Source organism: Capricornis sumatraensis, chromosome X, assembly GCF_032405125.1.
Source record: "Capricornis sumatraensis isolate serow.1 chromosome X, serow.2, whole genome shotgun sequence".
NCBI classification, from domain to species: Eukaryota; Metazoa; Chordata; class Mammalia; order Artiodactyla; family Bovidae; genus Capricornis; species Capricornis sumatraensis.
The window spans coordinates 68500563-68572651 of record NC_091092.1 but is presented as its reverse complement, the minus strand read 5'-3'; the positions used below and the strand labels follow the sequence as shown (position 1 = coordinate 68572651).

Here is a 72089-nt window from a genome sequence, read left to right as displayed (position 1 = left end):
TTTTTGGTATAGTTATTTTGTGTATTCTTGCCACCTCTTCTTAATATCTTCTGCTTCTGTTAGGTCGAGACAATTTCTGTTCTTTATCGAGTCCATCTTTGCATGAAATGTTCCCTTTGTATCTCTAATTTTCTTGAAGAGATCTGTAGTCTTTCCCATTCTGTTCTTGTCCTCTATTTCTTTGCATTGATCGCTGAAGAAGGCTTTCTTATCTCTTCTTGATATTCTTTGGAACTCTGCATTCAGATGCTTGTATCTTTCCTTTTCTCCTTTGCTTTTCACTTCTCTTCTTTTCACAGCTATTTGTAAGGCCTCCCCAGAGAGCCATTTTGCTTGTTTGCATTTTTTTTCCATGGAAATGGTCTTGATCCCTGTCTCCTGTACAATGCCACGAACCTCATTCCATAGTTCATCAGGCACTCTGTCTATCAGATCTATGCCCTTAAATCTATTTCTCACTTCCACTGTATAATCAAAAGGGATTTGATTTAGGTCATACCTGAATGGTCTCGCGGTTTTCCCTACTTTCTTCAATTTAAGTCTGAATTTGGTAATAAGGAGTTCATAATCTGAGCCACAGTCAGCTCCTGGTCTTGTTTTTGTTGACTGTATAGAGCTTCTCTATCTTTGGCTGCAAAGAATATAATCAATCTGATATCAGTGTAACCATCTGGTGATGTGCATGTGTAGAGTCTTCTCTTGTGTTGTTGGAAAAGGCTGTTTGTTATGACCAGGCTATTTTCTTTACAAAACTCTATTAGTCTTTGCCCTGCTACATTCCACATTCCAAGGCCAAATTTGCCTGTTACTCAAGGTGTTTCTTTATTCCCTACTTTTGCATTCCAGTCCTCTATAATGAAAAGGACATCTTTTTTTGGTATTAGTTTTAATAGGTCTCGTTTGTCTTCAAAGAACCGTTCAAATTCAGTTTCTTCAGCGTTACTGGTTGGGGCATAGACTTGGATAACTGTGATATTGAATGGTTTGCCTTGGAAATGAACAGAGATCATTCTGTAGTTTTTGAGATTGCATCCAAGTAATGCATTTCGGACTCTTTTGTTGACCATGATGGCTACTCCATTTCTTCCGAGTGATTCCTGACCACAGTAGTAGATGTAATGATCATCTGAGTTAAATTCACCCATTCCAGTTCATTTTAGTTCACTGATTCCTAGAATGTGGACGTTCACTCTTGCTATCTCTTCTTTGACCACTTCCAACTTGCCTTGATCATGGACCTGACATTCCAGGTTCCAATGCAATATTGCTTTTTACAGCATCAGATCTTGCTTCTATCACCTGTCAAATTCACAGCTGGTATTGTTTTTGCTTTGGCTCCATCCCTTCATTTTTTCTGGACTTATTTCTCCACTGATCTCCAGTAGCATATTGGGCACCTACTGACCTGGGGAGTTCCTCTTTCAGTATTCTATCGTTTTGCCTTTTCATAGTGTTCATGGGGTTCTCAAGGAAAGAATGCTGAAGTGGTTTGCCATTCCCTTCTCCAGTGGACCACATTCTGTCAGACCTCTCCACCATGACCTGCCCATCTTGGGTTCCCCTGCGGGCATGGCTTAGTTTCATGGAGTTACACAAGGTTGTGGTCCTAGTGTTCAGCCTTGTTTAAATCAATAAAACTAAGCCATGCCTGTGTGGCAACCCAAGAAGGGAGGGTCATGGTGCAGAAGTCTGACAGAATGTGGTCATCTGGAGAAGGGAATAGCAAACCACTTCAGTGCTCTTGCCTTGAGAACCCCATGAACAGTATGAAAAGGCATAATGATAGGATACTGAAAGAGGAACTCCACACGTCAGAGGTGCCCAAAATGCTACTGGAGAACAGCGGAGAAATAACTCGAGAAAGAATGAAGGGATGGAGCCAAAGCAAAAACAATACCCAGCTGTGGATGTGACTGGTAATAGAAGCAAGGTCTGATGCTGTAAAGAGCAATATTGCATAGGATTCTGGAATGTCAGATCCATGATCAAGGCAAATTGGAAGTGGTCAAACAAGAGATGGCAAGAGTGAATGTTGACATTCTAGGAATCAGCGAACTAAAATGGACTGAAATGGGTGAATTAAACTCAGATGATATTATATTTACTACTGCAGGCAGGACACCCTCAGAAGAAATGGAGTAGCGATCATGGTCAACAAAAGAGTCCGAAATGCAGGACTTGGATTCAATCTCAAAAACGAGAGAATGATCTCTGTTCATTTCCAAGGCAAACCATTCAATATCACCGTAATCAAAGTCTATGCCCCAACCAGTAACACTGGAGAAGTTGAAGTTGAACAGTTCTGTGAGACCTACAAGACCTTTTACAACTAAAACCCAAAAAATGATGTCCTCTTCATTATAGGGGCCTGGAATGCAAAAGTAGGAAGTCAACACCTGGAGAAACAGGCAAATTTGGCCTTGGAATGTGGAATGAAACAGGGCAGACTAATAGAGTTTTGCCAAGAAAATGCACTGGTCATAGCAAACACCCTCTTCCAAAAACACAAGAGAAGACTCTACACATGCACATCACCAGATGGTCAACACTGAAATTAGATTGATTATTTTGTTTGTAGCCAAAGATGGAGAAGCTCTATGCACTCAAGGAAAACAAAACCAGGAGCTGACTTTGGCTCAGATCATGAAATCCTTTTCACCAAATTCAGACTTAAATTGAAGAAAGGAGGGAAAACCACTAGACCATTCAGATATGACCTAAATCAAATCCCTTTTGATTATACAGTGGAAGTGAGAAAGAGATTTAAGGGCCTAGAACTGATAGTTAGAGTGCCTGATGACCTATGGAGTGAGGTTTCAGACATTGTACAGGAGACAGGGATCAAGACCATTTCCATGGAAAATAAATGCAAAAAAGCAAAATGGCTGTCTGGGGAGGCCTTTCAAATTGCTGTGAAAAGAAGAGAGTCAAAAAGCAAAGGAGAAAAGGAAATATATAAGCATCTGAATGCAGAGTTCCAAAGAATAGAAAGAAAAGATAAGAAAGCCTTCTTCAGCGATCAATGCAAAGAAATAGAGGACAAGAACAGAATGGGAAAGACTACAGATCTCTTCAAGAAAATTAGAGATACCAAGGGAACATTTTATGCAAAGATGGGCTCGATAAATGACAGAAATGGTATGGACCCAACAGAAGCAGAAGATATTAAGAAAATGTGGCAAGAATACACAGAAGAACTGTACAAAAAATATCTTCACGACCTGGATAATCACGATGGTGTGATCACTCATCTAGAGCCAGACATCCTGGAATATGAAGTCAAGTGGGCCTTAGAAAGCATCACTATGAACAAAGCTAGTGGAGGTCATGGAATTCCAGTGGAGCTATTTCACATCCTGAAAAATGATGCTGTGAAAGTGCTGAAGTCAATATGCCAGCAAATTTGGAAAACTCGGCAGTGGCCACAGGACTGGAAAAGGTCAGTTTTCATTCCAATTCCAAAGAAAGGCAATGCCAATGAATAATCAAACTACCACACAATTGCACTCATCTCACATGCTAGTAAAGTAATGCTCAAAATTCTCCAAGCCAGGCTTCAGCAATACATGATCCATGATCTTCCTGATGTACAAGCTGGTTTTAGAAAAGGCAGAGGATACAGAGTTCAACTTGCCAACATCCACTGCATCATCAAAAAAGCAAGAGAGTTCCAGAAAGACATCTATTTCTGCTTTTCCATGCCAAAGCCTTTGACTGGGTAGATCACAATAAACTGGAAAATTCTGAAAGAGATGGGAATACCAGACCACCTTAACTGCCCCCTTGAGAAATCTGTATGCAGGTCAGGAAGCAACAGTTAGAGCTGGACATGGAACAACAGACTGGTTCCAAATATGAAAAGGAGCAAGTCAAGGCTATATATTGTTACCCTGCTTATATAACTTATATGTAGAATACATCATGAGAAATGCTGGACTGGATGAAACACAAGCTGGAATCAAGATTGCTGGGAGAAATACCAATCACCTCAGATATGCAGATGACACCACCCTTATGGCAGAAACTGAAGAGGAACTAAGAAACCTCTTGATAAAAGTGAAAGTGGAGAGTGAAAAAGTTGGCTTAAAGCTCAACATTCAGAAAACGAAGATCATGGCATCCGGTCCCATCACTTCAGGGAAATAGATGGGAAAACAGTGGAAACAGTGTCAGACTTTATTTTTTTGGGCTCCAAAATCACTGCAGATGGTGACTGCAGCCATGAAATTAAAAGACCCCTACTCCTTGGAAAAAAATTATGACCAACCTAGATAGCATATTCAAAAGCAGAGACATTACTTTGCCGACTAAGGTCCGTCTAGTCAAGGCTATGGTTTTCCAGTGGTCATGTATGGATGTCAGAGTTGGAGTGAAAAGAAGGCTGAGCGCCGAAGAATTGATGCTTTTGAACTGTGGTGTTGGAGAAGATTCTTGAGAGTCCCTTGGACTGCATGGAGATCCAACCCATCCATTCTGAAGGAGATCAGCCCTGGGATTTCTTTGGAAGGAATGATGCTAAAGCTGATACTCCAGTACTTTGGCTACCTCATGTGAAGAGTTGACTCATTGGAAAAGACTCTGATGCTGGGAGGGATTGGGGGCAGGAGGAAAAGGGGACAACCGAGAATGAGATGGTGGATGGCATCACCTACTCAATGGACGTGAGTTTGAGTAAACTCCAGGAGTTGATGATGGACAGGGAGGCCTGGCATGCTGTGATTCATGGGGTTGCAACGAGTTGGACATGATTGAGCCACTGAACTGAACTGTACTGAACTGAACTGAGTTGGAAGATAGAATGGTGGAAATGAATGAAGCAGAGTGGGAAAAATAAAAAATAATTAAAAGATATAAGAACAGCCTCAGAGCCCTCTGAGACAATGTTAAATGTCCCAACATTCAAATCATAACAGTCCCAGGAGAAGAAGACAAAAAGAAAGGCCGTGAAAAAATACTTGAGGAGATAATCATTGAAAACTTCCTTAAAGTTGGGAAAGAAATAGCCACCGAAGTCCAAGAAAGCCAGATATTTCCAAACAGGATAAACCCAAGATGAAACACCCCAGACACATATTTTCAAATTAACGAAGATCAACCACAAAGAGCAAACATAAAAAACAAAATGGAAATTGAACAAATAATACACAAGAGGATCCCCACTAGGGTAACAGCTGATTAGTCAGTTGAAACTCTTCAGGCCAGAGAGGACTGGAAGGGCATACTTAAAGTGATGAAAGAGAAAAACCTACAAAACAGATTACTGTACCCAGCAAGGATATCATTCAAATATGAAGAAGAGATCAAAAGCTTTACAGACAAGCAAAAACTGAGAGAATTCAGCACCACAAACCAGCTCTTCAACAGATGCTAAAGGATCTTCTCTAGACAGGAAACACAGAAAGTGTGTATAACCTCGAGCCCAAAACAACAAAGTAAATGTCAATGGGACCATACTTATGAATAATTACCTTAAATGGGTTGAATGCCCCAACCATAAGACAAAGACTGGCTGAATGGATACAAAAACAAAATCTCTATATATGCTGTCTACACAAGACCCACTTCAAAACAAGGTACACATACAGACTGAAAGTGAAGGGCTGAAAAAAGACATTTCATGCAATGGGTACCAAAGTAAAGCAGGAGTAGCAATACTCATATCAAATAAAATAGACTTTGAAATAAAGGCAATGAAAAGAGACAAAGAAGGACCCTACATATGACCAAAGGATCAATCCAAGAAGAAAATATAACAATTATAAATATATATGCATCCAACATAAGAGCACTGCTATATGTAAGGCAAATTCTAACAAGTATGAAAGGGGAATTTAACAGTAACATAATAATAGTGGGAGACTTTCATACCCCACTCACACCTATGGATAGATCAACTAAACAGAAAATTAGCAAGGAAACACAAACTTTAAATGATACAATGGACCAGATAGATCTAACTGTTATCTATAGGACATTTCATCCCCCAAAAATGAACTTCACTTTTTTCTCAAGTGCACATGGAACATTATCCAGGATAGAGCAGATCCTGGGCCATAACTCTAGTGCAACTTTTCTGATCACAATGTGGTTAAGATTAGATGTCAACTATTAAAAACTATTTAAAATGCAAACATATAGAGGTTAAGCAACACAATTCTGAATAACCAATAAATCAAAGAAGAAATCAAAAAAGAGACCAAAATATGCATAGAAACAAATGAAAATGAAAACCCAACAATCCAAAACCTATGGGATTCAGTAAGAGCAGTGCGAAGGGGAAGGTTCATAGCAATATAAGCTTACCTCAAGAAACAAGAGAAAAATCAAATAAATAACCTAACTTTACACATAAAGCAACTAGAAAAAGAAGAAATGAAGAAACCCGGGGTTAGTTGAAGGAAAGAAATCATAAAAGTTAGGGAAGAAATAAAGGAGACTGTAGCAAAAATCAACAAAACTAAAAGCTGGTTCTTTGAGAAGATAAATAAAATAGACAAACCATTAGCCAGACTCATCAAGAAAAAATGGGAGAAGAATCAAATCAACAAAATTAGAAATGAAAATAGAGAAATCACAACAGAAAACACAGAAACACATAGGATCATGAGAGACTACTATCAGCAACCGTATGACAATAAAATGGAATACTTGAAAGAAAAGGATGAATTCTTAGAAAAGCATAACTTTCCAAAACTGAACCAGAAAGAAATAGAAAATCTTAACAGACCCATCACAAGCACAAAAATCGAAACTGTAATCAGAAATCTTCCAAGAAACAAAATCCCAGGACCAGATGGCTTCACAGCAGAATTCTACCAAAAATTTAGAGAAGAGTCAACACCTATCCTGCTCAAACTCTTCCAGAAAATTGCATAGAAAGGTAAACTGCCAAACTCATTTATGACAAGACAATTTCCATAATACCAAAACCAGACAAACATGTAAAAAAAAAAGAATAATAATAACTACACACCAATATCACTAATGCAATAGATGCAAAAATACTCACCAAAATTTGAGGAAGCAGAATGCAACAAGATATTTAAAAGATCATTCATCATGACCAAGTGGGCTTTATCCCAGGGATGAAAGGATTCTAAAATATTTACAAATCAATCAATGTGATACACAATATTAACAAATAACTGAAAGATAAAAATCATATTATTATCTCAATAGATGCTGAGAAAGCCTTTGAAAAAATTCAACATCCATTTATAATTTAAAAGACAAAACCCTCCAGAAAGCAGGCATAGAAGGAACATACCTCAACATAATAAAAGCCATATATGATAAACCCACAGCAAGCATTATCCTCAATGATGAAAAATTGAAAGCATTTCCCCTAAAGGTAGGAACAAGACAATGGTACCCACTCTCATCACTACTATTCAACATAGTTTTGGACATTTTAGCCATAGCAATCAGAGAAGGAAAAGAAATAAAAGGAATCCAGATTGGAAAAAGAAGAAGTACAAACTCTCACTGTTTGGAAATGACATGATCCTCTACATAGAAAACTCTGAAGAATCCACCAGAAAATTACTAGAGCTAATCAATGAATATAGTAAAGTGGCAGGGTATAAAATTAACACAGAGAAATCCCTTGCATTTCTATACACTAACAATGAGGGAAAAAAAAGAGAGAGAGAGAAATTAAGGAAGCAATTCCATTCACCATTGCAATGAAAAGAATAAAATACTTAGGAAAAAATTTACCTAAAGAAACAAAAGACCTGTATATAGAAAACTGTAAAACACTGATGAAAGGAATAAAAGATGTCATAAATAAATGGAGAAATATACCATGTTCATGGATCGGAGGAATCAATATATTGAAAATAAGTATACTACCCAAAGTAATCTATATATTCAGTGCAAACCTTATCAAGCCACCAACGGTATTTTTCACAGAACTAGAACAAATAGTTTCACAATTTGTATGGCAATACAAAGAACCTCGAATAGCCAAAGCAATCTTGAGAAAGAAGAATGAAACTGGAAGGATCAACCTGACTGACTTCAGACTATACTATAAGGCTACAGTCATCAAGACAGTATGGTACTTTCATAAAGACAAAAATATAGATCAATGGAACAAAATAGAAAGTCCAGAGATAAATCCATGCACCTATGAACACCTTCTTTGACAAAGGAGGCATGAATACACTGAGAGAAGACAATCTCTTCAACAAGTGGTGCTGGGAAAACTGGTCAACCATCTGTAAAAGAATGAAACTAGAACACTTTCTAACACCATACACAAAAATAAACTCAAAATGGATTAAAGATCTAAACGTAAGACCAGAAACTATAAAACTCATAGAAGAAAACATACGCAAAACACTCTCTGACATTAATCACAGCAGGATCCTCTATGACCCACCTACAAGAGTAATGAAAATAAAAGCAAAAATATACAAATGGGACCTAATTAAACTTAAAAGTTTTTGTATAATGAAGGAAATTATAAGCAGGGTGAAAAGACAGCCTTCAGAATGGGAGAAAATAATAGCCAACAAAGCAAACAACAAAGAATTAATCTCAAAAATATACAAGCAGCTCCTATAGCTCAATATGAGAAAAATAAACAATGCAATCAAAAACTGGACCAAAGATATAAACAGACATTTCTCCAAAGAAGACATACAGATGTCTAACAAACATGAAAAGATGCTCAACATCACTCATAATCAGAGAAATACAAATCAAAACCACAGTGAGGTACCATCTCACACCTGTCAGAATCACTGCCATCAGAAAGTCTACAAGCAATAAATTCTGGAGAGGGTGTGGAAAATGGGAACTCTCTTACACTGTCAGTGGGAATGCAAAATAGTACAGCCACTATGGAGAACAGTGTGGAGATTTTTAAAAAACTGGAAATAGAACTGCCATACGACCCAACAATCTCACTGCTGGGTATACACACTGAGGAAATCAAAATTGAAAGAGACACTTGCATCCCAATGTTCACTGAAGCACTGTTTAAAATAGCTAGGGCATGGAAGGAACCTAGATGTCCATCTGCAGGTGAATGGATAAGAACGTTGAGGCATATATACACAATGGAATATTACTCAGTTATTAAAAAGAATGCATTTGAACCAGTTCTAATGATGTGAATGAAACTGGAGTCTATTATACAGATTGAAGTAAGCCAGAAAAAAAAAAAACCACCAATACTGTATATTAACACCTATATATGGAATTTAGAAAGATGGTAACGATGACCCTATATTCAAGACAGCAAAAGAGACACAGATGTAAAGAACAGAATGTTGGACTCTGTTGGAGAAGGTGAGGGTGGGATGATTTGAGAGATTAGCATTGAAACATGTATAATACTATATGTGAACTAGATCACCAGTCCAGGTTTGATGCATGAGACAAGGCACTCAGGATTGGTGCATTGGGATAATCCTGAGAGATGGGATGGGGAGGGAGGTTGGAGGGGGTTTCGGGATGGGCGACACATGTACTCCCATGGCTGATGCATGTCAATGTTTGGCAAAAATCACTATAGTATTATAAAATAATTGGCCTCCAATTAAAATAAGTAAATTAATTTAAAAATAAGGAAAAATCCAATGCAAATTAGGTTTAAAAAAACTAATGAGAATAGCAAATGAATTGCTCTTCCTCTCAGGGTCAAAACAATACTCACTTATGTTTATCTAGGACAGATAGACAATTATACCTGTACACATCCTTATCTGCTGCACAAGTTTTCATTTCATATGATGAAAATTTCACATTTGTAAATTTCCTACCAAGTACAATTTGATAAGTTGTTCAAACGTAACTCTGTACATAACCAACAGTTGTGTTCAAATTTGGAGATGGGGAAAAAAATTTTTTTTTCATACTCTTTGGTACTATTTTAATAGGCATTTTACATTTGCTTAATTTACATATCTAAGAATATACTATATTTAAGTGTTTTTTTAAGGAAAATATCTTCAAGCTTATATATAGTTTTGGAGGAAAAGGAGCCTGAACATGAAGAAAATGTACACACTACAGTTGCTCTTTAGAGAGGAATATTCTTGTATTTTCCTTTCAGCCCATATATCTCTCATGCACACATACACAGGTGTATGTGTATAGTTACACAGATTTGTGTGGACATATACATGCCCAAAACTCATGTTAATATAAACTGATATCAAGCAATTAGATGTGTCTTAAGCAATCAGCTTCGTTTCTAGTTTAAGTAATCATTATACTGTTCTCCATAATGGCTCTATCAGTTTACATTGTCACCAAATGTGTAGGAAGGTTCCCTTTTCTACATATCCTCTCCAGCATTTATTGTTTGTAGATTTTTTTGATGATGGTCATTTTGACTGGTGTGAGGTGATACCTCACTGTAATTTTTATTTGCATTTCTCTAATAATTAGTGAAGTTTAGCATCTTTTCATGTGTTTATTGGTCATCTGTCTTCTTTGGAGAAATGTCTGCCTAGATTTTTTGCTGATTTTTTGATTGAGCTGTGTTTTTTTCTTTCTGATTTTGAGCTGTTTGAGCTGCTTATATATTTTAAAGATTAATCACTTGTCAGTTGTTCCATTTGCAATTATTTTCTCCTATTTTGAGGATTGTCTTTTAATCTTGTTTATCATTTCCTTTGCCTTTCAAAAACTTTTCAGTTTAATTAGAGTCCATTTGTTTGTTTTATTTTTATTTCCATTACTCTATGAAATGGGTCAAAAAATAAATCTGCCATATGACCCAGCAGTCTCACTACAGGGACTATACGCTGAGAAAACCACAATTCTAAAAGACACAAGTATCACAATATTCATTGCATCACCATTTACAGTAGCCAGGACATGAAAACAATCTAGATATCCATCTACAGATGAATGGATAAAGCAGAAGTGGTACATATATGCAATGGAATATTATTAAACCATAAAAAATAATGAATTTGAGTCAGTTCCAGTGAGGTGGACGAACCTAGAGCCTGTTATACAGAGTGAAGTAAGTCAGAAAGAGAAAAACAAATATTGTGTATTGACACATGTATATGGAATCTCAGAAAATGTTATTGATGAACTTATTTGCAGAAAGGAATGGAGACAGAGATTTAGAGATTGCATCTGTGGATACAGTCGGGGAAGGAGAGAGTGAAATGAATGGAGAAAGTAGCATTGACATATATACATTACCATGTTTAAAATAGATAACTGGTGAGAAGTTGCTGTATAACACATAGAGCCCAGCCTGGAGCTCTGTGATGACCCAGAGAGGTGGGATAGGAAGAAGGTTGGGAGATTCAAGACGGGGGTGATATATGTATAATTATGGCTGATTTATGTTTTTGTAGGGCAGAAATCAACACAACATTGTAAAGCAATTTTACTCTAATTTAAAAAAAATAAAAACAGATTCAATCAATGAAAAACTGATTCTCTCAGTTCAAACGGTAAAACATTGTGTGTGAACACATCTAAAGTTATGGAATAGATTTCAGAAGCACTTATGCACTGTAAAATGTAATTACTGTGTCTTATCCCTTTAAGTTCCTGCTGTTTACAGTCTCTTTATGATGTCATCACTCAGCGTTACCAGTTTGAACTTACAGTGTTAAAGTCCTGGTAACCTATAGGCAGGGGAAATGTCTCTTCCAAGATTGTAAGTCCTCTTTTCAATAATTTTTAGCGTTTTTAAAGGTTAGTATGCACAATTTAGCTTCATATTTATATTTTAATATAAATAATGTTCCTCTAATAGTAGCTACTTATAGATTAAAACTTGTATTTTATTAGCATCATGCTCTATCCAACTGAGCTAACTGGCCATGACTGAAAGTTGTATTTTAAACAGAGGTACAAAATTTCCATTAATATCTTAAGTGTTTTACTTTGAAATTTAACTAGTTCAGACTCTTTCACAAAATAGCTGCATGGCCTTGAATATTTTAATCACTCTGAGTGTGTGTATATGTATACTTATAACCACATCTTATTTTAGGGAGAAGGGAAGTAATTACTGTGTGTGAAGGCACTTTAAAATGAAAGGCAGAAAAAAACATAGTAAGAATTTATTATGGTACTCTGGTATATTTAATTTTCTATGTAAAGAACATTAAGCCATCCTGTTTTTCTGATAAAAAAAGAAGACTTTATATTATTGCCAATTAAAACATTATAGTTAGTTGATTTTTAAAGGTATCATTAAGTGGATGATAAAATATTATTAATAGGAATTAAACAAAAGTATTTCTTCAGGATTAAGTGGCTACATCATTCAGTGTTAGTCTCTATTTTAAACGTCAATCTCCTTTAAAAGAGTATTACTGACAGTAATACAAAAAATTATGATTATGTAAGCCATATTGACTTAGAGCTAATAGCTAATATCCATATATATTAGGTTGAACCATATAAAACTATCAATATTCAGCCATTTTGACTTACAAAAATAGAAAATTCTTATGACACAACCTATTTTTAAAAGCATGTAAAAATCAGTAAGAAGGCTATAGTTAATATGCCATAGGTAATTTGTAGAAAAAAAAAGTCAAAGATCAGTAAAAATATGAAAAACTGCACAATTTCAACAATGAAAATAAAGTTTAGAAATCATGTATACTATCATGTAAGAATTGAATCGCCAGTCCATGTCTGACGCAGGATACAGCATGCTTGGGGTTGGTGCATGGGGATGACCCACTGAGATGTTATGTGGAGGGAGGTGGGAGGGGGGTTCATGTTTGGGAACACATGTAAGAATTAAAGATTTTAAAATTAAAAAAAAATAAAAATAAATAAATTTAAAAAAAAAAAAAAGAAAACCTTTGACTCCGAAATATAAATTCTAAAAAATTATAGAGATCTATTCCCTGTTAAAATGATATATTTCTATAATGTTTGGATTTTTTTTTCAAAAAGTATGTATTATTTCTAGAATCAGAAAATGCAACATAGTTTGAAAAAAAAGGGAAAATAATGATTTTATTTAGAAATTAACGATTTAGTTCCCTAGTGCTTTTAAAATGTATTTCTAGTTTAATACTGCCTATATCTGCTCTTGCCTCTTACATCACAAAGGGTTCAGATTATGTCACTACTAGACATTATTATCTCTTTTAAACACAGTATTATAAGTAAATCCTTCTCTAGTGGGAAGTATTTTCTCCCATATCCTCTTATAAAACAGAACTCAGAGGTACTGTAGATTTGTTTCCTCAGTGGCATTTCCAAATCTTTTCTCTTCTCTATTCCTTAAAAAGAGCTTGCTTGGAATCTCATGCCATAAGATTATGTCACCTGATAGCTTTCCCTACCACATTTATCTACTGATCCCATTGTTGCTCCACTTCATTTTGCCATGATTTTCTTATGTGGCCTACTATCATGCTATACAGTACTATCAACTGTACTCTTGTCAATTCCTTGTGATTTTTCTGTTGTCCAGCCGCTCAGTCATGACTGACTCTTTGTGACACCATGGACCGCAACACACTAGGCTTCCCTGTCCTTCAACATATCCCAGAGCTTGCTCAAACTCATGTCCATTGAGTAGGTGATGTCATACAACCATTTTGACCTCTGTTGTCCCCTTCTACTTCTGCCTTCAGTCTTTCCCAGCTTCAGGGTCTTTTCCAATCAGTCAGTTCTCCGCATCAGGTGGCCAAAGTATTGGAGTTTTGGCTTCAGTATCAGCCCTTCCAATGAATATTCAGGATTGATTTCCTTTAGAATTAAGTGATTTGATCTCCTTGCAGTCTAAGGGACTCTCAAGAGTCTTTTCCACACCACAGTTCAGAGTCATCAATTCTTCCATGCTCAGCCTTCTTTATGGTCCAACTCTCACATCCATACATGACTACTGGAAAAACCATAGCTTTGACTAGATGGATCTTTTTCAGCAAAGTAATGCCCCTGCTTTTTAATATGCTGTCTAGGTTTTCAATGATTTTTTTTTTTTTCCCAAGGAGCAAGTGTCTTTTAATTTCATGGCTGCAGTCACCATCTGCAGTTATTTTGGAGCCCAAGAAAATAAAATCTGGCACTGTTTCCATTGCTTCTCCACTTATTTGTCATGAAGTGATGAGACTGGATGCCATTATCTTCATTTTTTTGAATGTTGAGTTTTAAGCCAGTTTTTGCACTCTCCATTTTCACTTTCATTAAGAGACTCTTTAGTTCCTCTTCAATTTCTGCCATAAGGGTGATGATATCTGCATATCTGAGGTTACTGAAATTTCTCCCAGCAACATTCCAGCCTGTGCTTCATTTAACCTGACATTTCACTTGATGTACTTTGCATATAGATTAAATAAGCAGGGTGACAATACACAGTTTTGATTTGCTCCTTTCCCAACCCGGAACCAGTCCATTGTTTCATTTCCTGTTCTGTTGCCTCTTGGTCTGCATACAGGTTTCTCAGGAGGCAGGTAAGGTGTTCTGGTATTCCTATCTGCTTAGGAATTTTCCATAGTTTGTTGTGATTCACACAGCCACAGGCTTTAGCATAGTCAATGAATCAGAAGTGGATGTCTTTCTGGAATTCTCTTGCTTTTTCTATGATCCAACAGATGTTGGCAACTTGATCTCTCGTTCCTCTGCCTTTTCTAAATCCAGTTTAAACATCTGGAAGTTCTTGACTTTCATACTGTTGAAGCCTAGCTTGGTGAATTTTGAGCATTACTTTGCTAGTGTGTGAAAGAGTGATTGTGGGGTAGCTTGAACATTCTTTGTCATTACCTTTGTTTGGGACTGGAGTAAAAACTGACCTTTTCCAGTCTTGTGGCCACTACTGAGTCTTCCATATTTGCTGGCATATTGAGTGCAGCACTTTCACAGAATCATCTTTGAGGATTTCAAATAGATCAGCTGGCATTTCACCAACTCCACTAGCTTTGTTCGTAGTGATGCTTCTTAAGGCCCACTTGACTGTGGACTGCAGGATGTCTGGCTCTAGGTGAGTTATCAAAGCATCATGGTCATCTGGGTCATGAATATATTTTTTTTGTATGGTTCTTCTGTGTATTCTTGCCACCTCTTCTTGATATCTTCTGCTTCTGTTAAGTCCATACCGTTTCTGTCCTTTATTGTTCCTATCTTTGTATGAAATGCTTCCTTGTTATCTGTAGTTTTCTTGAAGATATCTCTAGTCTTTCCACTCTTTTGTTTTCCTCTATTTCTTTCCATTGTTCACTTAAGCCTTTTTACAACACCCCATGTATATGTGTCCTTTTCTCCTTTGCCTTTTGCTCCTCTTCTTTTCTCAGCTATCTGTAAGGGCATCCTAAGACAACCATTTTGCCTTTTTGCATTTCTTTCTTGGGGGTGGTTTTGATCACTGCCTCCTGTACAATGTTACAAACCTTCATCTGTAGTTTTTCAAGCTCTCTGTCTATCAGATCTAACCCCTTGAATCTATATGTCACTTCCACTGTTTAATCATATGGGACTTGTTTTAGGTCATACCTGAATGACCTATTGTTTTTGCCTACTTTCTTCAAATTAAGTCTGAATTTGACACTAAGGAGTTCATGATCTGAGCCACAGTCAACTCACAGTGGGAGCTCACAGCTCACAGTCTTTTTTCAGACTGTATACAACTTCTCCATCTTTGGCTGCAAAGAATATAATCAGTCTGATTTTGGTATTGATCATCTGGTGATGTTCATGTGTAGAGTCATCTGTTGTGTTATTGGAAGAGGGTGTTTGCTATGATCAGTGCGTTCTCTTGGCAAAACTCTGTTAGCCTTTGCCCTGCTTCATTTCCAAGGCCAAGCTTGCTCATTACTCCAAGTATCTCCTGACTTCCTACTTTTGCGTTCCAGTCAGCTATAATGAAAATGACATCTTTTTTTTTGGTGTTAGTTCTAGAATGTCTTGTAGGTCTTCATAGAACCACTCAACTTGAGCTTCTTTGGCATTAGTGGTCGGGGCACAGACTTGGATTACTATGATATTGAATGGTTTGCCTTAGAAACAGAGATCATTCTGTCATTTTTGAGATTGCACCCAAGACCGTTCTAAAGGAGATCAGCCCTGGGATTTCTTTGGAAGGAATGATGCTAAAGCTGAAACTCCAGTACTTTGGCCACCTCATTCGAAAAGTTGACTCATTAGAAAAGCCTCTGATGCTGGGAGGGATTGGGGGCAGGAGGAAAAGGGGATGACAGAGGATGGGATGGCTGGATGGCATCAGCAAATCGATGGATGTGAGTTTGAGTGAACTCTGGGAGTTGGTGATGGACAGGGAGCCCTGGTGTGCTGCAATTCATGGGGTCGCAAAGTCGGATATGACTGAGCGACTGAACTGAACTGAACTGATTACATTTTCTACTTTCTTGTTGACTATTAGATCTACTTCATTTCTTCTAAGGGATTCTTGCCCACAGTAGTAGATGTAAAGGTCATCTGAATTAAATTCATGCATCCCAGCCCACTTTAGTTCAGATTCCTAAAGAGTCGATGTTTCCTTTTGCCATCTCCTGTTTGACCACTTCCAATTTTCTTTGACTCATGGACTTAACATTCAAGGTTTCTATGCATTATCATTCTTATAGCATTGGACTTTACTTTCCCTACCAGACACATCCATAACTGGGCATTGTTTTCACTTTGGCTCAGCTTATTCATTCCTCTGGAGATATTTCTCCACTCTTCTCCAGTAGTATATTGGGCACATACTGATCTTAGGAGTTCATCTTTCAGTTTTGTATCCCCTTGCTTTTTCATACTGTTCATGGGGTTCTCAAGGCAAGAATGTTGAAGTGGCTTGCCATTCATTTCTTCAGTGGATCATTTTTTTGTCAGAACTCTTCATCATGACTCATCTGTCTTGGGTAGCCCTACATGCCATGGCTCATAATTTCATTGTGTCAGATAAGGCTGTGATGTATGATCAGTTTGGTTAGTTTTCTGTAATTGTCCTATTCATTCTGTTTGCCCTGTGATGGATAAGGATAAGAAGTTTGTGGAAGCTTCCTGATGCTAGGTACTGAAAGTGAAAGTGAAAGTGAAGTCACTCAGTCCTGTCTGACTCTTTGTGACCCCATGGACTGTAGCCTATCAGGATCCTCCATCCATGGGATTTTCCAGGCAAGAGTGCTGGAGTGGATTGCCATTTCTTTTCCAGGGGATCTTCCCAACCCAGGAATCAAACCCAGGTCCCCTGCATTGCAGGCAGACACTTTACCGTCTGAGCCACCAGGGAAGCCCTACTAGGTACTGGTTGTGGGCAAACTGGATTTTGCTCTGATAGGTGGGGCCTTGCTCAGTAGAATTTTAATCCAATTTTCTGTTGATGTGGTACTGTGTTCCCTCCCTGTACTTTGGCCTGAGGCAAAACTATGGTAAGAGTAATGGCAGTAATGGCGACCTCTTTCAAAAGACTTATGCCAGCACCATGTGGCTCCCAGGACTGTTGAAGTCAGTGCCCCTTACCCTGCAGCATGCCACTGTTGAGCTATGCCTTCACCAGAGACTCCTGGACACTCACAGGCAAGTCTGGCTCAGTCTGCTCCTTTCTCCTGGGTCCTGGTGTGCACAAGATTTTGTTTGTGCCATCCAAATGTTTGTTTCCCCAGTCCTGTGGACGTTCTGTAGTCAAATCACACTGGCCTTCAAATTCCCTCGGAGTTCACAGTCCCTTTGCAATCCCCAGGTTGGGAAATCTGTTCTGGCCCATAGAACTTTTGTAACACTGCAAGAACTTCTTTGGTATTACTTTTCTCCAGTTTGTGAGTCCTCTGCTCTGTGGCTCTATAATGGGGCTAATGGTAATCTCCTCCAAAAGGTCTTATGCCACATGTTGTGCCTCCCAGGTCTGCTGTAGTCAGAGACCCTGTCCCTGAGGCAGGCCACTACTGGCCTGTGCCTCTGCAGGAAACACTCAAACACTCAAAGGCAGGTATGGCTCAGTCTCCTGTGGGGTCCCTGGGTCCTGTGCACACAAGGCTTTGTTTGCACCCTTCAAGCATCTCTGGCCTGTATAAGGTTTGATTCTAAATGAAATTTTGCCCCTCCTACCATCTTGTTGGGGTTTCCTCTTTTCCCTTGGATGTGAGGTATCATATTTTGGTTGGATCCAACTTCTTGCTGTCGATGATTGAATGAAGCACAAGCTGGAATCAAGATTGCTGGGAGAAATATCAATAACCTCAGATACATAGATGACACCACCCTTGTGGCAGAAAGTAAAGAGGAACCAAAGAGCCTCTTTGAGAAAAGTGGAAGAGGAGAGTGAAAAAGCTGGCTTAAAACTCAACATTCAAAAAACTAAGATCCTACATCCAGTCCCATCACTCCAGGGCAAATAGATGGAGAAAAAATAGAAACAATGACAGGCTTTATTTTTCTTTGACTCTAAAATTACTGCAAATGGTGGATGGAGCCATGAAATTAAAATACCCTTGCTCCTTGGAAGAAAAGCTATGACCAACCTAGAGAGCATATGAAAAGCAAAGACATTACTTTGCAGACAAAGTCTGTCTAGTCAAAGCTATGGTTTTTCCAGTAGTCATGTATGGATGTGAGAGTTGGACTATAAAGAAAGCTGAATGCCAAATAATTGATACTTTTGAACTGTGGTCTTGGAGAAGACTCTCGAGAGTCTTGGAGTGCAAACAGATCAAGCCAGTTAGTCCTAAAAAAATCAGTCCTGATATTCATTGGAAGGACTGATGCTGAAGCTGAAGCTCCAATACTTTGGCCACTGGATGTGAAGAACTGATTCATTGGAAAAGACTTTGATGCTGGGAAAGGTTTAAGGTGGGATGAGAAGGGGACAACAGAGAATGAGATGGTTGGATGGCATCACTGACTTGATTGACATGAGTTTGAGCAAGTTCTGGAAGTTTGTGAGGAACAGGGAAGCCTGGTGTGCTACAGTCCGTGGGTCACAAAGAGTAGGACACAACTGTGAACTGAACTGACAAATTGTATTATTAAAATATTTTCTAACTGTTTTGTTGTATATCTAAATATAATTTATTTTCACATTTAATCTTATATCTATATTTTGCTAAATTATCTTATTAATTGTAATTGTGTGTCTATAGGTATTATGGATTTTCTATATAAACATGATGTTATGCAAATAATAACAGTTTTATTTCTTTTTTCCCCTATTCTTGACATTGTGTTTATATTTTTTCTTTCCTTATTGCACTAGCTAGAACCTCCAGTAAAATATTACATTGAAGTTGACTAGCAGATATCCTTTTGTTGTTCCTGAGCTTAAGGGGAATATTTCTAATGCTTCAGTATTGAGTATTTGTATTTTCTCTAGTTTTCTGTATATATCCTTTATCAGGTTAAGGAAATTTCTTTCCAATTTTTATTTGCTAAAATTTTACCATTAATTTGTTAGACTGCATATTGAAATATTCATATAATTTTCCTTTCTTTATTTTGATGTGTTAATGTGGTGAATTCCAAATGTTTAACCTGAATTAAATCCTGTTTGATTGTGGTAGAGTACCCTTTCTATGTATTGAATTAGATTGAATATTTAAGGATTGGGGTATTTATATTTATGAGAGATATAAGTCTGTGATTTTTTTTCTGTTAATGACCTCATCAGATTTTGGTATCAAGGTTATGTTCTTTTCATAGAATAAATTGATAAGTCATTCTTCTTTTTCTGTTCTTTGGAAGATTTTTTTAAATAATTGTTACTTTCTCTTCCTTAGGTGTTTGGGAGACTTAATCAATGAAGACATCCACACCTGGAATTCTCTATGTTGGTACGTTTTTAATGATCAAACAATGTCTTTAGTATACATACAGTAATCCATATTTTCTACTTAACCTTGTTTCAGATTTCATATTTTTTAAAAAAGGAATTTGCCTATTTCATCAAAATTTTCAATATATTAGCATAAAGTTTTTGCTTCTTTCATTTCTTTCTGATGATAATTTTATTATTTTTTCCTCTTATATATGTTGGCTTTATTTTGCTGTTCTGTTTTTAGATTCTTAAACTACATATTTAAGTCCTTGACTTTTCAGCTATTCCTCTTTTCTAATTTACAAATTTAAAGTTATAAAGTTTTAAATAGGTTTTTACATCCCACAAATATTTCAATACTGTATTTACCTTATGCTCTTCAATATATTTTTAAAATATTTTCTAGTTTCCATTGTAATTCATTCTTTGATCCATAGATTGTATTTTTAATTTCCAATTGTTTAGATATTTTTGTTTCTGTTGTTGATTTCTAGCTTTATTCAATTGTGAGCAGCAGACATATGCCATATGATTTAGTACTTTGATACTTGTTGAAACTCACTTATTGCCTAGCCTATGGTCACTTTTGTTAAATGTTCCATGTGAACTTGAAAAAAATGTATAGTATTGTGCAGTTATTTGGTGTAATGTCTTTATATTATGCCAACTTTTGTCAATCATGGTATTCAACTTTTCTATATCTCCACTGTATATTCTTTTCTTCTTGTTCTATTAGTTATTTAAATAAATATGCTGAAGTTCCCAACTATAATTGTCAGTTTGCACATTACTTTTCCTTTTATAAATTATAGTTTTATGGTTTTTAGAGCTATGTCAGTGGGTACATGCATATTTACAATTACTACATCTTTCTGTTGGATTAACCCCTTTACCATTATAAAATATTCCTGTTTATTTTTACGTATCTTAAAGTTAACTTTGACATTAGTTTAACTCCACAAGCTTATTATCCTTTAAGGTACACAGTGTATTCCTTTTCCATTAAAATCAAAAAAGAAAAAAATCACGTTCTCATATTTTACCTTTATTATAATCCACTGTGCAGATTCATGTTTTAAGTGGTGTACTTAGTCCATATACTTTTCTGTGGTAAGAAAATTAACCATGAGAACTACTCAACAAATTTTTAAGTGTAAAACACAGTATTGTTAATTATAGGCCCAGTGTTATGCAGAAAAGCTCTATAACTTGTTGATTTTAGCCTATTTGATTTTTTAAATTTTATTTATTTTTGGCAGCAATGGGTCTTTCTTGGGTTTCCCTGGTAGCTCAGGTGGCAAAGAACCCACCTACAATGTAGGAGACCCTGGTTCGATTCCTGGGTCAGGAAAATCCCCTGGAGAAGGGACAGGATACCCACTCCAGTATTCTTGGGTTCCCCTGGTGGCTCAGAGAGTAAAGAATTTGCTGCATTGTTGCTGCATGCAGGCGTTTAGCTGTGGTGAGCAGGAGCTACTCTTGTTGGGCATGAGCTTCTCACTGCAGTAGCTTCTTGTTACAGACCACAGGATTTAGGTGCACAGGCTTCAGCAGTTGTGGCAAACAAACTCAGTAGTTGTGGCTCACAGGCTTAGTTGTTCTACAGCATGTGGAAACTTCCCAGACCAGGGATCAAGCCTGTGTCTCCTGCTTTGGCAGACAAATTCTTACTGCACACCAGGGAAGTCCCCAGTCCATTTGTTTTTAATGTAATAGCTTTATGTTTGGATTTACATCTATCATTTTAGTTTTATTATTTGTCCCATGTTGTTGTTCATTTATCCTTTTTTGCTTTCCTTTATATTAATCAAACATTTAAATTATATTTCCTTTTCTATTATTTTATTTATACAATTTTAGTTATTCTTTAGTGGTTATATTTTAATTTATAGAACTATATCATAAATTCATATCTTTACAACTCCCAGGGAATCAAGCTTCTTATAACACCTTAACTCCAATTATTTCACCAATCTTTATTACCATTATAAACTTTGAATTTAAATTTATAAATTTTATTTTAAGCTTACCAGATTATCATTATTATGTGTAAATACTTAATATTCATGTTCTGCACCCAAATATGTGCTGTTTTATGCTCTTTATTTTATCTTAAGTATGTATTATCTTAGGCCATTTCCTTCTACCTGAAGAATTCTTACTTGCATTTGTTTTAGTACTTTCTGCTACCCATACATCTCTCACAAATTTGTTTTATTTTAATATAAAAACAATGTGTTTATGTCACACTCACTTTTGAAAAATATTTGTGCTGTGATAAAAATCTTAAATTGTCAGTGTTTTTCGTTGTTGTTGTTTTTGTTTTTGTTTTGTTTTGTTTTTTTGAGAACTAAATATGCCTTCCATTCTCTTCTGACTTCTGTCACTAATTTTCCTCTTTATTTCAAAATATAGGTTCAGGTCACTTATGTAACAAAACTGTATGCACACAATCATTTCTTGCACTAAGATGTACACTTTGGAATGAATAAAAATTCTCAGGATTTTAACTTTATTAAAGCCCTAATGATTTGAGACTGAGGCCACTTGTATATAAGGCAGTAAGTCACTTCAATAGTGTCCAACTCTTTGTGACCCTATGGGCCATAGCCTGAGAAGCTTCTCTATCCATGGGATTCTTCAGACAAAAATAGTGGCAGAAATCTTCCCAACCCAGAGATTAAACCTACATCACTTTCATGTCCTGAATTGGCAGGCAGGTTCTTTACCACCTGGGAAGCCCATATACAAGGTAGAAATGTTGTGATATTTGACTGTTTTCCCATTTCTCATTGTTTCTTTATTGTCTTCTCTAGTGTTTTCCAAAATGAGATGTACATGCAAGATAATCAATTGGAATATGTGAACAGGATATTACAACTTCAATTTATGTAGTTTATTTCATCTCTTAAAATTTTCTATCTTAATGTGTACTTTATAAGGTATATTATTACAGCAGAATTTGAATTATCCACACATCACACATATTGAGTCATGCTCAAAACAAAGTTTGAAGAGGATTACTTTAGACTGTAGCAAAGAAGTAAAAATCAATACAGGTGCAACGTATTTTTCCCAGAATGTGAAGTCAGTGACCCAACCAGAATTTCAAACTTTCAAACTTTTAAGTTTTCAGGATCCCAGGCCATTTAACCTTCTATCTATGCTATAGAATAAATGTGGTTTCAATACAGATGAATAGACCATTGATCTATTTTTTTGAAAAAGCAAACATCACAAGCTTGGGCAATTTCATAAATTATGAAGTTTTCTTTTTCAGGACCATGAATTCATACATAAAACTGAGCATGCTTCATAACTAGAACTGAGTGTCCAAACAACCTGTGAGAGTTTTTAGATAGACTTGATTGAGCCACACCTAGAGACTCTGGGTTGCAAAGAGTCAGACACAACTGCAGTGACTTAGCACACACAAGTACAACCTCAGAATTAGCAATGGTCACAATCTACTGTTCCTGCTAATTAATAAGGAAGTAATAGTTAAATAAAATAAATTTTAAAAAGATAAAAATTTTAAAATTAAAAACATTATACCATGTATATCTTCGATAGACAACACAATCATTACAAAATTAAATGAATACTTTCCAAATGGAAGATACCGTGGACCAATTTCCCCATGTATAGCAGCAACTCAAAATACAGATCAACACTTAATACATTCCCCTCTCACACATCATTAGTGGTTGAATTTAAGTACTAAGAATATTAAAACGTGGTTCAGTTCAGTTCAGTTCAGTTCAGTCGCTCAGCCATGTCCGACTCTTTGCAACCCCATGAATCTGAATCGCAGCACGCCAGGCCTCCCTGTCCATCACCAACTCCTGGAGTTCACTCAGACTCAAGTCCATCAGGTCAGTGATGCCATCCAGCCATCTCATCCTCTGTCGTCACCTTCTCCTCCTGCCCCAATCCCTCCCAGCATCAGAGTCTTTTCCAATGTGTCAACTCTTCGCATGAGGTGGCCAAAGTACTGGAGTTTCTGCTTCAGCATCATTTCCTCCAAAGAAATCCCAGGGCTGATCTCCTTCAGAATGGACTGGTTGGATATCCATGCAGTCCAAGGGACTCTCAAGAGCCTCTCCAACACCACAGTTTAAAAGGATCAATTCTTCGGTGCTCAGCCTTCTTCACAGTCCAACACTCACATCCATACATGACCACTGGGAAAACCATAGCCTTGACTAGATGGACCTTTGTTGGCAAAGTAATGTCTCTGCTTTTGAATATGCTATCTAGGTTGGTCATAACTTTTCTTCCAAGGAGTAAGCGTCTTTTAATTTCATGGCTGCAGTCACCATCTGCAGTGATTTTGGAGCCCAAAAAAATAAAGTCTAACGCAGTTTCCACTGTTTCCCCATCTATTTCCCATGAAGTGATGGGATCAGATGCCATGATCTTCGTTTTCTGAATGTTGAGCTTTAGGCCAACTTTTTCAATCTCCATTTTCACTTTCGTCAAGAAGCTTTTTAGTTAAACATGGTAGGTTGTCTTCAAATTTTATGTAGTGAATTTAGAAGATATATGGTTCATACTGATTTATATGTTTTCATTAGAAAATTGCAGGGGAACTAATTTTATTTATTGTTCTATATAATTAAATATTTTACATGTTATAGAATTTTTCAAATTAGTGTTTTTTTTACTAAGTTAAATTTGTCATTAGTAAGTTTATTTAGATATGCACATAAGATTATATTTCCTTCTCTTTACCAAGTTTTTTTTAAATAAATTTATTTATTTATTTTAACTGGAGTGTTTTTATTTCAGTTTTGATCTGTAGTCTGTTTTTATTCAAGTTTCTGATGAGAAATACAGTCATATACATCTATAACTTGATTTAAAGGAAGGGAATTGTGGATTATAGGTAGACAGTCTTAAATAATGGAATTCAGAGAACACATCAAATTTCTGATAGTGTTACTATTAAAAGCATTTTAGTAATAATAGTCACTATTGTTATTATTATCAGACATAGTACAAATCCAATTAAAACATTTTCTTTTTTAAACAGGCAAGAAATAACCATCAAAACATATGATAATTCCATACCAAGTAAGAATTAAAATTATATTTGAAAACAATTTTAAGGAAATGACTTGTCTCTTCCATTCAATGTGATAAAGCATAAAAAAAAACCCTGAGATTTTGTTAAAATCTAAGAGAAGCATGAATATTGTGTGTGTGTGTGTGTGTGTGTGTGTGTGTGTGTGTGTTTAAACTATTTCTATAGTCAGAAAGAAAAAAGTTGACAGTTCATGTGTTGAACAGCTAAAGCTTTAGGAAATTTCTTAATATATTGAGTTGAAATCTACCTGCACTGCTACAAATTTATCCATTGATTCTAGCTATTCCCTTAGGAAACAAAGACGTCTCTGACATTGTAATTAAGAGCATGAACTCTGGAGCCAAATTATCTGTACTTGAATCTTAACTCTTATGCTAAATTTATGATTTGGGGGCAAGTAATTTAACCTCTCTAGGTGCTTTATTTTTCTACATCTGTAAAATGGAGTCAATATAAATTATATTAACTAATTCAAAGTTTTGCAATGACTAAGAGTTGATATATATAAACTACTTAAAACACAGTCCAGCATATAGCAAGTGCTATATATGTTTTAGCAGTTGCAGCTATCATATTACTACTATTACTACGCTTCTTCTACTCTTTTATGTAACAACTCTTTAAATATTTGAGTATAATGATCACATCTCTTGTTAATCTCCAGAAGAACTATCTAAACTATCCCACTTTTCTTCTTTTGATAGCTTCCAGATAGCTTGATCCTCCTGATCACTCTATTCTGGGTGCCCTCAAATGTGTACATGCCCTTTCTTTTTTTTTTTTTTTTCAATTAATTTTTAATTTTTTTCATTTTAATTGGAGACTAATTACTTTACAATATTGTATTGGTTTTGCCATACATTGGAATTAATCTCCCATGGGTGTACATGTGTCCCCCATCATGAACCCCCTCCCACCTGCCTCCCCATCCCATCCCTCTGGGTCATCCCAGTGCACCAGCCCTGAGCACCCTGTATCATGCATCAAACCTGGACTGGTGATTCATTATACATAAGATAATATAAATGTTTCAATGCCATAAAGGTGTCAGAAATGAATGAAGCATTTCGGTCTGTGGCCCTAATTTTTATGGCTTGGAATGTCATTGAGGTTAGATGAGGAGAAACATAAACACTTAATCAATTGAGATTTTCAACTGATGCTCTGTTAATAGCTATTATGCTATTGTGCTATTAATAGATATTGTGGAGACTATAGAGGAAGTCATATGCTCTGCAATTTAAACAAAATGAAATGAAGGTAGTGGAGGTGATGGAGATGTATGGAAGGAAACAGTTAATTTTTATTTTCCATTCTTACTGTTTGATTATATAACTGTAACTCTTATTTTCAGTATTTTTTTTAAATTGGAGAATAACTGATATCCAATGTTGTCTTAGTTTCTACTGCACAGTAACATGAATCAGCTATAAATATACATATCAGTTCAGCTCAGTCATTCAGTCGTGTCCGACTCCTTGAAACCCCATGAATTGCAGCACTCCAGGCCTCCCTGTCCATCACCAACTCCTGGACTTCACCCAAACTCATGTCCATCGAGTCGGTGATGCCATCCAGCCATCTCATCCTCTCTCGTCCCCTTCTCCTCCTGCCCCCAATCCCTCCCAGCATCAGAGTCTTTTCCAATGAGTCAACTCTTCGTATGAGGTGGCCAAAGTACTGGAGTTTCAGCTTTAGCATCATTCCTTCCAAAGAACACCCAGGACTGATCTCTTTAGAATGGACTGGTTGGTTATCCTTGCAGTCCAAGAGACTTTCAAGAGTCTTATCTAACACCACAGTTCCAAAGCATCAATTCTCAGGCACTCAGCGTTCTTTACAGTCCAACTATCACATCCATAATGATCACTGGGAAAACCATAGCCTTGACTAGACGGACCCTAGTCAGCAAAGTAATGTCTCTGCTTTTGAATATGCTATCTAGGTTGGTCATAACTTTCCTTCCAAGGAGCAAGTGTCTTTTAAACTTATGACTGCCATCACCATCTGCAGTGATTTTGGAGCCCAAAAAAATAAAGTCTGCCACTCTTTCCACTGTTTCCCCATCTATTTCCCATGAAGTGATGGGACCAGATGCCATGATCTTCGTTTTCTGAATGTTGAGCTTTAAGCCAACTTTTTCACTCTCCTCTTTCACTTTCATCAAGAGGCTTTTTAGCTCCTCTTCACTTTCTGTCCTAAGGGTGGTGTCATCTGCATATCTGAAGTTATTGATATTTCTCCCGGCAACCTTGATTCCAGCTTATGCTTCTACCAGCCCAGCGTTTCTCGTAATGTACACTGCATATAAGTTAAATAAGCAGGGTGACAATATACAGCCTTATTGTACTCCTTTTCCCATTTGAAACCAGTCTGTTATTCCATGTCCAGTTGTAACTGTTGCTTCCTGGTCTGCATGTAGGTTTCTCAAGAGGCAGGTCAGGTGGTCTGGTATTCCAATCTCTTTTGGAATTTTCCACAGTTTATTGTGATCCACACAGTCAAAGGCTTTGGCATAGTCAATAAAGCAGAAATAGAGGTTTTTTTCTGGAACTTTCTTGCTTTTCCATGATCCAGCGAATGTTGGCAATTTGATCTCTGGTTCCTCTGCCTTTTCTAAAACCAGCTTGAACATCTGGAATTTCATGGTTCACATATTGCTGAAGCCTGGCTTGGATAATTTTGAGCATTACTTTGCTAGTGTGTGAGATGAGTGCAATGGTGTGGAGGTTGAGCATTCTTTGGCATTGCCTTCCTTTTGTAATTAAAACTGACCTCTTCCCGTCCTGTGGCCACTGCTGAGTTTTCCAAATTCGCTGGCATATTGAGTGCAGCACTTTCACAGCAGCATCTTCCAGGATTTGAAAGATCTCAACTGGAATTCCATCACAGCCACTAGCTTTGTTTTCAGTGATACTTTCTAAGGCCCACCTGACTTCACATTCCAGGATGTCTGGCTCTAGGTGAGTGATCACTCCTTCAGGATTATCTTGGTTGTGAAGATCTTTTTTGTACAGTTCTTCTGTGTATTATTGTCCCTCTTCTTTATATCTTCTGCTTCTGTTAGGTCCATATCATTTCTGACCTTTATCAAACCCACCTTTGCATGAAATGTCCCCTTGATAGCGCAGATTTTCTTGACGAGATCCCTAGTCTTGCCTATTATGTTGTTTTCCTCAATTTCTTTGCATTGATCTCTGAGTAAAGCTTTCTTATCTCTCCTTGCTATTCTTTGGAACTCTGCATTCTGATGCTTATATCTTTCCTTTTCTCATTTGCTTTTCACCTCTCATCTTTTCACAGCTATTTGTAAGGCCTCCCCACACAGCCATGTTGCTTTTTTGCATTTCTTTTCCATGGGGAAGGTCTTGATCCCTGTCTCTTGCACAATGTCACAAACATCCATCCATAGTACATCAGGCACTCTATCAGATCTAGGTCCTTAAATCTCTTTTTCACTTCCACTGTATAATCATAAGTATTTGATTTAGGTCATACCTGAATGGTCTAGTGGTTTTCCCTACTTTCTTCAATTTAACTTTGAATTAGGCAATAAGGTGTTCATGATCAAAGCCACAGTCAGCTCCTGGTCTTGTTTTTGCTGACTGTATAGAGCTTCTCCATCTTTGGCTGCAAAGAATATAATCAATCTGATTTCGGTATTGATCATCTGGTGATGTTCATGTGTAGAGTCTTCTCTTGTGTTGTTGGAAGAAGGTGTTTGCTATGATCAGTGTGTTTTCTTCGCAAAACTCTATTAGACTTTGCCCTGCTTCATTCCATATTCCAAGGCCAAATTTGTCTGTTACCCCTGGTGTTTCTTGACTTCCTACTTTTGCATTCCAGTCCCCTATAATGAAAAGGACATCTTTTTTGGGTGTTAGTTATAAAAGGTCTTGTAGGTCTTCATAGAACCGTTCAACTTCAGCTTCTTCAGCATTACTGGTTGGGGCATAGACTTGGATTACTGTGATATTGAATGGATTGCCTTGGAAACGAACAGAGATCAATCTGTCATTTTTGAGATTGCATCCAAGTACTGCATTTCAGACTCTTTTGTTGAACATGATGGCTACTTCTTTTCTTCTAAGAGATTCCTGCCCACAGTAGTAGATATAATGGTAATCTGAGTTAAATTCATCCATTCCAGTCCACTTTAGTTCTCTGATTATTAGAATATCAGTTTTCACTCTTGCCATTTCTTGTTTGACCACTTCCAACTTGCCTTGATTCCTGGACCTAACATTCCAGGTTCCTATGCAATATTGCTCTTTACAGCATCGAACTTGCTCCTATCACCAGTCCCATCCACAACTGGGTATTGTTTTTGCTTTGGCTTCATCCCTTCATTCTTTCTGGAGTTATTTCTCCACTGATCTCCAGTAGCATATTGGGCATCTACCGACCTGGGGAGTTCCTCTTTCAGTATCCTATCATTTTTTCTTTTCACACTGTTCATGGGGTTCTCAAGGCCAGAATACTGAAGTTGTTTGCCATTCCCTTCTCCAGTGGACCACATTCTGTCCGACCTTTCCACCATTACCCGACTGTCTTGGGTGGTCTCACATGGCATGGCTTAGTTTTATTGAGTTAGACAAGCCTGTGGTCCATGTGGTCAGATTGGCTAGTTTTCTGTGATTCTGGTTTCATTGTGTCTGCCCTCTGATGCCCTCTCACCACACCTACAAATCTTATTTGGGTTTCTCTTACCTTGGACGTGGGGTATCTCTTCACGGATGCTCCAGCAACACCACTGCTCCTTACCTTGTATGAGGGGTATCTCTTCATTGCCACCCCTCCTCACCTTGGACGTGAAGTAGCTCCTCTCTGCCCCGCATATATACCTCCCCCCCCTTATTGAGCCTCCCTCTCACTCCCCCATCCCACCCCTTCTGTAATCACAGAGCACCAAGCTGAGCTCTCTGTGTTATACAGCATCTTCCCTTTTAGCTATCTATTTTATACATGGTAGTGCATGTATTGGTTTAATCTAGAAAATAAAATTACAAATATCATTTTAAACACAATTTGGTTCTAAATGGATTAATCAATTTTTATTTTTCCTTAACTGGCATGCAAATAAACTACAAACTCTGGGGGGAGGGACTATATTTTGAGTTATAATTTAGTTTAAACTATATTCCTTGCTCAGGAATTTTTTTCAGAACTGATGAAAGTCTGGCTATTAGCTGCAAAATTGTTTCTTATCCTCTCTCATTTCAGTCGGTGAAACAAGCAAAAAATTATGGAATCAACAATATTTCACTATAACATTTCCCAAATCATCCCAGCCAGGTGGAAAAAAGAGATTAAGACCTTCAGAAATACAAATCACAGTTCCTGTGAGTATTGACAAGATCATTTTTAACTAAATATAATATATTATAATACATACATACAAATAAAATACATATTTTGAATTTTGATATCTTTAGGAGGCAGATATTTTAGGTGTATAATTCCCTGTATAGCAGATTGTCCCCAACTGTTTCTGACTGAGCTTTTATTTATACATGTTCCTCCATTTCAAAGGCATTTTAAAGCTTATAGGCTAGGTAACCTGGAGAATCCAATACCGAAACTGGTGGGATCTCTCAGGCAATGTTTACCAGCTGCAAAAACATATAAAATTTGAGCCTTAGAATAGGAGCCAATCTTGAGGTTTCAGGGCCTTTACATCTTCTTTAATGTAGCATTCAAATACTAGATACTTGGAGATTCCAATTTTCTATTGCTTTTATAAAATGGAGTTATTCTTACAACTAGCCAAAAGAAAAGTTAGCTTACAGAGGTCACCCATAGTGATAGCAAAATATGTTTTAAAAGCATCTCCCAAAGCAGAACATTTATTCAAGGGTCATTTATTTACACCTATAGAAACCCAAGTTTCATGCTTCTCTTCATGGGCTTCCTTTCATTCCATATAACAATGGAAGAAATATGAGAAGTAAATGTAAAATCAGTCTATGTGGTCACTGTGGCAACCAGCCTTGACAAATGCTTGGACAGAAATAAAAAACTAATAATTATAATATGCTACTGCTACACTAATTAATGAGAATAAGACACTTGTTTTATTTAATGTATTTGTTTTCAGCAGTGCTTCACAGCAGAGATCTTAGGCTCTCAATTTGGTAAAAAAAAAAAATTTGAAAGCATATGTAGAAATCAGGCTAACCCTGAAGCCTACAGAATTGTAAACTATTGTAAGAATTATCATGGCACACTTCAAGAGTATCAGTTTATTTTTTAATCTATTTTGGGGCAGAAGGATACATGAAATATTTCAAAATATCTCTCCCATGTAGGAGTTCTAAAGGAATTTATTATCTATTGTGAAGCCAGGTCCTGAAGTGTCATGAATCATTGTGGACCCCCTCTTATCTTAATATGAATCACTGAAGATATTCTGAGGTTCTTCTTAAATGCGTTTTATTTCCAAAGTGGAGTTTTCTCACATACACATACAAACACACACAGAATGTTGAAAAAGAAACAGCCACAATCTAAATAGATGGTCCTCGAAAAGCTAGACTACTTGTTTCAATATAAAAAAGATATAACTCATTTAAAAACATCATTATTCTAACAATTTTTTTTCAGAGACATGATAAAAGAAATTTAGATGAACTTCAGAAGCCAGCTCATATATGGATAAGGCATTCTTTAAGGAAAAAATTTCAAAGTCCATCTATTAATTTAACCGTCATGAGACAGGCCTCATTCAGACATCCTTATACTCATATAAGCCATTCTAAAAAGGTAGAATCTAAAAAGTACAAAGATGACAAAAAAGGAGCAGCTTTGAAGAAGATTTCCAAGAAAGATACAGGCCCACATGAAATAGATGAGAAACCTGAAAGAGGAAATAAAGCAGAAAAAACTCCATCAAAATCATCACATGGAAGTCAACTATCTAAGGAGTCAAAGTCCAAATCAGAAACAAACCCAGAATCCAAAGATTCTATACCAGTTTCAATAAAGCATCAAAAAAGAGAAAAGATATATTCAAGAGATTCCAAGGAGATGGATTTTGAATCCATAAGTACAAAGAAGTACTCTAAGAGCTCAAAGAATAATTCTGATGCCTTATCAGAGACTTGCTCAAAAAATAGTTCAAATGTGGATTTAATGGTACATTTAGGGGAGTCGGATGCTGAGACCATGGAATTTGATATGTGGTTAAAGAATTATTCACAGAATAATTCAAAGAAGCCAACAAAGAAGGATGCAAAAAAAGATGCAAAAGGGAAGGGCTCTGATGCTGAATCTGCAGATTCAAAAGATGCAAAGAAAGATGGAAATAAAGATAAGAAGGGTTCAACAAAAGACACCAAGAAAGATGCAAAGAAGGATACAGAATCTACTGATACAGAATCTGGAGACTCAAAGGATGCAAAGAAAGGCAAGAAAGAGTCAAAGAAAGATAAGAAAATGGATGCCAAGAAGGATGCTGCAAAGAAAATGGATGCCAAGAAGGATGCTGCAAAGAAAATGGATGCCAAGAAGGATGCTGCATCTGATGCAGAATCTGGAGACTCAAAGGATGCAAAGAAGGATTTGAAAAAGGGCAAGAAAGATTCAAAGATAGATGATAAGAAAAAGGATGCCAAGAAAGATGCAGAGTCTACTGATGCAGAATCTGGAGACTCAAAGGATGCAAAGAAAGATTCGAAAAAGGACAAGAAAGATGATAAAAAGGATGCCAAGAAGGATGTTGTGTCTACTGATGCTGATTCTGAATCTGAAGCGGATGCAAAAAAGAGTGAAAAAGATTCAAAGAAAGATAAGAAAGATTTAAAGAAACATGACAAAAAGAAGTCTACAATGAAGTCTGGAGAGTCTACTGAAACTGAGTCTGATTGGGAGTCAAAGAAGGTTAAGCGAGATTCAAAGAAAGACGTCAAGAAGAGTGCAAAGGACACAGAGTCTAGTGGTGCTGAATCTGATGTGTCTTCCAAAAGATACCTAAAGAAGACTGAAATGTTCAAAAGTTCAGATGCTGAATCTGAAGAGTCTCTATTTAAACCTGGGCCTAAAAAGAGAGTTGATGAATCAGATGCCACATCTACAGATTCAAAGAAGGATGCAGTGGAACCAAAAAGAGGAATCAAAATGTCATCTCGGAGGACTACATTCAAAGAAAAAGGAAAAAAAATAGGTACAGGTAGAGTTCCTCCGTCAAGAGAAAGACTACCACTATCTCCTTGTGAGCCTATACTGCCATCACCTAGAGTCAAACATCTCTGTCGGTGCCAGATGCCTCCTCCACCTCTAAAGCCAAGATATGCTCCTTTGGTATGTTTGCTCCTGTTTTATTTTTAGAGAAAACTGGATTAAAAATGAAAGATATATTTTAAATTTTGAATTCATATTTTCTCTGAAGATTAGTTCTCTTTTACTGGAATATTGACAAGTTTGAGACTCACAGATGAGAAAAGATAGAGTACTTCCACAGGACCCAAAAGAGTTGCAAAACAAATGTCAAAAAGTTAAGAATAGTATTTAGATTGGAGCAGAGAGAACTGGCTTGGGATTTAAGAAACTATTCATGATTATTTGTAAAACAATTTGAAAAATAATTTGAAAAATAATCATTCATAATTGTTTGTAAAAAGGATCATATTACAAATGTGGTAACTGTCCTACACTTATGAAAGAAAAAAAAGGAAAATGGCTAAAATTTTCAAGGGGCATATTTTAGTAGGATATAAAGACATTTCCTAGGAAGTTGCTGAATATGATAAAAAAAACTCAACCAAATTCAGACACAGCAAGATGGAAACATAACATACTAGGATTCAGATATGCAAAAAAGTATATTTAATTATTTAATTTTTAACAGTATCTTTATGAGTTGTCACTAGTACTGATAATCGAGGGTGCGGGGAGTATTTTCAAGGTTGATCCAATCTCTTTGGATCTGTAAATTTAAAGTTTTCTATTTTTCTCCTACAGAGGATCTCCCTTTCAATACCCCTTTCTTTAAAACATGGCTGTAAACATCTCACTTGTTGGATCTCTGATCTTTGGTTGAGGTGTGATTCATTTGCATGGTTTCTGGGCATCAGTTTGTATTTCCTCTGCTTTCCCACAGTGTTAATTGACTATTCTCAGCATGGTAGGTTTCATGTTCTCTGTCCTGCTAAATTCAGAACATCTGTAGATATGGCTGGGATTGGACCTTATATTTAATTAATTTTCCCCCACCCTTTCTTCCTCGTCCTCTCTGTCCCCCCATTCTTGTTCTTATCTCTCAAAAGGCTTCCATTTCCTTTTCTGAATGGTGGGAATCTCACTTTACATTGTATTCCAAGTTTTTTTCTACCCTTGGTTTATTTATAATAAAGCTTTATGTATTGACTTCCATTTGCTCTTCATATATTTTACATTTGTGGGAGAGATTAATTAATCTTTATTATCTCTTTCAAAAAGGCTGATTTTAAGTCCATTTTTCTCCTGGCAGACTCAAAATGTCAGCTTTGTGACAAAGCTGGTTAATGACCCCATATTTTAGGGCTCAGTCTAAGTCAGCGGGCAGATAACCAGTAAAGCAAAAAAAATTGTAAGAAATTAAAATATATTGGTGGATAATTTTAAGGTAATTGAGAAAAAGAGACCCTCCAAAAGCTGAACTCTCTTCCAAAAGCAGTTTTTATAAAAAAAAAAAATGTAAAATACAAGAAATACTACAAAATCCTTGAATCCTTGAAACTTCCAGGATATGTTCTGGCCTTGTATATATGCATACTATCACTGTAATAAGCTTAAATTTGTATAGCTACCATCTAATCAGGCTCTTCCATCCCTACCATTTTATTAAAAGTGTTCTTTTCAAGATTACCAAATATCTTCTTGTAGCCACACATACTGAGCTCTCTTCGCTCCTCATGTTATTCTATAATCCAGCATCATGTAAACCAACCTCTTCTTTCAAAAAACACTTACTTAACTTGACTCTATCCTATCCTGTTCTTTCTACTTACTGGTAGCTTTTCACCACCTTTATTATGTCTTACTCTTCTTCACCTTTAATGTTAGAATGATCTAAGACTTGGTCCTGGACCTTCTCTCTAAAATTCTCCTTTGGTGAGTTCATCCAATTCAATAGTTTTAAATGTCATTTATGTATTGATTACTCCTAAAGTAACATAGCCAACTTTGGTCTTTCCAATGAGTTACAAATTCTAAACACCTACTTGGAATTTTCAGTGTAGAGTCTACTGGACATCTCAAATTTAACATATATAAATAACACTCTTAACCCATTTCAAAACCTAGTCCTTCCCAGTATTCTCCATCTTAGTAAATGGCACTGCCATCCACCCATTTAATCTTTTAAAATCTGGATATCATCTATGATTCTGCTCTTTTTCTCATCCCCATATGAGATCAATCACTAAAACTTGTCTACCTTACCTCCAAAATATATTCTGAATCAGTCCACTTCTTCTATCTCAACTACTACTACCTAAATGGTCCCAATACTCATCATAATCTTTGCTGAAGTACTGGAAGAGTCTTGCTGCCTCTACAGTCCACTGCTTAAAACACTAACGGTTTCCCATTGCATTCATAATAAACTCAGGCTTCTTACCCTGGCTTTCAATGCTTACATTATCCAGCCTCTATTTTCTACCCTCATCTTGAACCAGTTACCCATTTTATTTTTTGACCTACCCATACTACTATTATTTTTGCTTCTCATATACATTAAGATTGCTCTCTTGCCAAGTTTTTGCATATACTGTTCCCTCCGCTTGGAATTCTCCCCAGTTTTTGCATGACTAGTCCTTCTCATCATTTGGTTTTTCAATTTAAATATTATTTTTTTGGACAAGCCTTCCCTGATTTACTATATCTTATGTTATCCCCTCCCACAACTGTCCAGTACTCTTCTAACTCAGAATCCTACTTTATTTTTCTTCATAGAATATTATTGTTGTTGTTGTTGCTGTTGTTTAGTTGCTACATCATGTCTGACTTTTTTTGCAAACCTATGGGCTATAGTCTGCCAAATTCCTCTGCCCATTGGACTTTCCAGGCAAGAATACTGGGATGGCTTGCCATTTCCTTTTCCAAGGGGTCTTCTCCACCCAGAGACCAAACCCACATTTACATCAGCAGGTGGATTCTTTACCACTGAGCCACCAGGGAAGCCCGTTCATAGAATGTATCTTAATATAAAATGTATGTTTATTCATGTTTGCTAATTATATTAACCATTAGAATTTAGGCTCCATGCAACAGTGAACCTGACCTTTATTATTCTTTATTTCTGTATCCACAGTTCAAAAAGTGTCACCTGGCCTATATTTCATTGGTTAAGAATTTGATATCTCTAAAAGAGCTGCAAATCATATCATATCTGACATCCATTTTCCTAAGTATTTCTTTTCTAGCAATATTAGACTAAAATGAACAAACAAGACATTTTAGAAGGAAAGAAGTCACAATAGTGCAAGTTACATTCTAAATTGATATCTGAATAGAAAATATATATAACCTCACTTTTGTGTGGGAAATTAATGATCAGAATGTGTTAATGCATCTTAAGTCTTTTTCTCTATGAGCTTGAAAAACCATGTCCTTACTTCTCCAATCAGAGTCCTTCTGATTCTTACAGCAGCACATAAATAAGGCTAGTACCTTGTTTCAGGGTTAGCATTATTCCTTGATTAAAATAATTCACAATGAAATTATGCTTGCGAAGACTGACTTGCTCCTCAAGTTTGAATGAAGAATTATTTTTGTTCCATTTAATGTAGGTAGAAAACTAAGTTTAGAGTGTTTCTTTTCCACTCTAATTTTTCTATTTTTATTTAGATATAATTGGCATACTCTGACATTTTAGTTTCAGGTCTACAACATAAGATTTGATATTTTTATATATTTAGAAATAATCATGACAATAGTATATGCAACTCTATCACTGTGCATAGCTACAAACTATTTTTATGTGATGAAAATTTTTAAAAAGCACTCTATTAACATTGTCAAACATAGGTACAGTAATATTAATTGTAGTTGCCCTTCTGTACATTATATTTCCATGACATTTGTTTTATAAGTGGAAGTTTGTACTTGTTAACTCCTTTGAACCATTTTGTCCACCATCCACATTCCCCACATCTGACAACAACCAATCTGTTCTCCGTAATTTAGTATTTTGTTTTTCTTTCTAAATTTTCTGTATATGATATCACACAATATTTTATTTTTTAAAATTTTTACTGAGGTATAGTTAATTTACAATGTTGTTGGTTTCTGGTGTACAGCAAAGAAAATCATTTATACATGTCCATCAGATCAGCTCAGTTGCTTAGTTGTGTCCGACTCTTTGTGACCCCAGTCCATGGGGTCTTTGTCCATCACCCACTCCCAGAGCTTGCTCAAACTCATGTCCACCGAGTTGGTGATGTCTAACAACCATCTAATCCTCGGTCATCCCCTTCTCCTCCTGCCTTCTATCTATCCCAGCATCAGGTCTTTTCTAATGAGTCAGTTCTTCACATCAGGTGGCCAAAATATTAGAGCTTCAACTTCAACATCTTTTCTTCTGATGAATATTCAGGACTGATTTCCTTTAGGAAAATTGATTTGATCTCCTTGCAGACCAAGGAATACTCAAGAGTCTTCTCCAACACCACAGTGCAAAAGCATCACTTCTTTAGTGCTCAGCTTTCTTTACAGTCCAACTCTCACATCGATACATGACTACTGGAAAAACCATAACTTTGACTATATGGACCTTTGTTGGCTAAGTAATGTCTCAGCTTTTTAATATGATATCTAGTGCAGTCATAGCTTTTCTTCCAAGGTGCAAAGGTCTTTTAATTTCATGCTGAAGTCACCATCTTCAGTGATTTTGGAGCCAAAGAAAATAAAGTCTGTCACTGTTTCCATTGTTTCCCCATCTATTTGTCATGAACTGATGGGACCTGATGCAATGATCTTCCTTTTTTGAATGTTGACTTTTAAGTCAGCTTTATTTCTTTTAATTTTTATTTTTACTTTATTTTACTTTACAATACTGTATTAGTTTTGCCATACATTGACATGAATCCACCATGGGTGTACATGAGTTCCCAAACCTGAACCCCCCTTCCCCCTCCCACCCCATATCATCTCTCTGGATCATCCCTGTGCACCAGCCCCAAGCATCCTGTATCCTGTATCAAACATAGACTGGTGATTCGTTTCTTACATGATAGTATACATGTTTCAATGTCATTCTCCCAAATCATCCCACCCTCTCCCTCTCCCTCAGAGTACAAACGTCCATTCTATACATCTGTGTCTCTTTTGCTGTCTCACATACAGGGTTATCATTACCATCTTTCTAAATTTCATATACATGTGTTAGTATACTGTATTGGTGTTTTTCTTTCTGGCTTACTTCACAGTTTCATCCATCTCATTAGAACGGATTCAAATGTATTCTTTTTAATGGCTGAGTAATACTCCATTGTGTATATGCACCACAGCTTTCTTATCCATTCATCTGCTGATGGACATCTAGGTTGTTTCCATGTCCTGGCTATTATAAACAGTGCTGCGATGAACATTGGGGTACACGTCACTCTCTCAATTTCATCAAGAGGCTCTTTAGTTCCTCTTGACTTTCTCCCATAAGTGTGGTGTCATCTGCATATCTGAGGTTATTGATATTCCCCCTGGCAATCTTGATTCCAGCCTGTGCTTCATGCAGCTGACATTTCGCATGATGTACTCTGCTTATGAGTTAAATAAGCAGGGTAACAATATGCAGTCTTGTCATGCTCCTTTCTCAATTTTGAACCAGTCCATTGTTCTATCAGAGAAGGCAATGGCACCCCACTCCAGTACTCTTGCCTAGAAAATCCCATGGACAGAGGAGCCTGGTAGGCTGCAGTCCATGGGGTCGCTAAGAGTTAGGCATGACTGAGCGACTTCACTTTCACTTTTCACTGTCATGCATTGGAGAAGGAAATGGCAACCCATTCCAGTGTTCTTGCCTGGAGAATCCCAGGGATAGGGGAGCCTGGTGGGCTGCTGTCTATGGGGTCACACAGAGTCAGACACGACTGAAGTGACTTAGCAGCAGCCATTGTTCTATGTCCAGTTCTGACTGTTGCTTCTTGTCCTGCATACAGACTTCTCAGGAGGCAGGTAAGGTGGTCTCGCATTCCCATATCATTAAGAAGTTTCCCAGTTTATTGCGACCCACACAGTGGAAGGTTTTAGTGTAGTTAGTGAAGCAGAGTAGATGTTTTTCTGGAATTCTCTTGCTTTTTCTATGATCCATCAGATGTTGGCAATGTGATCTCTGGTTCCTTTGCCTTTTCTTAATCCAGCTTGTATATCTGGAAGTAATTGTTTCACATACTGTTGAATTTACATAATGTTGCATAATTTTGAGCATTACTTCACTAATGTGTGAGACGAGTGCAGTTGTGTGGTTGTTTGAACATTCTTTGGCATTGCTTTTCTTTGGGATTGGAATGAAAACTGACCTTTTCTAGTCCTGTGACCACTGCTGAATTTTCCAAATTTGCTGGCATATTCAGTGTAGCACTTTAACAGCAACATCTTTTAGGATTTGAAATAGCTCAACTGGAATTCCATCACCTCCACTAGTTTTGTTTGTACTGTTGCTTCCTAAGGTCCACTTGACTTCACATTCCAGGATGTCTGGCTCTAAGTGAGTGATCACACCATCGTGGTTACCTAGGTCGTGAAGATTTTTTGTATAGTTCTTCTGTGTATTTTTTCACCTCTTCTTAATATGTTCTGCTTCTGTTAGGTCCATGCCATTTCTGTCCTGTATTTTGCCCATCTTTGTAAAAAAGATTATCTTGTTATCTCTAAGAATACATATATTCACTTTTTTATAGATTCATCTCCCATATAGATTATGACAGAGTATTGAATTCCCTGGCCTGAAGGATAAGTCCTTATTAGGCATTTGTATTATGTCTAGTAGTGTGTATATGTCAGTCCTAATCTCCCAATTTATCCCTCCCTTCCTATTATCCCTCTAGTAGACATAAATGTATTTTCTACATCTGTGACTCTATTTCTGTTTGGGAAATAGTTTCATTTGTACCTCTTTTTTTTTTAGACTCTACATGTAAGTCATAACATATATTTGTCCTTTTCTTTCTCTCTTGTTTCACTCAGTATGACAATCTATAAGTCAATCTATGTTGCTTCCAATGGTGGTATTTTGTTCTTTTTAATAATTTGGTAATATTCCATTGTATATATGTACCACATTTTTAACAATTTATTTTTAATTGTAGGATGATTGACTCACAATGTTGTGTTGGTTTCTGCCACACATCAATATGAATCATCCATAGGTACACATGTTTTCCCTCCCTCTTTAATCTTCCACCATCCTCCCACCTCATCCCACACCTCTAGCTTGTGACAGAGCACTGGGTTGAGCTCCCTCTGTCATATAGCAAATGCCCACTGGATATTTATATATGGTAATGTATATGTTTCCACGCTACTCTCTCAGTTTGTCCCACCCTCTCCTTCCCCCACTGTGTCCACAAGTCTATTCTCTGTTTACATCTCTAATCCTGCCCTAAATACAGCTTCATTAGTACCATTTTCCTAGATTCCATATATATACATTTTTATGTGATATCTGCTTTTCTCTTTCTGACTTCCTTCACTCTTTATAACAGGCTCTAGGTTCATCCATCTCACTAGAACTGACACAAATGTGTTCCTTTATATGGCTGAGTAATATTCCACTGTATATATGTACCATAACTTCTTCATCTTATCATCTGCCAATGGGTATCTATTTTGCTTCCATGTCCTGGCTATTGTAAACAGTGTTTCAGTGAATATTGAGATACATGTGCCTTTTAAAGTTGTGATTTTCTCAGGATATATGCCCAGTAGTGGGATTACTGAGTCACATGCTAGTTTTATTCCTAGTTTTTTTTTTTTTTTAATAAATCTCTATACTGTTCTCCATAGTGGCTGTATCAATTTACATTCCCACCAACAGGGCAAGAGCATTCCCTTTTCTCCACATTCTCTCTAGCATTTATTATTTGTAAATGTTTTGATGATGGCCACTCGGACCAGTGCAAGGTGATACTTCATTATAGTTTTGATTTGCATTTCTCTAATAACAAGCCATGTTGAGTAGTTTTTCATGTGTTTAATAGCTATCTGTATGTCTTCTTTGGAGAAATGTTTGTTTAGGTATTCTGCCCATTTTTGATTGGGTGGTTTGTTTTTCTGATGTTGAGCTGCCTGAGCTGCTTGGATATTTGTAGATTAATCCTTTGTCAGTTGGTTGCAAAGAGTCAGACACGACTGAGTGCCTTCAATTTTCACTTTCATTTGCAATTGTTTCTCTCATTCTGAGGGTCTTCTTTTCATCTAGTTTATGTTTTTCTTTGTTATGCAAAAGCTTTTAACTTTAACTAGATCCCATTTGCTTATTTTTTGCTATTCTCTCCATTACTTTAGGAGGTGAGTCATAGAGGAACTTATTATGATTTATGTCAAAGAGCATTCTGCCTATACTGTCCCCTAAGAGTTTTTTTTTTTTTTAATCTTTTATTTTATTATTTATTTTTTACCTTACAATAATCTATTGGTTTTGCCATACATCAACATGAATCTGCCACGGGTGTACACATGTTCCCAATCCTGAACCCCCCTCCCACCTCCCTCCCCATACCATCCCTCTGGGTCATCCCAGTGCACCAGCCCCAAGCATCCTGTATCTTGCATCGAACCTAGACTGGCGATTCATTTCTTATATGATATTATAGTTTTAAGGTATCTTATCTTACATTTATGTCTTTAACCCATTTGAGTTTATTTTTGTGTATGATGTTATAGAATTTTCTAATTTTATTCTTTTACATGTAGCTGTCCACTTTTCCCAGAAACACTTATTGGAGATGCTGCCTTTTTTCCATTGTATATCCTTGCCCTCTTTGTCCTATATTAGTTGACCATAGGTGTGTGGGTTTATTTCTATGCTTTTGATCCAGTTTATTGGATGTATATTTCAATTTCAGTGCCAGTACCATACTGTTTTGATGACTGTAGCATTGTAGTGTAGCCTAAAATCAGGGAGTCTCATTCCTCAAACTCTGCTTTTCTTTTGCAAAATTCCTTTGGCTATTTGGGGTCTTTTTGTGTTTCCATAAAAATTGTAAGGTTTTTATTTATTTTTATTTTTTGGTTGTACTTATGGGGAATTTTTCATTGGTGATTTGACAGGGATTGCTTTAAGTAGGATATTCTTTTTGATGATATTGATAATTCCAATCCAAGAACATAGTATATATCATCATCTGTTTGTGTTGTGTTTGATTTCTTTAATCAGCATCTTATAGTTTCTGAACTACAGGTCTTTTGCTTCCTTAGGTAGGTTTATTTCTAGGTATTTCACTATTCTTTTTGATGCAATGGCAAATGTAATTTTTTAATTTAATTTATTTGTCAGATCTTTAATTGTTAGTGAACAGATATACAAGAAATTTCAGTGTATTTACTTTGTATCATAGCTTTATTAAATTCACTGATGAGCTATACTAGTTATTTTAGGATTTTCTATGTATAGAAATTCAATATCAATATTTGTCTGTGTCTCTTTTCTACCGTATAGGATCATTGTTACTGATTCTAAATTCCATATATATATGCATTGATATACTGTATAAGTGTTTCTCTTTCTGGCTTACTTCACCTTGTATAATAGGCTATAGTTTCATCCACCACATTAGAACTGATACAAAATATTCTGTTTTATAGCTGAGTAATATTACATTTTGTATATACACCACAACTTCCTTATCCATTCATCTGATGGATATCTAGGTTGCTTCCATGTCCTAGCTATTATAAAAAGTGCTGCAATGAACACTGGGGTGCGTGTGTCTCTTTCAGTTCTGGTTTCCTTGGTGTGTATGCCCAGAAGTGAGATTGCTGGGTCACATGGCAGTTCTGTTTCCAGTTTTTTAAGGAATCTCCACACTGTTATCCATAGTGGCTGGATCAGTTTGCAATCCCATCAACAGTGTAAGAGGGTTCACTTTTCTCCATACCCTTTCTAGCACTTATCTTTTATAGACTTTCTCATGGTGGCCATTCTGAACAGCATGAGATGATACCTCATTGTGGTTTTGGTTTGCATTTCTCCAATAATCAGTAATTTTGAGCATCTATTCATGTGTTTGTTTGTTTGTTTTTTGCCATAAGTATGTATTTTTTGGAGAAATGTCTGTTTAGTTCTTTGGCCCACTTTTTGTTTGGGTTGTTCATTTTTTTGGTATTGGGCTGCCTGAACTCCTTATATATTTTGGAGATTAATTATGCATCAGTTGTTTCATTTGCTATTATTTTCTCCCATCCTGAAGGCTGCCTTTTCACGTTGCACAGTTTCCTTCATTGTGCATAAGCTTTTAAGTTTAATAAGGTCCCATCTGTTCATTTTCGTTTCCATTATTCTGGGTGGTGGGTCATAGAGGATCTTGCTGTGATTTATGTCAGAGGGTGTTCTGCCTGTTTTCCTTTAGGAGTTTTATAGTTTCTGGTCTTATATTTAGATCTTTAATCCATTTTGAGTTTATTTATGTGTATGGTGTTAGAAAATGTTCAAGTTTCATTCTTTTACATATGGTGGACCAGTTGTCCCAGCACCACTTGTTAAAGAGATTGATTTTTCTCCATAGTATTTTTTTTCTTTTTTTTTTTTTTGCTTCCTTTGTCAAATATAAGTTGTCCATAGGTTCATGGATTTATCTCTTGGCTTTCTATTTTGTTCCATTGATCTACGTTTATGTCTTTGCACCAGTACCATACTGTCTTGATCACTGTAGCTTTGTTATTCTGAAGCCTGGAAGGATGATTTCTCCAGTTCCATTCCTCTTTCTCAAGATTGCTTTAGCTTTCCATGTTTTTTTTTGTGTGTGTGTGTGTGTTTCCATAGAAATCGTGGAATTACTTGTTCTAGTTCTTTAAAAAATAACATTGGTAACTTGATAGAGATTGTGTTGAATTTATAGATTGCTTTTGGGCGTATACTAATTTTCACTATATTTACTCTTCCAATCCATGAGCATAGTATATTTCTCCATCTATTTGTGTCATCTTTGAGGTCTTTCATCAGTGTTTTATAGTTTACTATATACAAATCTTTTGTTTCCTTATGTACATTTACTCCAAAATATTTTATTCTTTTTGTTGCAATGATGAATAGGATTGTTTCCTTAATTTCTCTTTCCGTTTTTCATCGTTAATTTATAGGAATGCAAAAGATTTCTGTGTGTTAATTTTATATCTTGCAAATTTACTATATTCATTGATTAGCTCTAGTAATTTTCTGGTGATATCTTTAGGGTTTTCTATGTAGAGTATCATGTCATCTGCAAACAGTGAGAGTTTGCTTCTTTTCCAATCTAGATTATTTTTATTTCTTTTTCTTTTCTTGTTGCTGTGGCTAAGACTTCAAAATTATGTTGAATAGCAGTGGTGAGAGTGGGCACCCGTGTTTTGTTCCTTATTTTAGAGGAAATGATTTCAATTTTTCGCCATTGAGGATAGTATTTGCTGTAGCTTTGTTGTATAAGGTTTTTATTACGTTGAAGTATGTTCCTTCTATGCCTGCTTTCTGGAGAGTTTCTATCATAAATTGGTATTGAATTTTGTCAAAGGCTTTCTCTGCAACTATTGAGATAATCATTTGGTGTTTATCTTTCAATTTGTTAATGTGATGTATCACATTGATTGATTTGCAAATATTGAAGAATCCTTGCATCTCTGGGATAAAGCCCACTTGGTCATGATGTATGGTCTTTTTAATATGTTGTTGGGTTCTGTTTGCTAGAATTTTGTTGACGATTTTTGCACCTATGTTCATCGGTGATATTGACCTGCAGTTTTCTGTTTTTTTTTTTTTTTTTTTTTTTTTTTGTGGCATCTTTGCCTGGTTTTGGTATTAGGGTGATGGTAGCTTCATAGAATGAGTTTGGGAGTTGATCTTACTCTGCAATTTTCTGTAACATTTGAGTAGGATAGGTGTTAGTTTTTCTCTAAAAGTTTGGTAAAATTCACCTCTGAAGCCATCTGGTCCTGGGCTTTTGTTGGGAGATTTTTGATTTCAGTTTCAGTTTCCATGTTTGTGATGGGTCTGTTCAGATTTTCTATTTCTTCCTGATTCAGTTTTGAAATTTGTCCATTTCTTCCAAACTGTCCATTTTATTGGCATATAGTTGCTCACATTAGTCAATTATGTTCCTTCATATTTCTGTTTTGTCTGTTGTGATTTCTTCATTTCTATGTGTTATTTTATGAATTTGATAGTATCCCTTTTTTCTTGATGAGTTGGCTAACAGTTTGTCTATTGTGTTTATCTTCTCAAGAAAGAAATTTTAGTTTTGTTGTTCTTTGTTATAGTTTCTTTTTTTTCTTTCCCATTTATTTCTGCTCTGACTTTTATGACTCCTTTCCTCCTACTAACTTTGAGTTCTTTTTCTTCTTCTTTTTCTAGTTGCTTTAGGTGAAAAGTTGGGTTATTTATTTGATGATTCTCTTGTTTCTTGAAGTAGGCTTGTATTGCTATGAATCTCTGTCTTAGCATTGCTTTTACTGAATTCCATAGGTTTTGTTTGTCATATTTTAATTTTCATTTGTTTCTATGCATATTTTGATTTCTTCCATGATCTGTTAGTTATTTAGATGCGTGTGGTTTAGCCTCCATATATTTGTGATTTTAATATGTTTTTGTTCCCTGTAGTTGACATCTAATCTTAGCACATTTTTATTAGAAAAGATGCTTGAAATTATTTCATTTTTGTTAAATTTACCAAGGCTGATTTATGGCCTAGGATGTGATCTACCCTGGAGAATGTTCCGTGTGCACTTGAGAAAAGTTGAAATCCATTGTTTTTGGGTGAAATACCATGTAGATATCAATTAGGTCTAACTGGCTCATTGTATCATTTAAAGCTTATGTTGCCTTGCTAATTTTCTATTTGGTTGATCTATCCATAGGTGTCTGTGCAGTATTGAAGTCCCCCTCTATTATTGTGTTACTGTTAATTCCTCCTTTCATATTTGTTGGGATTTGCCTTATGTATTTGGTGCTCCTATGTTGAATGCATGTATATTTATAATTGCTATATTTTCTTCTTGGGTTGATACTTTGGTCATTATGTAGGGTCCTCTTTGTCTCTTATCACTGGCTTTATTTCAAAGTATATTTTATCTGATATGGGTATTCGTACTCCTGCTTTCTTTTGGTCTCCATTTGCATAAAATATCTTTTTCCAGCCCTTCACTTTCAGTCTGCATGTGTCCCTAGGTTTGAGGTGGGTCTGTTTTAGACAGCATATAGAGGGGTTTTGTTTTTGTATCCATTCAGCCAGCCTTTGTCTTTTGTTTGGAGCATTTAACCCATTTACATTTAAGGTAATTATCTATAAGTGTGATCCTGTTACCATTTCCTTTGTTTTGGGCCCGTTTTTATAAGACTCTTCTGTGTTTCTGTCTAGAGAATATCCTTTAGCATTTGTTGAAGAGCTCGTTTGGTGTTCTGAATTCTCTCAGTTTTGCTTGTCTGTACAGCTTTTGATTTCTCCTTCATATCTAAATGAGATCTTGGCTTGGTAGAGTAGTCTTGGTTGTAGGTTTTCCTCTTTCTTCACTTTAAGTATGTCCAACCCTTCCCTTCTGGCTTTACCCTAGCTGATTTTAATATTTATTCTTTGTTTTCAATTTTTGTAAGTTTGATTAATACATGTTTTGGGGTGTTTCACCTTGGGTTTGTCCTGTTAGGAGTTGTCTGGGTTCTTGGACTTGGATGACTATTTCCTTCTCCATTTTAGGAAAGTTTCCGACTAGTATCCCCTGAAGTACTTTTTCATGCCCCTTATTTTTCTTTTCTTCTAGGACACCTATGATTTGAATGTTGGGGCATTTAACAATGTCCTTGAGGTATCTGAGATTGTCCTCCTTTCTTTTAATTATTTTTCTTTTCTCCTTTCTGCTTCATTTATTTCTACCATTCTATCTTCCACCTCACTTATCTTCTCTTCTGCCTCAGTCATTCTACTGCTGGTTCCCTCCATAGTGCTTTAATCTCAGCTATTGTATTGTTCAATATTGATTGACTCCTCTGTATTTCTTCTAGGTCTTGTAAACATTTATTGCATCTTCTCAGTTCTTTTCTGTAGTCTGTTTACCTGTAACTCCATTTTGTTTTCAAGATTTTGGATCGTATTTACTATTGTTATTCTGAATTCTTTTTCAGGCAGGCTATCTGTCTCCTTATCTTGTTTGGTTCAGGGGGTTTTCATCATGTTCCTTCACCTGATGAATATTTCTCTGCCTTTTCACTTTGTTTAGATTGCTGTGTTTGGGGTGCCCTTTCTGCAGGCTGGAAGTTCATGATTCCTGTTTATTGTGGAGACTGCTCCCTGAAGATCGGGTTGGACCAGTGGTTTGTAAAGGTTTCCTGGTTGGGAGAATTCGTGTCTCTGTTCTGGTTGGTGGAGCTGGATCCACTCTCTGGCTTGCAATGAGGTGTGCAGTAGTGACTTTTGGACAGTCTATGGGCTTGGCATCTCTTTGGGCAGCCCATCTTTTAATGCTCATGGTTGTGTTCCTATTTTCCTGGAGAATTATTGTGCTGTGTCTTGCACTGGAACTTGTTGGCTCTTGGGTGGAGCTTGGTTTCAGTGTAGGTATGGAAACTTTTGGGTGACCTCTTGTCTATTAATGTACCTTGGAGTCAGGAATTCTATGATATTCTAAAGTTTTGGAGTTAAGCCTCCTGCCTCTGGCTTTTGATACTTCTCCAATAGTAGCCTCAAGACTTCAACATACTTCTTCTATTCAAAATCAGCCAAATTACAAATTGAAGTTAAACAGATAGGAATTGTTGAATTATAGAACTAGGTTTAAAATATACTTTCTTCCTAAAACACATGTTGCTTCATGATAAAATAAGGCACATAAATCCCTTTCTTATTCCAAACGTGTTTCTTCATTTCTAGAATAATGAATCAAACTAGATGAACTATAAATTGTAACTGTAGACAGCACAGGAGGAAGAGCTTGGTATTCCCTACTGGTGGTTTAAAGATGTAGGCAATATGTCTGCCTATGATTGGATTAGAATAGAGAGCAGTCAGTCAGTCAGTTCAGTTGCTCAATTGTGTCTGACTCTTTGTGACCCTTCTATATCTCTACATAATGTATTTATATAGTTTTTCTCAGTTTTATACATTTTCTGTTGGCTCACTTCCAAAATGGAAGATTTTATTCATCTTCTCTTTGTCTAATATGAATCTTTATTTTTAGTTCATTTGTTAATTACACTTGTAACTTGAAACATTGTATTTGTAATTTTTTTTCCTAGTGCTCTTGAATTTTTCTCTTCAGTTCTCCTTTCTTGTCCCCTTACTCTAGTTTTTCTATTAAAAGCATTCTTTTAGGGATGTCCTGAAATAATCTTTCACCAAACACTATGGCCTTGTCTCCATCCTCATTACCTTGTGACTTCTTGCTTTCATTGGAAATGTCTCCACCCTTAAATATTTTTGAATTTCTACAACTATTGTTTTCTTTTATCCTTCCTAATTACTATGTATTTATATTCATGTTTGTCACTTATTCTTCATCCCATGCCAAACTCAGTATTTTTCCTACGGTTCATTTTCGGGGTTAACCTTGAAGAGACTGTTATAAGCCATAAAAAATATACTTACTTCCAGCAAGTTAATTTTTCTGCCCCTAATTATCAGTACTAGCAACCACTCATTAGTTCAGTTCAGTTCAGTTGCTGAGTCGTGGCCAAATCTTTGCAACACCATGCACTACAGGACTCCAGGCTTCCCTGGAGGTTTCACCAGCTCCCAGAACTTACTTAAACTCATCGAGTTGGTGATGCCATCCAACCATCTCATCCTCTATCATACTTTTCTCCTCCTGCCTTCAGTCTTTCCTTGCATCAGGGTATTTTCCAGTGAGTCAGTTATTCACATCAAGTGGCCAAAGTATTGGAGTTTCAGCTTCAGCATCAGTCCTTAAAATGAATATTCAGGACTGATTTCTTTAAGATTGATTGGCTTGATCCCCTTGCAGGCCAAGGGACTCTCAAGAGTCTTCTCCAACACCACAGTTCAAAGGCATCAATTCTTTGGTGCTCAACTTACTTTATTGTCCAACTCTGACATCCACACATGACTCCTGGAAAACCCATAGCTTTGACTAGATGGACCATTGTTGGTAAAGCAATGCTTCTGCTTTTTAATATGTTGTCTAGGTTGGTCATAGCTTTTCTTCCAAGGAGCAAGCATCTTTTAATTTAATACTGTAGTCACCATCTCCAGTACTTTTTGAGCCCAGAAAAACAAAGTCATCCACTGTTTCCCTGTCTATTTGCTATGAAGTGATGGGACCGGATGCCATGATCTTCGTTTTCTGAATGTTGAGCTTTAAGCCAACTTTTTCACTCTCCCCTTTCACTTTCATCAAGAGGCTTTTTATTTCCTCTTCACTTTCTGCCATAAGGGTGGTGTCATCTGCATATGTGAGGTTATTCATATTTCTGCCAGCAATCTTGATTTTAACTTGTGCTTCATCAGTCCAGCATTTCTCATGATGTACTCTGCATATAAGTTAAATAAGCAGGGTGACAATATACAGCCTTGATGTACTCCTTTTCCTATTTGGAACCAGCCTGTTGTTCCATGTCCAGTTCTAACTGTTGCTTCCTGACCTGCATACAGGTTTCTCAAGAGGCAGGTCAGGTGGTCTGGTATTCCCATCTCTCTCAGAATTTTCCACAGTTTATTGTGATCCACACAGTCAAAGGCTTTGGCATTGTCAATAAAGCAGAAATAGATGTTTTTCTGGAATTCTCTTGCTTTTTTGATGATGCAGCGGATGTTGGCAATTTGAACTCTTGTTCCTCTGCCTTTTCTAAAACCAGCTTGAACATCAGGAAGTTCACGGTTCACGTATTGCTGAAGCCTGGCTTGGAGAATTTTGAGCATTACTTTACTAGCATGTGAGATGAGTTCAGTTGTTCAAATATACAGGTATAGTAACAGACAAATTTGGCCTTGGAATACAAAATTAAGCGGGGCAAAGACGAACAGAATTTTGCCAAGAGAACACACTGGTCATAGCAAGCTCCCTATTTCAAAAACAAGCAACCACTCATAAAGATATGGATTAAATAATTAGATATGCTTTTTTTGCATGTTTGAATCTGACTATGTTATGTTTCTATCTTCCACTGTACTTGGAAGCATTCATCTATTATTATGTCTTAAATTTCACCTTTCTGTGTGCATCTCCAAATCTGTATCCCTAGCCTATTCTTTTATCCATACTCTTGTAGGTTGTCTCCTTTCATTCAACTTCTAAGTTGAAGGAAACGCAAAAACTGGATTTGAGACTTAACTCCACCACTAAATAGGAGTTATTTTGTGCTTTTGGTTAAGCCATCCAGAAAAAAAAAAAAAAAGCCATGTAAGGAAGGTTGACTGATGAACTTTGAGATGTTGCCAGAGCAAGAGCAATCTCTGGTTTTGTTATCAGTTACATCAAAAATTTATATTTAGAATTGTACATATATTTAGAAAAATTCGGTATTCAGTAGAATCATCCGTCTTCATTTTTTGTTTAATCAGTCAACAAATATTTCTTGAACAAATATTCTGTGTCAAACACTGAACTAAACAAAGCAAATACACAGATACATGTCTATTTCTGTCGTAAAACATAAGATCTTCTCCCAGGAAATGAAAATGCCTGCAGCACATCTTTCACTTGTACTCTTTCTTAAAGCTCCCCTTCATGGATCACAACCTTGTTGTGACAAGAGAACTTGCATGACTCAGTGAATCTATGAGTAATGCCATGCAGAGCCACCCAAGATGGACCGGTCAGAGTGAAGAGTTCTGATAAAATGTGGTCCACTTGAGGAAGAAATGGCAAACTACTCTAGTATTCTTTCCACAAGAACCCCATGAACAGTGTGAAAAGGCAAAAAGATATGACACCAGAAGATGAGTCCTCCAAGTCAGAAGACATCCAATATGCTACTGGGGAAGGGTGGAGGGCAATTACAAATAGCTCCAGAATCAATGAAGTGGGTAGCCCAAAGCAGAAATGATGCTTTTCTGTGACTTTGTTTGATGGTGAAAGGAAAGTCTAGTGCTGTAAAGAAAAATATTGCTTAGGAACCTGGGATGTTAGGTCCGTGAACCAAGATAAATTGAATGTGGTGAAGCAGGAAATGGCAAGAGTGAACTTTGCCATCTTAGGAATCAGTGAACTAAAATGGACAGAGTTGAGTGAACTTAATTCAGATGACCATTATATCTACTGCTGTGGGACACAATCCCTTAGAAGAAATAGAGTACCCCCATAGTCAACAAAATAGTCTGAGATTGCATACTTGGATGCAATCTCAAAAATGAAAGAATGATCTTGGTTTGTTTCAAAGGCAGGACATTTATTATCATAGTAATACAAGTTGATGCCCCAACCACTAATGCTGAAGAAACTGAAGTTGACTGGTTCTCTGCAGACATACAAGAACTAAACTTCTAGACAAACTTCTAAAACTAACACCAAAAAAAAAAAAAAAGTTGTCCTTTTCTTCACAGGGTATATTAGAATGCAATACTAGGAAGTCAAGCGATATCTGGAGTAACAGGCAAGTTTGGCCTTAGAGTACAGAGTGAAGCAAGGCAAATGTTAACAGTTTATCAAAAGAACAAACTGGTAATAGGAAACACCCTCTTCCAAAAACACAAGAGATAATTATACATGGACATCACCAAATGGTCAATACCAGTATCAGACTGATTGTGTTCTTAGCAGCCAAAGATGGAGAAGCTCTATACAGTCACCAAAAACAAGACCAGGAGCTGACTGTGACTCAGATCATGAGCTCATGTTGCAAACTTCAGGCTTAAATTGAAGAAAGTAGGGAAAACCACTAGGCCAATCATGTATGAGCTAAGTCAAATCATTTATACAGTGGAGGTAATAAATTGATTCAAGGAATTAGATCTGGTAGGTAGAGTGCCTGAGGAACTATGGATGGATGTTCATAGCATTGTATAAGAGACAGTGACCAAAACCATCCCAAAGGTAAAAAAGTTACAAGAAGGCAAAATGGTTGTCTGAGGAGGCTTTACAAATAGTGGGGAAAAAAAGAGAAATGAAAGGCAAAGGAGAAAGGGAAAGATATACCCAACTGACTGCAGATTTCCAGAGTATAGCAAAGAGAGATAAGAAAGGTTTTTAAATAAGCAATGCAAAGAAATAGAGGAAAACAATAAAATAGGATACTAGAAATATCTTCAAGAAACTTGGAGATATCAAGGGAACATTTCATACAAAGATGGGCATAATAAAGGATAGAAACGATATGGACCTAACCAAAGCAGAAGAGATTAAGAAGTGTTGGCAAGAATGCACAAAAAACTATATAAAAAAATGTATTAATGATACAAATAACCGTGATGGTGCGGTAACTCACCTAGATCCAGACATCTTTGAGTGTTAAGTCAAGTAGGCCTTAGGAAGCATTTCTACGAACAAAGCTAGTGGAGGTGATGAATTTCCAGCTGACTTATTTAAAATCCTAAAAGAATGTGATTAAAGTGCTGGACTCAATATGTCAGCAAATTTGGATAACTCATCAGTGGTCACAGGACTTGAAAAGGTCAGTTTTCATTGCAATCCCAAAGAAGGGAAATGCCACAGAGTATTCAAACTACTGTACAAATGCACTCATTTAACATGCTAGCATGGTTATCCTCAAAATTCTCCAAACCAGGCTTCAATAAGACATGATCAAAGAACTTCCAGATGTACAAGCTTGGTTTAGAAAAGACAGAAGAATCAGAGATCAAATTGCTAACATTCAATGGATCATTGAGAAAACAAGAGAGTTCCAAAAAAACATCTACTTCTGCTTCATTGACCATGCTAAAGACTTTGACTGTGTGGATCATGACAAACTATGGAAAATTCTTAAAGAGATGGGAATATCAGACCACCTTACTTGTCTTCTGAAAAACTTGTATGCAGGTCAAGATGCAACGGAAAAAAAAAAAAATTGAGAAAGGAATACCACAAGGCTGTATATTGTCACTCTACTTTCAAATTCTGAAAGATGGACTCAATATGTCAGCAAATTTGAAAAATTCAACAGTGGCCACAGTACTAGAAAAGATCAGTTTTCATTCCAATCCTAATCCCAAAGAAGGAAAATGCCAAATAATGTTCAAACTACTGTACAATTGCACTCATTTCACATGCTAGCAAGGTTATGCTAAACATCCTTCAAGCTAGGCTTCAATAGGATATGATCCAAGAACTTCCAGATATAGGGTACATTATGCAAAATATCGCTGGATGAGTTGCAAGCTGGAATCAAGATTACCAGGAGAAATATCAACAACCTCAGATACACAGACAGTAAAGCATCTGTCTGCAATGCAGGAGAGCCGGGTTAGATCCCTGGGTTGGTAAGATCCCCTGGAGAAGGAAATGGAAACCCACTCCAGTATTCTTGCCTGGAGAATCCATGGACTGCAGAGCCTGGTAGGCTACTGTCCATGGGGTCGCAAAGAGTCGGACACGACTGAGCGACTTCACTTTCACTTTTCAGATTCGCAGATGATACCACCCTAATGGCAGAAAGTGAAGAGGACCTAAAGAGCCTCTTAATGTTGATGAAAGAGGAGACTGAAAAAAAATGGCTTAAAACTCAAAATTAGAAACCTAGAATCATGGCATCCAGTACCATCAGTTCATGGCAAATAGAAGGGGAAAAAGTGAAGCAGTAACAGATTTTATTTTCTTGGGCTCCAAAATCACTTCAGATGGTGACTAAAATCATGAAGTTAAAAGATGCTTGCTCCTTGGAAGGAAAGTTATGACAAACCTAGACAACATATTAAAAAAACAAGGACATCACTTTGCCAACAAACGACCCTATAGTCAAAGCTATGGCTTACCCAGTAGTCATCTATGGATGTGAGATTTGAGCCATAAAGATGGCTGAGTGCCGAATAATTGATGCTTTTGAACTGTGGTGCCGGATAAGACTCTTGAGAGTCCCTTGGACTGCAAGGAGATCAAAAGAGTAAATCCCAGAGGAAATCAACTCTGAATATTCATTGGAAAGACTGATGCTGAAGCTGAAGCTCCAATACTTTGGCCACCTGAAGTGAAGAGCTGACTCACTGGAAAAGACCCTGATGCTAGGAAAAATTGAGGGCAAGAGAAGAAGGTGGCAACAGAGGATGAGAATGTTAGATAGAATCACCAACTCAATGGACATGAATCTGAGCAAATTCCAGGAGATAGTGAAGGACAGAGGAGCCTGACATGCTGCAGTCAATATGGTCACAAAGAGTCAGACACAATTTAGTGACTGAACAATAAGAATCTTGAAGATAGTCTTCCTTGAGAATTGTTGTTGTTTAGTCACTAACTCGTGTCCAACTTTAATTCATGTACAATCCCATGGACTGTAGCCCAGCAGGTTCCTCTGTCCATGGGATTTCCCAGGCAAGAACACTGGTGTGAGTTGCCATTTCCTTTCCCAGGGGATCTTCCTGACCCAAGGACTGAACTTCTGTCTCCTGCTTGGCTACCACTGAGCCACCTGGGAAGCTCCCTGAGAATAGAAACAGTCAAAAATACCACACAAACTTTCCATCTTTATGTTCTTTGCTCATCTACTTTATTCTTGAGAACTAGAATTGTAGGTCTTTGGAAAAGTATTTGATAAATTTCAGCATTTACTTAAGATGAAAACACCAATTTATGTATGGCAAAAAAAAATGCAATATTGTAAAGTAATTAACCTTCAATTAAAATAAATAAATTTATATTAAAAAATAAAATAAAAAGGAATAGTTTCCTTATCTTGATAATAGCTATCTAACAAAGACTGAAAGGAAACAGTAAACTCTCAAGACACATTTTCTTGAAGATCAAGAATATTATTATAATTCATTATAAACATCTTAATTATTTTTCTTTCACAATCTTTCTTGGATCCTGTTGATTCAGTATATATCTAAAATATGACCGCTTATAAACCACATTGCTACCCGCCTGGTCCTCATCAATATTATCTCTCTCCTTTATTACTTCAGTAGCCTCCTAAGATATCTCTTGATTCTAATCTTTCCTCTTCATGTCCTTAACATGGATTCAATTTATTGAACATCATTTAATTGATAAAGTTTATTAAAATATATACTTAGAATTAACAAAGTTAAATTAAATCTAATGAACCAAAACTTGAGAACAACAACAAACTCTGGTACTTAATTTCACTCAGAATGAATGTCAAAATGTTTACAATTGCCAATAAGATCCTAGATAATCTGACTTGCTGTTCTCTCTGATCTTACCTTTTCATCAGTCTGATGAAGCCATACTGGCATCCTTCCATACATCCCAGGAATAGGACTTTGCATAAATCCACACTTGAACCTAGAATCTTATTTCCTCAGATTTCCATGTGGTTAATTCTCTCTTCAAATATTTGCTCAAATATCAATTTTTCAATGAGGTTAATCTAATCATACAATTTAAAATTGCAACAATCCCCACTACAGCATACTAGTCCTCACTGCAATCTACTTTTTTCCCTATGAAATTTTCTACCTTCCACTATGTAATTTACTTATTTATTATGTTTTTTTGTGTGTATCTTTTGGTAAAAGATAAGCTCTTTGAAGAAAAAAACTCTTTACTTATATGTCCAAGAGAGTGGCTGGCACTCAATATTAATTTAATAAATCAATTAATTTGTCATTTATTAGAAATTAGCAAGAAATGAATGAAAGAATTGCTGGGAATTTTTAAAACTCCAGATGGTGCTAGATAGTATGAAATTTTAGTCCGCCCAGTTTATGAATTAACTTCCTCATTCACCCATTCAATCAGGGTGAAAAAGTGATATATGAACTGGGTTATGAAAGACAAGAAAGATTTTTGAAAGGCAAAGGCAATGGGAGAAGTTTCTATTCAAGAATACCCAACTAGTTAATACCAAAACCAATTTATGAAATCGCATCATGAAATGGAATATGAGTATGATATGGAAAGATGATATTAACTGAAGGAAGAAACAAAATTTCCAGACAAGGAAGCAGATAAAATGGTTGATGGGAGTGACACAGAGTTGGCAAGAGGCATAGTAAGCATAAAGCAAGGCTAAGGGGCATAAAAGCAGCAATAGAAAATTGTGATACCTCTCCTACAGTTACAGTGTTTGTTTGTTTGTTTGTTTGTTTTAAGAAATACTAAACTAGAAATAAATGGAAGATGAACAAAATACTGATTTGTTTCATGATGATTCTTTGATTTTTTAAAAAAAATTATATAGTTTCAAGATATTTCTTTTTACCTGTTATGTAACTGTGTTGATACACTGCTACTTTGCTCCGCTCTAAGTGTGCAACTAATCTACCCTTTCCATTCACTCACCATTAGTTTTGATGTCTTCTTGCTGACGTCTGATTGTCAAGAATAAGCTCTAATTCCATGATCTGTCTTCCTTAGGCAAATTTCCATTTTTTGAACACTCCCAAAACTATTTTATGTATGGGAGAAATTCTACTACTACTCTCTGAATAGTGAATAAATTAATAAATACATCATTATCCCTGAAGCCTCAACAGTTCCAAGTAAGATAGACAGATATATGTATATCTATATATCTATACCATTAATTCACTGCTGATGGCAAAAGAAGAACAACACAAACTGGTTGAATTTCTTCTAGACCTATATGGGACTATGTATGAAAAGTCACAAATGGGATGGTACTATCTGATTCAGTAATCCCATTAGTAAAAATGTATTGTAATAAAAACAACTCAGCAGAAGAAGAAAAAAAAAAACCCTCTGGGCATAAAGATGACAATTGCAGTACCGTCTATAAGACAAAAATTTTGGAATTAAACTAAATGTAGAAAATTAGAAGATTGGGTTTCTAAAATATAAAACATAGTATTTGTTCATTAAAATACAAGTTGTGAGACCTTGAGTTTAGAGGGGAAAGTTTATACTATAATGTTAAGGGAGAACATAGAGGAAAATACTATAGGTTTGCAACTAGATGAAATTTGCAACTACTCCACAAACAATAGACAATAATGTGCAAATGTGAAAACACTTTTATTAATGTGGTGGAATTTAGAGAGACTATTAGTATTTAAAATGTATTTCTGTGTTTTTATATTATCAACTTTTGAAGTCCTAGTCCATTAAAGTAGTTGTGTTCATAATGTAACATTGCTTAGGACTTGGTTCCTACACAAATGCTGATGGTTGGACTAGTATTCAGTACTTCACATCTTTAAGGGAACATTAGGATCATGCAGAGAAATTATTAAACATGCTATTTCTGACCCCATCTCAGGCTTTTAATGCTAACTCTAGGGTGGGATCCAGGGATCTACATTTTTAATAATAAAACATAAAAATTATATCTAAGTTTGCTTCCACTTGTGTGTTTTATTGTGGTCTTTAACACATCAGGAACTTTCTATAATAACTAGCTTTTTTTCAGTGCTACTATTTATTTTAATCTTTTTGCTACTTTATTCCTCAGCCTGAAGCAAAATGGATTCATAAGCTGCTTTAAAGAACAACTGATCACTTCATTTCACAGAATGGCCTTACCACAATTAACAATAGCTACTCTCAAATGAGCATTTCTACTTCTGTGGAACTGTAATAAATAAAAACAAGTCTTCTGTGAGCACCAGGAGTTGATTTTTTTTTACATGTAATTTATAAAGGTGATGTATAGAGGTGTATGATTTATTTACTAAAAGCCTGATCTACTCAAGACAAAGGTTTGCAGCATTTTACATCACTTCACTTTGGAAGCTACTTCTGTGTTCAAATGTTCTTTGGGATTCTCTTATGTGTTCTGTTAAATTTCTGTTTTACTTTATATTTAGAAAAAATAAAATGGAAGGAACCAGATCTTTCACACCATTAAAATAAACAGAGATATATGTAGATCATAATCCCTACCACCCACATACATAAATAAAATTCCAAGTGCAATCATTTTTCTTTAGAAATTATTTCTTTAGTTTATTATTTTCTTTAATGATAAACTGCAAGTGACCATAGGAGGATAAAATATGCTTATCAATCATTAAACAAATTCCTATGAATATGCTTTTCATATTCCTTCTGGATGTGGAAGGAAAGATACATGCATGCATCCATGCATGCATATAGACACACAATTACACTGTGTTTCTGGTAGTTGCTTTTTCTTCCTGACCGAACCAGACTGTTGCAAACCATCTTTAGAAATGCACTTTGAGAGGCGGCCCTAAGATGGCAGAGGAATAGGATGGGGAGACCACTTTCTTCCCCACAAATTCATCAAAAGAACATTTGAACGCTGAGTAAATTCCACAAAACAACTTCTGAATGCTGGCAGAGGACATCAGGCACCCAGAAAAGCAGCCCATTGTCTTTGAAAGGAGGTAGGAAAAAATATAAAAAATAAAAAGAGACAAAAGAGGTAAGGATGGAAATCCATCCTGGGAAGGGTGTCTTAAAAAAGAAAGAAGTTTTCAAATACCAGGAAACACTTTCACTGGCGAGTCTGGTGAGCCTTGGAACCTCAGAGGGCAACATAACTGGGAGGAAAAATAAATAATTAAAACCCACAGATTATGGGCCCAGTACCCAATGATAACTCCCAGGGGAGAAGCAGTGCAGACACCTGCATCCCCTACTAGCAAGTGGGGGCTGGGCAGGGAGGCACGGGCTGCATTGCTTAGAGTAAGGACCAGGCCTGAATGCCCCAAGGGCAATCTGAGGGAACTAACTTGGAATAGCAAACCAAACCCTGGGATAGCTACCCTGCGAAAAAGTGAAAAGCCCTAACCTAAGACACCGCCAGGCCCGCTCACAGAACAAAGGGCTGACTAGCGCTAGCTGGCTGCGGACTGGCCCATCCCCCATTGGAGACAAGCAGGCAAGGGCAGCCAGAGCCAGAAGGGGGAAATTACGGCCCCAGAGAGGCATCATCTACCAAATTGCAAGCAGACTTCATTGCTAACCAAGATTTCTTGGGATTCTGGACGGTTGACATCTGCCTGAGAAGGTGCACTGGTTGTACACCCAGAAAACTGAGTGGCAAGGATAGGGAGGTGATAAGTCACACCGACCATGTTCACCAAACACCTGGTCACCTGAGCTGCTCAGACAAGGGAAGGGCAGAAAATGCAGGCCCAACCAAGTCTGCACCTTTGTGAAGTACCCGAGTACCTGAACGTGAGCGGCTTAGATCTAGGAAGTGCATGCAACACAGGGCTGGCATCAGACAGCTCCCAGCAGAACAACCTACAGTCTAAGCAGTATAGACTGGGAAAGCACACACACCATGAGCGGGGGCAAACCCAGTGTGGCTGAGACACTGCGAGCACTCCCCACAGACACCAGTGTTATTTGTTTGCAGCGTTCCTCCTTCCCCACAGCACAAATGAACAAATTAGTCTAAAAAAGTGTCCACCACCGCCCCCCTGTGTCAGGGTGGAAATTAGACACGGAAGAGACTAGCAAACAGAAGAAGCTAAAACAGAGGGAACCGCCTTGGAAGTGACAAATGGAGAAGTCTTGAGGCTACTAAAAGAATAAGACTGAAAACCAGAAGCAGGAGCCTTAAGTCCAAATCCTGAAAACACCAGAGAACTCCTGACTCCAGGGAACATTAATTGGCAGGAGATCATCAAACGCCTCCATACCTACCCTGAAACCAAGCATTACCCAAGGGCCAAAAAGTTCCAGAGAAAGACATACCATGCAAATTCTCCAGCAACACAGGAACATATCCCTGAGCTTCAATATACAGGCTGCCCAAAGTCACTCCAAAACCATTGACATCTCATAACTCAGTACTGGACACTTCATTGAACTCCAGAGAGGAGAAATCCAGCTCCACCCACCAGAACACCAACACAAGCTTCCCTAAACAGGAAACCTGGACAAGCCACCGTCAAACCACACCCACAGCAAGGAAACTCCACAATAAAGAGAACTCTACAAACTGCCAGAATATGTAAAAGCTACCCCAAACACAGCAATATAAGGAAGATGAAGAGGCAGAGAAATACCCAGCAGGTAAAGGAACAGGATAAATGCCCACCAAATCAAACAAAGAGGAAGAGAGAGGGAATCTACTTGATAAAGAATTCTGAATAATGATAGTGAAAATGATCCAAAATCTTGAAAAAAAAAATGGAGTTACAGATAAATAGCCTGGAGACAAGAATTGAGAAGATGCAAGAAAGGTTTAACAAAGACCTAAAAGAAATAAAAAAGAGTCAATCAATAATGAATAAGGCAATACATGAGATCAAAACCACTCTGGAGGGAACAAATAGTATAATAACAGAGGCAGAAGATAGGATAAGTGAGGTAGAAGATACAATGGTAGAAAACATTGAAGCAGAGAGGAAAAAAAGAAAAATGAATTAAAAGAAATGAGGACAATCTCAGAGACTTCTGGAACAATGTTAAACGTCACAACATTCTAATCATAGGAGTCCCAGAAGAAGAAGACAAAAAGAAAGACCATGAGAAAATACTTGAGAAGATAATAGTTGAAAACTTCCCTAAAATGGCAAGGAAATAATCATCCAAGTCCAAGAAACCCAGAGAGTCCAAAACAGGGTAAACTCAAAATGTGTCTTGGGGTATCTAAGACAGCTATTAATCAAATTAACAAAGATCAAACATACAGAACAAATATTAAAAGCAGCAAGGGAAAAACAACAAGTAACGCACAAGGGGATTCCCATAAGGATAACAGCTGATCTTTCAATAGAAAGTCTTCAGGCCAGGAGGGAATGGCAAGACAAACTTAAAATGATGAAAGAAAATAACCTACAGGCCAGATTACTGTACCGAGCAAGGATCTCATTCAAATATGAAGGAGAAATCAAAAGTTTTACAGACAAGCAAAAGCTGAGAGAACTCAGAACCACCAAACCAGCTCTCCAACAAATGCTAAGGATCTTCTCTAGACAGGAAACACAAGAAAGGGTGTATAAACTCGAATCTAAAAGAATAAAGTGAATGGCAACGGGATCATACTTATCAATTCTTACCTTAAATGTAAATGGGTTGAATGCCCCAACCAAAAGACAAATACTGGCTGAATGGATACAAAAATAAGACCCCGATATATGTTGCCTACAAGAGACCCACCTCAAAACAAGGGACACATACAGACTGAAAGTGAAGGGCTGGAAAAAGATGTTCCATGCAAATAGGGACCAAAAGAAAGCAGGAGTAGCAATACTCATATCAGATAAAATAGACTTTAAAACAAAGGCTGTGAGAAGAGACAAAGAAGGACACTACATAATGATCAAAGAATCAATCCAGAGGAAGATATAAAAATTATAAATATATATGCACCAAACATAAGAGCACCACAATATGTAAGACAAATGCTAACAAGTATGAAAGAGGAAATTAACACTAACACAATAATAGTGGGATACTTTAATACTCCACTCACACCTATGGATAGATCATCTAAACAGAAAATTAACTAGGAAACACAAACTTTAAGTGACACAATAGACCAGTTAGATCTAATTGATATCTATATGACATTTCACTCCAAAACAATGAAATTCACCTTTTTCTCAAGTGCACATGGAACCTTCTCCGGGATAGATCACATCCGGGGCCATAAATCTAGCCTTGGTAAATAAACAAATTAAAAAAAAAAAAAAGGAAATCATTCCAAGCATCTTTTCTGACTGAAAGGTTGTTGTTGAACGAAAAGATGATGAGATTCTTGGCCCCTGGAGGAGAAGAATTCAATCTGGGGCCAGAGACGAGGCTTGATTGCTCAGAGGTTTTGTGTAATACAGTTTTATTAAAGTATAAAGGAGATAGAGAAAGCTTTGAGATAGGCATCAGAAGGGGGCAGAAAGAGTACTCCACTCCTAGTCTTCAGCTGGATGTTATATAGTCACTAGCAGTCTGTTAATGAAAGAAAGGAATGTCCTAAAACTCAGAATGGCACCAGGCCCCTCACCCATAAGATGCATTTTGGGCTAATCATGACACCAAATGGTCCATCCTGGGCCATAAAGTGATTAACTTGAATCTTGTAGAAGGACAGATTAACATACAAATAGTTTCAGTTACATAAGTTAGGGGGAAAATATCTGAGTATAGCATGCTGGTTTGTCAAGTAAGTTCTGAGCCATGAGGCAGAACCGACTTGAAGACAGAGTCTGGGGTAAATGCATAGTACATCAGCATAGCTTAAGACAAACATTTCATAAGAAAAATGCATTGGTTTTCTCAAGGTTTGAGAGTAGTTAACTTCAGGTGAAAACAGGTGTTATTATGGCAACAAGTATTTTAAGAGAAATCTCCTTTTAAATTTGCATACAGAAGGAAAAAATATCACTAGTTTGTTTCCTCCTGTCGCTTAAGAGAGATAAAAATGTCTGACACTTGCAGGCTATTTCCTCCATTTTGAGACCCCTGGCCTTCCTGCCTGTTACTCTCTCATGACCACAATGCAGTAAGATTAGATCTCAATTACAGGAGAAAAACTATTAACAATTCCAACATATGGAGGCTGAACAACACGCTGCTGAATAACCAACAAATCACAGAAAAAGTCAAAAAAGAAATTAAAATATGCATAGAAATGAATGAAAATGAAAACACAACAACCCCAAACCTGTGGGACACTGTAAAAGCAGTGCTAAGGGGAAGGTTCATAGCAATACAGGCATACCTCAAGAAACAAGAAAAAAGTCAAATAAATAACCTAACTCTATACCTAAAGCAACTAGAAAAGGAAGAAATGAAGAACACCAGGGTTAGTAGAACGAAATAAATCTTAAAAATTGGAGCAGAAATAAATGCAAAAGGAACAAAAGAGACCATAGCAGAAATCAACAAAGCCAAAAGCTGGTTCTTTGAGAGGATAAATAAAATTGACAAACCACTAGCCAGACTCATCAAGAAACAAAAGGGAGAAAATCAAATCAGTAAAATTAGAAATGAAAATGGAGAGATCACAACAGACAACACAAAAATACAAAGGATCATAAGAGACTATTATAGCAATTATATGCCAATAAAATGGACAACTTGGAAGAAATGGACAATTTTTTAGAAAAGTACAACTTTCCAAAACTGAACCAGGAAGAAATAGAAAATCTTAGCAGACCCATCACAAGCCTGGAAATTGAAATTGTAATCAGAAATCTTCCAGCAAACAAAAGCTGAATTCTACCAAAAATTTAGCGAAGAGCTAACACCTATCCTACTCAAACTCTTCCAGAAATTTGCAGAGGAAGGTAAACTTCCAAACTCATTCTATGAGGCCACCATTACCCTAATACCAAAACCTGACAAAGATGCCACTAAAAAAAGAAAACTACAGGCCAATATCACTGATTAACATAGATGCAAAAATCCTTAACAAAATTCTAGCAATCGGAATCTAACAACACATTAAAAAGATCATACACTATGACCAAGTGGGCTTTATCCCAGGGGTACAAAGATTCTTCAGTATCTGCAAATCAATCAATTTAATAGACCACATTAACAAACTGAAAAATAAAAGCCATATGATTAATTCAATAGATGCAGAGAAAGCCTTTGACAAAATTCAACATCCATTTATGATAAAAACTCTCCAGAAAGCAGGAATAGAAGGAACATATCTCAACATAATAAAAGCTATATATGACAAACCCACAGCAAACATTATCCTCAATGGTGAAAAACTGAAAGCATTTCCCCTAAAGTCAGGAACAAGAAAAGGGTGCCCACTCTCACCACTACTATTCAACATAGTTTTGGAAGTTTTGGCCACAGAAATCAGAGCAGAAAAAGAAATAAAAGGACTCTAAATTGGAAAAGAAAAGTAAAACTCTCACTGTTTGCAGATGACATGATTCTCTACATAGAAAACCCTAAAGACTCCACCAGAAAATTGCTAGAGCTAATCAATGAATATACTAAAGTGGCAGGATATAAAATCAACACACAGAAATCCCTTGCATTCCTATACACTAATAATGAGAAAATAGAAAGAGAAACTAAGGAAACAATTCCATTCACCATTGCAATGAAAATAATAAAATAGTTAGGAATATATCTACCTAAAGAAACAAAAGACACATATATAAAAAACTATAAAACACTGGCGAAAAAATCAAAGAGAACACTAGTAGATGGAGAAATATACCGTGTTCATGTATCAGAAGAATCAATATAATAAAAATGAGTATAATACCCAAAGAAATCTATAGATTCAATGCAATCCCTATCAAGCTACCAACGGTATTTTTCACAGAAGTAGGATAAATAATTTCACAATTTGTATGGAAATACAAAAAAACTTGAACAGCCAAAGAAATCTTGAAAAAGAAGAATGGAACTGGAGGTATCAACCTGCCTGACTTCAGGCTCTACTACAAAGCCACAGTCATGAAGACAGTATGGTCCTGGCACAAAGACAGAAATATAGATCAATGGAACAAAACAAAGCCCAGAGATAAATTCACACACCTATGGACACCTTATCTTTGACAAAGGAGGCAAGAATATACAATGGATTAAAGACAATCTTTTTAACAAGTGGTGCTGGGAAAACTGGTTAACCACTTTAAAAGAATGAACGTAGAACACTTTCTAAGACCATGCACAAAAATAAACTCAAAATGGATTAAAGATCTAAAAGTAAGACCAGAAATTATAAAACTCTTAGAGGAGAACATAGGCAAAACACTCTCCAACACACATCACAGCAGGATCCTCTATGACCCACCTCCCAGAATATTGGAAATAAAAGCAAAAATAAACAAATGAGACCTAATTAAATTTAAAATATTCTGCATAACAAAGGAAACTATAAGCAAGGTGAAAAGACAGCCTTCAGAATGGCAGAAAATAATAGCAAATGAAACAGCCAAGAAAGAATTAATCACAAAAATATATAAGCAACTCCTGTAGCTCAATTCCAGAAACATAAATGACCCAATCCAAAAATGAGCCAAAGAACTGAACAGACATTTCTCCAAAGAAGACATACAGATGGCTAACAAACACATGAAAAGATGCTCAACATCATCATTATCAGAGAAATGTTAATCAAAACCACAATGAGGTACCATTTCACTCTGGTCAGAATGGCTGTGATCCAAAAGTCTACAAGCAATAAATGCTGGAGACGGTGTGGAGAAAAGGGAACCCTCTTACACTGTTGGTGGGAATGCAAACTAGTCCAGACCCTATGGAGAACAGTGTGGAGATTCCTTAAAAACCTGGAAATAGAACTGCCATATGACCCAGCAATCCCACTGCTGGGCATACACACCGAGGAAACCAGAATTGAAAGAGACACGTGTACCTCAATGTTCATTGCAGCACTGTTTATAATAGCCAGGACATGGAAGCAACCTAGATGTCCATCAGCAGATGAATGGATAAGAAAGCTGTGGTACATATACACAATGGAATATTACTCTGCCATTAAAGAGAATACATTTGAATCAGTTCTAATGAGGTGGGTGAAACTGGAGCCTATTATATAGAGTGAAGTAAGCCAGAAAGAAAAACACCAATACAGTATACTAACATATATATGTGGAATTTAGAAAGATAGTAATGATAACCCTGTATGCAAGACAGCAAACGAGACACAGATGTATAGAACAGTCTTTTGTACTCTGTGGGAGAGGGTGAGGGCGAGATGATTTGGGAGAATGGCATTGAAACATTTATATTATCATATGTGAAAAGAATCGCCAGTCCAGGTTCGATGCATGATACAGGATGCTTGGGGCTGGTGCACTGGGATGACCCAGAGGGATGGTACGGGGAAGGAGGTGGGAGGGGTTTCAAGATGGGGAACACGTTTATATCTATGGAGCATTCATGTCAATGTAAGGCAAAATCAATACAATATTGTAAAGTAATTAGCCTCCAATTAAAATAAACCAATTTTAAAAAGTAAAAAAAAATAATAAAAAGAAATTATTTGTTTAGTTTATTATTTTATTTAATGATAAACTGCAAGTGACCATAGGAAGATAAAACGTGCTTATCAATCATTATACAGATTCCTATGAATATGTTTTTCATAGTCCTTCTGGAGAGGGGAAATGCATGTGGAAGGAAAGATACATGCATGCATCCATGCATGCATATAGACATACATACAAAGAGACAATCTGTTCAGATTTCTATAATAAAAATACCATGAACTGAGTAGCTTATGCCAAGACGGCCACAATAAAGGACAGAAATGGTATGGACCTAACAGAAACAGAATAGATTAAGAAGAGATGTCAAGAATAAATGGAAGAACTATTTTTAAAATATCTTAATAACCTGTATAACCACAATGGTCTGATCAGTCACCTACAAACTGACATACTGGAGTTTGAAGCCAAGTGGGCCTCATTACAAAAATAGCTAGTGGGTGTGATGGAATTCCAGCTGAGCTATTTCAAATCCTAAAGATGGTGCTGTCAAAGTGTTGCATTCAATATGACAGAAAATTTAAAAAGCTCAGCAGTGGCCACAGGACTGGAAAAGATCAGTTTTCATTTCAGTCCCAAAGAAGGGAATATCAAAGATGCTCAAACTACCACACAATAGCACTCATTTCACATGCTAGCAAGGCAATGCTCAAAATTCTTCAAGCTAGGCTTCCACAGTATGTGAACTGAGAACTTAGAGATGTACAAGCTGGATTTAGAAAAGGCAGAGGAATCAGAGATCAAACTGCTAACATCCATTGGATCATAGAAAAAGCAAGAGAATTCCTGAAAAATATTTATCTCTGCTTAGTTGACTACACTAAAGACTTCAACAAATTATGGAAAATTCTAAAAGAGATGGAAGTACCAGACCACTTTACCTGCCTCCTGAGAATCCTGTATACAAGTCAAGAAGCAACAGTTAGAACCTGACATGGAAAAGTGGACTGGTTCAAAATTGGGAAAGGAGTACAGCAAGGATGAATACTGTCACCCTGCTTATTTAACTTATATGCAGAGTACATCATATAAAATGCTGGGTAGATGAAGCACAGAGTGGAATCAAGATTACCAGAAGTAATACCAATAACCTCAGATATGAAGATGACACCACACTTATGGCAGAAAGCAAAGAGAAACTAAAGAGTTTCTTAACGAAGGTAAAAGAGGAGAGTGAAAAAGCTGACTTAAAACTCAATATTCAGAAAACTAAGATCATGGCATCCGGTTTCATCACTTCATGGCAAATAGATGGGGAAACAATGGAAACTGTGAAATAATTTCTTAAGATCCAAAATCACTATATATGGTGACTGAAGCCACAATATTAAAAGACCCTTGTTCCTTGAAAGAAAAGCTATGACCAACTTAGACAGCTTATTAAAAAGCAGAGACATTACTTTGCCAGCAAAGGTCCATCTAGTCGAAGCTATGATTTTTCCAGTAGTCATGTATGGATGTGAGAGTTGGACTAGAAAGAAAGCTGAGCACAGAATTGATGCTTTTGAACTGTGGTGTTGTAGTAGACTCTTGAGAATCCCTTGGACTATAAGGAAAGCCCACTAGTCAATCCTAAAGGAAATCAGTCCTGAATATTCACTGGAAGGACTGAGACCAAAGCTGAAATTCCAATACTTTGGCCACCTGATGGTGGCCACAGACAGATAAAAATTTGGTGACTTCCTTCACTTTACCCAGTCTGCTTTCTGTCCTTTTATTATTATACTGACTTCCATTTTCTTAGAAATTACTAGATTTCAAATCTAATTCTTAAATAGGTATCATTTTTATAGCCCATTTTATAAATTTACATGTGCTCTAAATGACACATAAAAGGTTTTTCATTTAGACATTGTAAATACAGAAAGTTTAGAAACAATCCAATCTATCAATAAGTGATTGGTTGATATATAAAAATACTTCTCATGGAAATGTCATATGGATGTGAAAAAGAATGTTACCTCTCTATGTAGTGAGCTGGGAACATGTCCAGTATAAATATAAGTGAAAAAGTCAAGGTGCAGAAGAGAGTATATGGTGTATGAGCTATAGTATTTTTTTAAATGGCATTATATATATATATAATTCACATGAATATATATAATTCACATAAATAAACCTACCAATAAAGGAGGAATGATGTTTCAAGAAATGAATAGATGAGGGACAAGAATGAAGTTCAGACCCTGTACTGATATTCAGCTAGCATGCACAAATCAAGCCATATTTTTTGATAAAATACTTCCAAAAGAGTTGGTAAATGGCACTTATATTGCTTACCCTATACCTTAAATGTCATTCTGGCCTCCTCCCCTAAAGCTCCAGGAACTCACAAGGAGTCAAATGCTAAAATATAATGAGAAGTATAAAAGACTTATTGAGGGAAACACTGGTGAGAAGAAAAGGAAAGGGGAGCAGGAGTAGCTGGGGAGCGCCTTTAAACTACCATGCAGTTTTGGCTGCTATGAAAGGAAAACAGAAAGAAAGGAGAGATGAGTAGGAAGAGCCACACTGCACTATAGCTCAGAGAAAGTTTCAACTAGGCTAATGAGGAGCACAGGATTCTGTGTTGGGCAGGAATATTCTGGTCTTAGTGCTTCCATGGTGCTCAATTACTGGCTGGGAGCAGTCTAGTGAGAGTGCGGACACAGATTCCACACTGGTGGATTTCAAATTTGCAACAGCTAGAAACTGTCAGGTGACTACACTGCTCACAGCAGGATCTCCAAGTGAGATCTGAGCAGCAAACTCCCATAACTATCAATAAAAGGATCCACTTCTCCATCCATATTTGCTCATCCAAACTTCATCTGTGGTTCTCCTTCTTAGTGGAAATTTAAAGAAGGGATAAACATTTCTTCTCCCAAAGAAAATATATAGACACATGAAAAATGTTCAATATTGCTAATTATTAGAGAATTGCAAATCAAAACTACAGTGAAAATCAACTCACACCAGTCATAATGGCCATCATTAAAAAGTCTACAGACAAATACATCAAGAATAAATCTAGAGAGGACTTCCAAGGTGGTGGAGGAATAAGATAGGGAGATCATCTCCCTCTCCACAAATACATCAAATCTTCATCTGCATATGCAACAGCTACAGAACACCTTCTGAACAAGGCAGAAGAAACCAGACTTCAAAAAGGCAAGCCAATCTCCTTAGAATGAGGAAGGGCAAAAGATGAAGATTTTAAAAAGAGAGATAAAAGATTTTAGGACAGAGAACTGTGCTCCCAGAAGGGAGTCCTGAAAAGTTTCCACACACTCACAGATCCCCACATGGGTGGGGATAGGAAGGAACTTGGGAATTTCAGTGGGGAGCATAGCAACAGGTGTTCAGAAGGCAAAGCAAAAAGAATTCACAATTAACAGGACTTCCCAGTCAAGAAAAGGCTTACATGCTCATGCCTACAGTAGTGAGTAGGGGCAGGGTGATCAGGCTCAGGCTTTGGGGGTAGGGCCTAGGGAGAGGACTGCAGTTGACTCCCATGAAGATACTCTGAGGAGGCTAGTATGACACAGCTGAAGGAATCCAGAGAAAAGCCTCGACCTCCCAGAGAGGCAAGAGATCATTGCTGTTGGTACATTCTAATACCACATGCTTGCAAAGAGCAGCTGTGCCCCCAGTGGTGGTCAACAAAGCCGGCAGGAGCACCAGTGGTGGGACTAGATTCAACTGCAGTTTACTACCTCAGATGGGGAAACATAAGCCAGTAGTCATTGCCAAACCCAGGTAGAGTGCCTGAGGCAGTGGGCAAAATGCTGCCACTACAGTCCTGACCCCAGAGGTGGCAGCTGCCACCAAGCTGTGAATGGGCACAGGGCTCACACCTTGCCAAGAGCCTTATCAACTTGGATCAACCTAGGAACCCATGACTCTAGGCTAGTCCCTTGAGGGAAGTGCACAACCTCCTTCAGACTGTAAAAAATCTGGCAGATATCTAATGCCACATGCAGTCCCTACTACATCCTAATTGTGGCTGTCATACCACCTCTCCCCACTTGACTGAGCAAATTAGCTCTAATAAGCCTCATCTCTTGTCTGTGCAGTGAAGAGAAACCAGAAGGTACCCTACAAGCAGAGGCAGCCACAAAACCAAAGCACAATACCTGGGGTTGTGTGACCAAAGAAGTAGAAGGGAATGAACTCCAGCAGCCACAGGGGCAGCAGATTAAACTGCCACAATTAGCCTGAGACTGTGGACTATGGGGGCAATTATTGACTCTGGAAGCAAGTACAAATTAGAGTAAGGCCAAATCTGAATCTGAGCTGATCTCACACTGCCCACAACAGGTCCAGAGATATTCCTAGGAATCAGTTCAGTTCAGTTGCTCAGTCAGGTTTGACTGTTTGCAATCCCATGGACTGCAGCATGCCATGTCTCCCTTCCCATTACCAACTCCTGGAGTTTACTCAAACTCATGTCCACTGAGTCAGTGATGCCATCCAACCATCTCATCCTCTGTCATTCCCTTCTCTTCCCACCTTCAATCTTTCCTAGCATCAGGGTCTTTTCAAATAAGTCAGTTATTCGCATTGGGTGGCCAAAGTATTGGAGTTTCAGCTTCAGCATCAGTCCTTCCAATGAATATTCAGGATGGATTTCCTTTAGGATGGACTGGTTGGATCTCCTTGTAGTCCAAGGGACTCTCAAGAGTCTTCTCTAACACCACAGTTCAAAAGCATCAATCCTTCAGTGCTCAGCTTTCTTTATAATCTAACTCTCACATCCATAATGACTACTGGGTAAACCATAACCTTGACTAGAAGGACCTTTGTTGGCAAAGTGATGTCTCTGGGTCCCACACCTTCACCATGAAATCATATGCTCCACTCAGAACCCTCCTGCCATCATATTGAACACAGCAGATTTCTGCTACATGACCCATCAACACATGTAAACACTGGCCTGTCTCAATATCCCAAACCCTAAGGGTGGCATCTCGAGAACCACTAACAACTCTTTTTTTCATGAAGATGCATAGAACGCACAGTGGAAGTATGACCATATAAGGTGTGTATATATTTTCCCATGTCTGCATTCCACACTTTGAGAGTCCAATCTGTAGATCTACTAATTATGATATGTGGATTTCATATGTGATGGCCATACTCCACCTGTGTGTCCCACTAATATTCTCAGGCATTTGCCTGTGACTACTGATCAAACTTCTAAATTGTTATCATCAGAACCACTAACTATTCAGTTACCATAAAACTGTAAGCATGTGATCACGTGATCATCATGTCCTTTCAGCACCTTAGGAGACCTGCATTCTCCTCGCCTCTAGTTAGTATCAATTCTGCACTGTCTGATGTATGCACTTTTCCATGGACTATGAATGAAACCTCCTTGTATTACTTTTCTTCTCTTGATGTACAATTGTTCATCAATACCCTTTTCTTTGCATTTTTCTCTCCAGATAAAGTTGTCTTCAGCCAATATTCTCCAGTAAAGACAAGTCTGAGCTGCTTGTAGCAGGTCTTCAGGTTCCGGGAATTAAAGTGCATAAAGTGCCAGCTATTTAGGGAGCAAGGAAATGAAGTCTCATTGAAACTGGGATTCTATCACTTGCATCATATATTTTACATACTATGTTCACAGCTATCAATAAGTTCATCTAAACCAAGCAATTTATCTGGTCCACTCCAGCTCTGAAACATTTTCAACCATTCCTGGAGGCCTGTAGGTAATTGCACAGAAGTAATCCCATGTCATTGTTGCCCTTGACCATTGGCTGCTCTCAGGTCTCCAAAAGTTGTTGGTGTTCCTGAACATGGTACAAGCCCAGTGGTACTTGTATATTCTGAGACTTTGCATGGTTACTTTCCCAAAGAAAAACGGCAGATCTCAGAACCATGGTCCAACTTTCTTTTCATTTTTGTTGTCTTTGTATAGAACTCGGAGGAGAGTTGGTGAATAGGCAGGTCCACAATACTGTTAGAGTTTGTGACACTGTTACTATATGTATGTTCATCTTCCCTGCTGCTGTCATCAGACTGATAAAAAATCATCACTTTCCTGGTCCATTTCTTCTTCCTCCTCATCCTCCTCATCTTGTTCAACAGCATTTTCTTCCTCTTCCTCCTGTTCTTCCTGGTTTCTGGAGGAGTCTTCATCTACCAAAATAAACCAGTTGTTGTTTCCTGCCAGCTGTCCTTGCTGAGAATCATTTTGGTGTCCAGGCCTAGATTCTGC

General features: G+C 37.0%; 1 protein-coding gene and 1 pseudogene across 1 annotated transcript; one reads left to right on the top strand and one right to left on the bottom strand.

The window, feature by feature from the left end:
• Nucleotides 1–17377: 17377 nt before the first annotated feature.
• CYLC1 (cylicin 1) lies at nucleotides 17378–50247 on the top strand. The gene is made up of 6 exons (XM_068963185.1): nucleotides 17378–17472; nucleotides 24696–24778; nucleotides 30015–30133; nucleotides 31395–33089; nucleotides 46710–46754; nucleotides 50170–50247. Exons 1-6 carry the CDS (start codon nucleotides 17378–17380, stop codon nucleotides 50245–50247), a joined length of 2115 nt encoding a protein of 704 aa, XP_068819286.1.
• A 20406-nt stretch (nucleotides 50248–70653) lies between these two features.
• The window catches only part of LOC138071740 (F-box/WD repeat-containing protein 7 pseudogene), a 1673-nt pseudogene continuing 237 nt past the window's right edge, over nucleotides 70654–72089 (bottom strand).

Bases quoted from the DNA above. Each gene is read 5' to 3' on its own strand.
- CYLC1 (XM_068963185.1), top strand. From the start codon at position 17,378: ATGTGGCTCCCAGGACTGTTGAAGTCAGTGCCCCTTACCCTGCAGCAT. The intron at 17,473-24,695 runs GCAAGTCTGGCT...TATTATTATCAG, and splicing joins AGACTCCTGGACACTCACAG to ACATAGTACAAATCCAATTA. The intron at 30,134-31,394 runs GTGAGTATTGAC...ATTTTTTTTCAG, and splicing joins AAATACAAATCACAGTTCCT to AGACATGATAAAAGAAATTT.